This window comes from Paralichthys olivaceus, chromosome 4, assembly GCF_024713975.1.
Source record: "Paralichthys olivaceus isolate ysfri-2021 chromosome 4, ASM2471397v2, whole genome shotgun sequence".
NCBI classification, from domain to species: Eukaryota; Metazoa; Chordata; class Actinopteri; order Pleuronectiformes; family Paralichthyidae; genus Paralichthys; species Paralichthys olivaceus.
Genome location: NC_091096.1, coordinates 27768415 through 27840503, shown reverse-complemented (window position 1 = coordinate 27840503; position 72089 = coordinate 27768415). Strand labels below are relative to the sequence as shown.

The 72089-nt window shown below is 43.8% G+C and overlaps 2 protein-coding genes, 1 long non-coding RNA gene and 1 pseudogene across 4 annotated transcripts; 1 reads left to right on the top strand and 3 right to left on the bottom strand.

Moving 5' to 3' along the window:
• The first annotated feature begins 17023 nt into the window (after positions 1–17023).
• Positions 17024–22364, top strand: LOC138407363 (zinc finger and SCAN domain-containing protein 32-like). Its single transcript, XM_069522862.1, has 2 exons — positions 17024–18869; positions 22212–22364. The coding sequence occupies exons 1-2, from the start codon at positions 17862–17864 to the stop codon at positions 22212–22214; spliced, it is 1011 nt and encodes a 336-aa protein (XP_069378963.1). The 5' UTR covers positions 17024–17861; the 3' UTR covers positions 22215–22364.
• Positions 22365–30136: 7772 nt separating this feature from the next.
• On the bottom strand, positions 30137–32880 carry LOC138407413 (uncharacterized; annotated as a pseudogene).
• A 9352-nt stretch (positions 32881–42232) lies between these two features.
• LOC138407412 (golgin subfamily A member 6-like protein 25) lies at positions 42233–44120 on the bottom strand. Its single transcript, XM_069523084.1, has 2 exons — positions 43953–44120; positions 42233–43867 (listed from the first exon to the last, which is right to left on the bottom strand). Exon 2 carries the CDS (start codon positions 43364–43366, stop codon positions 42419–42421), a length of 948 nt encoding a protein of 315 aa, XP_069379185.1. The 5' UTR covers positions 43367–43867; positions 43953–44120; the 3' UTR covers positions 42233–42418.
• Positions 44121–51840: 7720 nt separating this feature from the next.
• Positions 51841–52719, bottom strand: LOC138407480 (uncharacterized). Of its 2 annotated transcripts, XR_011240895.1 has the most exons (4): positions 52503–52719; positions 52183–52263; positions 51992–52078; positions 51841–51883 (listed from the first exon to the last, which is right to left on the bottom strand). It is a non-coding gene; the product is annotated as an uncharacterized lncRNA (long non-coding RNA). The 2 variants fall into 2 exon arrangements; XR_011240894.1 differs by lacking the exon at positions 52503–52719 and having other exon boundaries at positions 52183–52492.
• Between the last annotated feature and the right edge of the window lie 19370 nt (positions 52720–72089).

Below are 72089 nucleotides of genomic sequence, written 5' to 3'. Positions count from 1 at the left end.
CAGGGGGACACCTCTCATCAGTGAGTGTCCGACCCCTGTGATGCTGGAAAGAGAACATTTCTTGGTAGAAAGTAGTTCCACTGAAAAGTGTGTCAATTATTTGGTCAACGGGACAGTGTGACTTTAAAAGAAATTATTAATTTGTTTAATTTATTGTGAACAACAGGTTCCTCGAGTTTTATTGTAAACATCATTTCCAACACAAGATCATAGCTAAGATACGTGATGTTATTGAAAAGTTGAATGAACTGTTGTATGTTGTGTCCTGCAGATGTTTTCTTCTGCCTCAGTCTCATCCTGATGGTGGCCAGTCTGTTGGAGACGGTGCACATCACTAACATCCAGTTCAGGGCCAGTCAGTACAGTGCCGTGCCTCACTGGCTCAGCGTCCTCGTCCTACAGTATCTCGCTGTTCTTGTGTTCATCCCTCCAATGAAGAGGAGCAACACAGTCACAGTCTTCTTCAACCCAGCTACTAGAGGTATATTGATATTATCTATACAATTTATATATCTATATCTATATATTATTTATATAAATTATGCTGAACAAGTCATGAAAACTTTAATCAGACAGTTGGAAGAAGTGGTTCTGACCAAGCAACATTCAGTGGAAGTAGAGCAAAACTGTTGTCCTCTTTCAGATGATATTTCTTCTATTCGTCTTTTACAAAGTACCCTGAGCAAATAGATAACAATGTATGAGATGGAGAACATCTTTTCCTCCTCTACAATCCCTCTTTTCTAGATCCTCTGCTGAAAACATCGACCAGTCTTAAACTATGTTTCGCTGGTTGAACTGGTGGTGACAGAAGGTGTTTCACCAGATGAAGATAACTGGAAAGATCCATTTATTACCTCTGTTTGTTTACTGGTTTATTTGTTTGCCAGATTACTAAAAAAATAAATTAACCTTTTTCTACCAAACTTGATGAATGGAAGGGGAGGAACCCATTTAATGTGGATGCAGGTGTGGATTCAGTTTTTTTTTTTTTTTTCACTTTCACAGGAAATTCTCAACATTTTATGTAAAAAAATATGTTCCTCTCCATCGGGGAATCAACCCCGGTCTCCCACGCAGCAGCCATGGATTGTTTAGCTAAACGGCCCTAAACACATTCCCATTCATTGTCTATGGTAGTGCTAAACTACTATAGACGTAATGCCCCTCCCGGCCACTGAAAATGTTGGCGCTGTTTCAGCTTCATCTCTGGTTCTCAGGAGTCATGCTATGCAGGGTCGAGGTGAAGTCTGAACAAATGAGTCTTGAGTCTTTTGCGGTAGATGGAATGCGATTCCGCTGTCCTGACATTGGTCGGGAGTTTGTTCCTTCAGTGATGTGCTAAAACAGAAAAGAGTCGCAACTTCGCTGAGCGGGCTTTGTTTGCTCTCAGTGATGGGGGTACCAGTCGGCCAGCTGATGTAGATGAGCAAAGTGCTCTCGCTGGGGCATGTGGTCTGACTAGTGTTTGGAGGTAGACAGGTGCAGTTCCATTGACGGCCTTGAAGGCCAGCACCATCATCTTGAATCGGATGCTGGCCCCAACAGGAAGCCAGTGGAGGTCACGGAGGAGGGGGGTCACATGGGACAATTTGGGAAGATTGTAAACGAGGCGCGCTGCAGCGTTCTGGATACGCTGCAATGGTTTAGCTGCAGAGGCTGGGAGTCCAGCCAAGAGGGAGTTGCAGTAGTCCAGGCGGGAGATGACCAGCGCTTGGACCAGGAGTTGCGTTGCGTCTTTTGTGAAGAAAGACCGGATCCTGCGGATATTGTAGAGGGCAGACCTGCAGGATCGGGCCACAGCAGTGATGTTGGGGGGTGCATGACAGTCCATCGTCTAGGATTACGCCCAGGTTCCTTGCCGTCGACGAAGATGGTACCGTGACATCCTCGACAGTGACTTACAGGTCCATATGAGGGCAGTATTTCCCCGCGATGAAGAGCAGTTCAGTTTTCTAAGGTTGAGTTTGAGGTGATGCGTAGCTGTCCAAGCGGAGATGTCTGCCAGACATTCGGAGATGCACATCTCAACGTGGGTCCTGGAGGAGGATGTCAGAAGAGAGAGGAACAGTTGGGTGCCGTCAGTATAACAGTGGTAAGAGAATCCGTGCGATGTGATTGCAGAGCCTAGTGATCTAGTGTATAGTGACACAGAGTGACCAGTCCTGAAGCCTGACTGATTAGGGTAAAGGAGGTCATTTTCTGAAAGATAGGAGGACAGTTGGTCTTAGACTGCATGTTCCAGTGTTATAGAGAGGAATGAAAGAAGAGATACAGGTCTGTAGTTTCAGATTTCAGCTGAGTCTAGGGTGGGTTTCTTTAGGAGTGGCTTTACCATGGCTGTCTTGAAAGGAGCTGGAATAATGCCTGAAGTGAAGGAGGAGTTGATCGGAGTGGTGAGGAATGGCAGGATGTCATGAGAGATGTCTTGGAGAAGGGAGGTGGGAATCGGGTCAAGGGAACAGGTGGTGGCACGGTTAGACGTCACTAGCGTGAGAACATCTTCAGAGGAGAGAGGGCTGAAGCAGGTAAGGCCATCAGAGGTGAGGTTTGGGGGAGGTGCTTTCTGGATGGGCATAGGAGTAAATGAGGAGCTGATGTCTTTTACTTTCTTGGTAAAGTAAGTTGGAAAGTCATCAGCAGTGAGGGAGGAAGGAGGGGGAGGAGTAGGATGGGTGAGGAGAGAAGAGAATAAGGAGAATAGTTTCCTGGGGTTGGAGGCAGAGGAGTTGATCTTTGACAGGTACAAGGCAGATTTAGCTGCTGATACTGTTGAGGTGAAGTCAGAGAGGATGTGGTGCTAATGGGCAAGGTCATCAGGATGATGTGATTTTCTCCATTTTCTCTCTGCTCCTCGTATCACGGATCTATTGGTTCGCAGTGATTCAGACAGCCAGGGAAGGGTGGGGGGGGGGTGATCGTGCTGGTAGATAGGTGAGAGGATATAGAGCATCTAAAGAGGACAAGAGGGAGGATAGCAGAGTGGAGGAGGCTTCCTCAGTAGACATTAGTGAAAATTGGTCTGTAGATGGTAGTGAGGAAAGAACAGTAGAGGAGAGAGCAGAGGGAGAGAAGGATTTCAGATTGCAGCGGGTGATGACCGTGTGAGGCCTGGGGGCGAGGGAGGTGGTGAATTTTAAAGGGAGAGAAAAAGTGACAGCGTGGTGGTCAGACACAGTGAGTGGGGTAATAGAGGGTGCCGAGGTACTACAGGATCTTGTGAAGACAAGATCGAGTTGGTTCCCAGCCCGGTGGGTCGGTGGAGAGGGGTAGAGGGTGAGGTCAAATGTGGAGAAGAATGTTGAGTTTGAAAGGAAGTGTGACAGAGACAGCCTGGAATTCAAAAGCAGATCTGGGAACTTGGTCCAGGGGAAGGACCTGGTAGGACCACATGGGGGAGAGGAGGAGACCAGTTCCTCCTTCTTGACCTGTTTGTCTCGGGGAGTGTGAAAAGGAGTAGGCAGATGAGAGGGCAGCTGGAGTGGCAGTGTTTTCTGGAGTGATCCAGGTCTCGGTAAGGGCCAGGAAGTGAAGAGTCTGCAGGGAAGCATAGTAACATAATTGACAGATATGTATGTCACGTTGTCTTAGGGAAAGTCTTTGCATTTTATATAGAATAACATCGATATCTGTGCTTTTCTGTTCCTACTGCATATACAGTATAAAGTAGCGTGAGCTGAACTTAGCAACACCGCGAAAAAACTTTACTGTAAGGTTATAAAGTTAATGTTATTTCCGTGGGACATGAATTCAATTCAATTCAATTCAATTCAATTTTATTTATATAGCGCCAATTCATAATTTACATTATCTCAAGGCACTTTACATTTAAAGGTCAAGGCCTTAAAACAATATTAACGTAGAGAAACCCAACAGTTCCCACAATGAGCAAGCACAGGCGACTGTGGAGAGGAAAAACTCCCTCATTAACAGGGAGAAACCTCTGGCAGAACCAGGCTCAATGTGGACGGTCATCTGCCTCGACCGGTTGGGGTGAGGAAAGAAAAGGAAGGGGGAGGAAAGGAGAGATGGGTGGAAAGCGGGGGAGAGAAGAGAGAGATGAGGTGGAGAGAGAGAGACCGGGAACAATTGGGCACCATCAGTATCAGGGCTGACTATAACAATAACAATGTAGTGATCTACAACAGGATTATATATATATTAATGAATTACTGAGTTATTGTAATTAATGATAACAATGGTGATGGTAGTCGTTTTTGTCCTGCAGCCAGAGTTATCTGAAACGAGAGAGAGAGAAGAGCCAGAGGGACTATGGGAGGACAAAGGGTAGGAAGTGGGGGGTCATAAAAAAAACAAAAAAACAAACAAAACAGAGGGGGGCTTAAAAACCAGATACGGGGTGAGGTCAGAGAGGGCACTTTGTTGCAGGAGAACTCAGTATGTAAAACATCCAAAGAATTTTTTTATACAACAGGTCTGTATGTATGGCTCCTCTCTACAGACAGAGGCCCAAATATGTCAAATGAAGCAGAAAAATTAAAAAATAAATGGGTAAAACAGCCAATGAGAGACGGGGGGCGTGTGAATTCAGTTTGTATGATTCCTTTAAATCGAGTGCGCGTCCGAGAACGACTCAAAGACCATCTTGGTGAAAAACCAGAAACTCAACATGTCGGTGCAAAGATCTGAACCCGGCGTGACCAGCCACGAAGATTCTGACTCGAGCTGCGAAGACGTGCAGAATGTGCAGCAGGAGAGACCCGTCACCTCTCTGATATGTGAGACGCCCGTGACCATCTTTCAAGAATCAAGAACCATCTCAGACGCTCCAAAGAGGAGCGTCGTCTATCTGTGCCGGATGCAAACACCCCCGGTCGAGGTGTTCCAGTTCTGGAATCAAATCTTTACCTTTAGCGATCATGATTAGTAGTTATTATGTTCTCTGCAAAATAAAAAATTAATCCACACAACATTTCAACAAATAAAAGAAAGAACCAGAGCAGGGAGAGCCAAACCTGAGGAACAATCCTACGTTATGCACTACACACTACTTTGTCTGCTGCAGGGTTTGATCCATGGTTACAGTTGAGGGGTTTCCTGTCACTGGGGTTAAGAAGGTGAGATCTGCTGCTAGAAAAGCGGGAGTTAAGGTTATCTGAAACAGAGAGTCTGAAATGACAATTTAAGTTCAAAGGGTTTTAACCCTCTCCTTTTTGTTTTATGATCCAATGTTGTCTGCCTGGTTTTGGGGTATAAAGCAGGCTTCTAGTGCAGGGTGAATTAGACACCAGAGTCAGTGAAAGCAGGACGTTGACAAGATGAATCATGGTATGGGAAAACTTTAACTTCTTCTTTAACATATTTTCTCTGGATAAGAAAAATAGAGGCAAACTATAGTGTTGATTTTATTTTTAGAAAATAGCATTTCATCAGAGGTTCAACCTCCTTCCGTACCTTCTGCTCAACGAGTCGTATTTCCTGGTAAGTGATTTAACATCTCTTTGGTGACTTTATGCATCAATTGTCTTTTTTTTTTCTGTATGTCACATTTGAATTAGGTAATATACCTAGTAATATACCTTGTTGCTGAGTCAGGGACACAGATTTTAGAAACTTGCTAGTAACGTTAACATGTCCCTTGCATTTTAATGCATGTTTTTTTTCCTGTATGATAAGACATCTTCGGTTTTTTTTGCTTTTTGAGGTGCTGTATCTAGTTCTGTTCCTACATTGAAAAGCTTTCTCTTTTCTTGAAGTGACTTCTGACGAGTTTGAAGACATCCATCTCACGCAATCAGATCATGGTGGGTCTATTCTCTACTCTTTTTATTTTTTCTTTGACTTCCAGTAAACTGAGGAACTTTAACTTGTATTTTTTATTTATTAATTTCCAAACTATATATATATAGATTTTTTAGAAGGGGCTAACCGTCTAGAAGGGGTTAGAAATCTGCCTGTATCCAGCCTGCTGTTAATCGACAGCGCAGGAGCCACTCCAGACAGTCAGATCACACCGAGCACTACCCCTGCAAAAAGTCGTCCTCGGACTAACCGTTTGCGGTTAGGACGTCGCCATCAGGAAATCTACACAGAAGCCCCCATCCTAGGACATTTGAGAGAACTGCTCAGAGAATCTGGCGACGGTATAAGTCAAGAACCGGGTAAGTCGATTATGTACTATTTAAGGGTAAGGGGTGATGACTGGTGGGAAATAACAAAGCATAATCATATCTATATATTTAATTATTTATTTATTTATTTTATTTTCTATACAGAACCTTCTGTCTCTTCTCTCGAGAGGTCTGTGACAGAGTCACCTAGAGCGAAAAAACCCTGTGTCTGTCAACAAGGTAGGCCATGTTTGCTCATGATAAAGTGATCTTTTCTAAATATTGAAGGCCAAGGTCTTTTGAATTAAAACATCCTCTTCTTTTGTTACAGCTGTGGAGCAAAGGAGTTGTGGGGTACAAACCACAGAACCAGAGCCAGAAGCACAGCCAGAACCAGAGCCAGAAGCACAGCCAGAACCACATCCAGAAGCACAGTCGGAAGCACAGCCGGAAGCACAATTGGAAGCACAGTTGGAAGCACAACCAGAGCGGGAACAATCAGAGGGCAGAGACGCATTGAGGGAAGGAGACGATTCTTGCCCGGATCCTGAAAGATTGGAAAGGTTGGAGCTGCTGCAACAAGTGTTGAATACTGTTTTGGCTTTGTGTAAAAAGTTTTAAAAGCGCGGTGTGACATTTTGAAACATGGATGAGGGAAACTTTTTACAGTCTTTTGGTCTGTCTGATTTAGAGTTGGCTGTAGAACAATTGATTCAAATTTCCCCTGCTCCTCGGGTAGATGTAGCCGATGCTAATGCAGTGGAGAACTATTTTCAGCCTTTAGAAGACGCTCTGCTACGTTTTGACCAAATCACCTCCGAGCCGCAGGCTATTTCTAATACTGAAAATTATTTTCAACCTTTAGAATTGGCTCTCTACAACCAGATCCCCTCCTCTTCCCTCCCCTCCCACTCCTTCCCCTCCAACTCCTCCTCCCTCCCCTCCACCTCCTCCTCCCTCCCCTCCCACTCCTCTTCCCTCCCCTCCCACTCCTCCTCCTCCTCCAACTCACAGTCAAATCAAACTCCAAATTTTGAGGTAGTGGGTAGAAATATCCAGCAGGGTGGAGGGCTCGTGAGAGGTCAAGCGGATCCGGCCGTCCAGCCGTCCACCTCCTCCACTGCCACCTCTTCCGCGTCCACCTCCTCCTCCTCCAACTCACAGTCAAATCATTCTCCAAATTTAGAGGTAGTGGGTAGAGATGTCCAGCAGGTCGGAGGTCATGTGAGAGGTCAAATGGATGGAGAGGTCAAATGAATGGCCGAGCCGTCCACCTCCTCCGCCTCCACCTCATCCAACGTGGCGACCGTTTCCCGCGAGCGGTTCAACAACCTGGAGCTGAGACGAGTGTTCACTGTTCCCCCTCCCAGAAACATTCCGAATCTTGCTCAATTTTACGATGATGTGATGTTGATCCTGAGAGATATGGCTGATACCGTCAGAGCACAGGTCAGACGTCATGATGTGATTCAGCTAGAGTTGATTGGTGAGAATGTTCAGAATCACGTGGTTGTGGCTGTTGAGGATGAAAGTGGTGATGCTATCCTGCCTGCTTTTGAGGGTTTATTAGAACAGTTAGTACAATCTAACGCTGATATTGCTTCAGATGCTAGATTGGAATTAGTGGTTCAGGTGGTGCATGATCCTAGAGGGGGTGTTAAACGCAAGCTGGTAAAAACTTTAGACTGCGAAATATTGCGTATTAATAAACGTCATCTATACATTATAGATAATCTCAATAATCAGTTGTGCTTTGCCATCAACCTGGCTCATGTGATCAATCCTCTACTCTCAGATCACCAGGCCTTAGAACGAGGGAGGGAGCTGCAGAGACTTGCCGGTCTGAGCAATCAGACCCCTGTCGGCTTTAGTGACGTGCGCAAATTTGAAGCCATTCTGAACCGTAAAATTGTTATTTTTTACAGAACCCCAGACCTACAACCACTCTCTCAATTTGAAACCGCCTTTGCTGATAGATCCCATCCGCTGTTTCTCTTTTTATTCCAGAACCATTATTATGGTATAAAAAACCTCAAAGCTTTTCTGGGGGTTAACTATGTCGGCAATTACTGTTACAAAAGCTATCTGCAACCCTACGCACACCAGTGCAAAGGTCACTGCTCTGTCTGTAACAACCCCGAATGTACTAAGCAGCCACTCCAACCTGTCACATGCACCGACTGTAACAGGACGTGCCGTACGACTTTGTGTCTTGACCGGCACAAAGCGTCTAGAGACAGAGCTTCGGGTGAGACAAGCAGCAGTATTTGCGATACCATTAAAAAATGTCAGACCTGCAATTAAAATTACTACACACCTCAAAGTAAAATGAGCCAAGCTCACAAATGCATTCGGCCTAAATGTCACATCTGCGGAGAGAAACTAGTCTCAGGCACTCATGATCATTGCTGCTTCATGCAGCCTCTACCTCCGACTACGGATCATGCAGAGAAATTGATTTTTTACGATTTTGAAACGTTTGTGGTTCAGCAAAATGTGCACAAACCTTTCCTTGTCTGTACCAAAACGATAAGTGGCGTACGCTGGTCGTCTTACGGATTAGACTGTGTCAGGGACTTTCTCCTGCAATTCAGGAGGTCCATGTACCAGAACACTGTATTTGTGGCCCACAATGCTAAAGGTTTTGACAGCTATTTAATTCTAAACACCATGATAGAGATGGGATTGCGCCCTTCTCTCATCATGCAGGGCAGTAAAATTCTCTGCTTTCAGGACCCTGATTTCAATTTAAAATTCATCGACTCTTTGTCGTTCCTCACCATGCGTCTCAGCGCCATGCCCAAGGCGTTAGGTTTTTCTGATCAGACCAAGGGTCATTTCCCTCACGGTTTCAGTTCAGAAAAGAACTTGCACTATGTGGGGGCCTACCCTAAGCCGCAGGATTACTGTGTGGAACGCATGACTCCTCCTCAGCAGGAAGAGTTTTACGATTGGTACAGAGAGGCGAGTCAGGGTACGTTTCACTTTGAGAAAGAAGCTCTGAGGTACTGTAAAAATGACGTAGATATTCTTGCTAAGGGTTGTATCATGTTCAGAAAACAGTTCCTCGATGACACAGCCGTCGATCCTTTCAGCAGCATCACCATCGCATCAGCCTGATGAAGGTATTTCTTACCAACTTCCTCCCTCCTAAAACTCTGGCTATTCCTTCGCCAGATAATTACAAACAACAGACCAAAAGCTTGTTTCAACCCCCGCGACACCTGCCCTCTGAGGCGCGTCCCCTTTGAGGAGTTGTTCGCTGAGAGTGAGGAGAAAATGCGGGCCTTAAAATCTGATCATGGCCTCCAGATGGTTGTCCTGTGGGAACACGAATGGGCGGCTATGAAAAGTACGCACGCAGGCATTAAAGCCTTTCTCCAGACCTTCCTCCCACCCAAACCTCTCTGCCCCCATGACGCTCTTTTTGGAGGTAGAACGAGCGCTGTGAGGCTGAGGTACACGGCAGGGCCTCACGAAACTGTGCATTATGTAGACGTCACTTCTCTCTACCCCTATGTGAACTGCAGCTATGCTTACCCTCTAGGTCACCCTACCATCATCCACCAAGACTTTGAACCCCCTCAAAACTACTTTGGGTTCATCAAAGCCACCATCCACCCCCCTAGAGGACTCTTGTTTCCAGTGCTACCATACAAAACATCACACGGTAAATTGGTGTTCACCCTCTGCCGTACCTGCGCTGAAGTTAACCATCAGACAGGTCCTTGTAGACACGATGAGCAGGCTAGAGCGTTGACGGGTGTGTGGGTTAGTGTTGAAGTCAACAAGGCTCTAGAGTTAGGGTATCGAGTGGGTAAGATGATTGAAGTATGGCACTTTGACCAGCGTAGCGATTCCATTTTTATCGGCTACATGCACACCTTCTTAAAAGGTAAGCAGGAGGCCTCAGGCTACCCACCCGAGGCCTCTGATCAGGAGAGCAGAGAAAAGTACATCAGAGAGTACAAGCTGCATCAGGGTGTACAGCTAGACGCAGCCAAGATTGAGGTGAACCCCGCCAAGAGACAGGTGTCCAAATTGTGTCTCAACAGCTTCTGGAGAAAGTTTGCGCAGAGAAGCAATCTGACTCAGACCACCCTGGTCAGCGAACCTGAAGATTTTCTCCGCTTCATCTTTTCCGGTCAGTACAAAGTTAAATATTTCAGTTTTCTGAACGACAAAACCGCTATGATTCAGTGGAATTACCACGAGCGGTGTGTCATGCCTCCGGGTAGAGCCAACAATGTCTTTATCGCTGCATTCACCACCGCTTATGCCCGTCTCAAACTTTACAGCTACCTGGAGCAGGTGCAGGGGAATGTCCTCTACATGGATACTGATAGTCTTATCTATGTAGTAAAAGAAGGGGATTCCCCTCTGAAATTTGGTAACTATCTGGGTGATTTGACTGATGAGTTGGACGGGGACATCATTCAGGAGTTTGCAGCCGCTGGTCCCAAAAGTTACGCGTACCATACTAGGGAAAAGAAAAAGGTGGTATTGCGTGTTAAAGGTATCACCCAGACCAGAGAGTACTGTGAGCATGTCAACTTTGACAGCGTCAGGTAGTTGGTGGAGGGCTACCTTGGGGGGTCTCGAGAGGGCGTGATTGAGACCCCCCAGCATAACATCAGACGTGATAAGAAGGGCTTTCTCTTGAAAAACTCCACATTTCAAAAAAAGTTTAGAGTGGTGTACGACAAGAGAAGGCTCTTTAGCGACGGTACAACTCTGCCATTTGGGTATTAGTGCAGAATAGGAGGAGGAGAAAAAAAAAACAAAAAAAGAACAAACAGACCATCAGACAGATCAAAAAATAAATAAATAATAAAATAAATAAAAATGTCACACCCTGCTCACATGGAGGAAGTTCATTTTGATCCGCGATTTGCCGCACCCTTTTCATGTATGATTGTAGGACCCAGTGGGTGTGGTAAAACTTATTTTGTAAAAAGTGTAATTGAGAAATGTGAACATGTGATGAATGTTGTGCCTGAAAATATTGTCTGGATATATACTTCTTTTCAACCCATGTATGCTGAACTGCAAAATGTGAATTAAAAAATTAAGTTTGTGGAAGGACTGCCCGATTCTTTTGATGACACAGAGCTGTTTCCTCCTGATCAGAACCATTTGATCATTTTGGACGATGTTATTTTTCAAGCCTCCGATCACCCTGATGTGGTCAAAATCTTTACTCAGTATAGACATCATAGAAATATGAGTGTGTTTATGTTGACACAAAATGTATTTCACAGGGGTAAACACAGCCGTACCATGAGTTTGAACAGTAATTATCTGGTGTTGTTTAAAAACCCTCGGGATAAATTACAGATGAATATATTGGCGCATCAAATCTTCCCATCACAAAAAGCTTTCTTTTTAGAGAGTTTTGAAGATGCCACCAAAGACCCCCGTGGATCGATCTCACGCCATCCTGCCCAGAACCGTACAGGTTGAGGACGGGAATACTACCTCCACAGTGGCCGGTCGTATATGTCCCCAAAACCAAGTAAGTCGTCATCAACACCAGCATGTCGGCGCGTATAAGAAGAAATGCACCCTTAATTAAGGCTCTGTACCATGCCACGCCTTGTAAAGGTAAAGACATTCTGGCACACTCTTCCCCCGACTTTCTCCAAGCTCTGAGTGAGATTGCATTGAATCTTTTAAAAGGGAACATTCCTCTGTCTTCTCCTCAATTCAAAAAACTGAAAAGACGACGAAAAATTATCAAACGACTGTCTGATAAAAAGACTAGCCTCAACCATAAACGTCGAACCTTGATGAAACAGTCGGGAGGATTTATTTTACCTCTGCTTTCAGCTGTGGTGCCCATCCTGGGAAATTTAATAGGAGGACTGGTGAGTAGAAAGTGAAGACATGTCTCTGAAAACGTCACAAAAAATGTTTCTGGTCACACCCCACCAGTTAAACCGGCTGACTCAACCAGAATCCTCCATCAGACAAACGGCTGAAGATGATTTAGACGCTAAAATGAAAGCGATATTAAATGAGCAGGGGCTGAGTTCATATGAAAAAATACGACACACTGCTGCAGAAATATCTCACCCTGATGAAACAAGGTCAAAAAGAGGAGCGACTCCGAGTGACTTTAACTCTGCAACGCGACGCGAGAGACGATCCAACGGACCAAGCCCCACCACCGCATGGCGACCATCTCCCTGACACGGAGCGTGCCGATCCGGATGACACACTGAGTGACCCGCTGAATGAGGTGGTAAAAAGCCTTCCCCCTCGCGACCGCAAGAACGCCGAGTACATCATAAAAAAATTATCCAAGAGCAACGCGGGGTGGAATTCAAAAGGTGAATCCTGCTTGTCTCAAACTCTCAGGGTTTACTGGAAAACACACCACACCAGACTGCATCTTTATTTCTTCTTTTTTTTTCTTTTTATTGAAATGATTGTCTTAAGATACAAAACTGGAGTAAGATACATCAAAAGTTAAGGTATATCAATGATACATAAATGATAAGGAAAACAAGGACATGACTAGTCTTTGATCATCTTTAAAGTCTGAACTAATACACAGTGATCAAGGTTTGTCTGAAGGATGTTGTGTAATCTCATCAATTCAGTAGGGATATTCACCGAGGTGTTATTCTGTAAATGAAATATCAACACATCCATAAACAAGGTGTACAAAGTAAACAAATGATAGGGTGATATCACAAGAGTCCTTCCTCCATTCTTGCATACTTTTTTCAAAGCTCTCTGACAAATCAGAGGCACTCGTATGACGTACTGTGACTTTCCAAGCTGCATGTCCAGCATGAAAACAGACTCTGTCCATAATGTTGCTGAGTCGACTGATTTCTGTCACTGTGGTGACAGCGTCTCTCTCTGATGAAACTCTGTTGCAAAGATCCTGTACCAAAATCTCTATCAGATGGGTGATGATCATCCGGTCCTCTACATAGCTTACAATTTTTCTCCAATAATTGCCCATTTTAAAAGAGACTGAAACAGTTGGAAAAAAACTTATTCTCCTCTCCAGGAGGCTGTCACCAATCTCAGCTCTTGTAATTTCACAATGTCCTCACCAATGAGGTCATCATACATGCTGTTGATGGGCTCCTGGATGTTATTTGTGAATTTTAACTCCTGTAGTAAAGTCTGCGCCACGGTTTTGACTCTGCCATCATCCTCTCGGATCCTGCGTGCAGTCAGGAGATGCTGGATGGCTGCAATGAAGTGAGGGGTGAGAAGCATCTTCATCAAATCCTGAAAGTGGGTCTGGTAGTAGCCATCTTCCACATCTTCCACACAGGGATGTTGTCTCTGGCTGGGGTGGTTGATCTGACAGCCGTTGCACTGCAAGCGTCGAAAGTTGCGAAGGGTGATGTTGAGTAGGTGGATGACGGCTGATTTTACACCGGTAAAGAAAGCCGCTGACACCATACCATCGATCTCATCAGCCAGGTGTTTGGGGTTTGCGGGTGAAGAGGGTGGTGCCAAGAGCTGTGGCGAGGAGGAGCGTTGAGACTCCCCATCTGCATCGTACGCTTCGTCCGTGTCTGAGTAGATCAGGGTTGGAGAGGCCGCAGGTTCAGTCTCATCCGGGGAGGGGGAAGGGGGAGGCAGAGTGAAGGAGGCCGGAGGAGAAACTTCACACCAGGGTGAAGCCTCGGGGTCCGTTAGCAGGCTTGGGGAGAGGGAGAATGAGTCCTCCGCCTCCTGAGGCAGGGGGACCCGCGTGGTGATGAGCCATCTCTGGCTGTAGCGTCGGTTAAATTGATCCATGTCTTCAGTCGGTTTAAACCAGTCGGTGGGTTGTGATGGTACGTCCGTGGTGGTGTCTCCTTTTAAGCGTTGCACAGATGAGGGATGTGGTTTCAGAAGACCAGAGTTTTCGTCACCGCCAGAACGTCCTCCCATACCCGGCTTCTGGTAAACAGGGATGTAATTTTTTCTTCAATTTCCTCCATTTTCCCGCTCCACGCAGCTATTGGCAGGTTTTACAGTGTCTGGAACACACCGCACTCTGAATTAAAACTCTCCAGGATAAAGTATTCCGCAGGTTCTCTCTCTCTGAAGGTCCGGAGAGTGGCACGCAAAAACCAACGACCGGAGGGACAGGTTCTAGATTGCCAGACCGCTTGAAAGTGGTTTCGACCTCCATTCTGGGCTGTTTGGCGGCTACAGGAACTTCTTGATCCGTGGAAGACTCTGTCAGGGTGATTATAGTGTTGCGATTCGGTATCACCAGTCTCAGCACTCCCCAGTCGTTGGAATTCAGCATCCCCACAGCACTCAGAGGCGGCTGTGATTCATCCTTATCCCTCTGATACAACCACAGCTCACCCGTCTCGTACTTGAACACATAGCCCCAGCAGCCTTGCGCGCCGTACGGCTCCAGAGACCATTCCTCACGCAGAGAATTGCCCGGGGGTGATTGCATCCGGCACAGATAGACGACGCTCCTCTTTGGAGCGTTTGAGATGGTTCTTGATTCTTGAAAAATGGTCACGGGCGTCTCACATATCAGAGAGGTGACGGGTCTCTTCTGCTGCACATTCTGCACGTCTTCGCGGCTCGAGTCAGAATCTTCGTGGCTGGTCATGCCGGGTTCAGATCTTTGCACCGACATGTTGAGTTTCTGGTTTTTCACCAAGATGGTCTTTGAGGCTGTTTTACCCATTTATTTTTTTATTTTTCTGCATCATTTGACGTATTTGGGCCTCTGTCTGTAGAGAGGAGCCATACATACAGACCTGTTGTATAAAAAAATATTCTTTGGATGTTTTACATACTGAGTTCTCCTGCAACAAAGTGCCCTCCCCTCTCTGACCTCACCCCGTATCTGGTTTTTAAGCCCCCCTCTGTTTTTTTTATTTTATTTTATTTTTTATGACCCCCCACTTCCTACCCTAGCCCCCACTCCCCCCCCCCGGGTAAAAGTTCAAAGTCGTAAAACTGTCAAATTGACGAGAAGTGTTAAGTATATCTCTCTTATTGATATAAAAAATATATCGATATATTTTTAAATGCGATATGGAATTAGACCATATCAATATAGTTCAAATTTGCGCTGTGATCCTTGCTCCAGGCAAGCTTATCACCCGGAGCTCTCTGCACTGCTCCCCCGCCCCCCCGCCCCTCCTGTTTCATGCACAGAGAGGGGAGGGGCCGGAACAGACACCCCGGCACTCTTAAAAAAACATGGAGGAAGCAACAACGTCTGCGGAGCGTGCGAAGGAGGACTTGGTTTGTAAAAGAAAATGCAGCGGCTCAGTAATATGGAGATGGCTCGGATTCAAGGTATCAGATGAGCAACAAAATCACATCATATGTAGGGAGTGCCATAAACAAGTTATAGCCAGGGGTGGAAGCACTACAAATCTTTTTCACCACCTAAAACAGTGGCACAAACTGCAGTACGAAGAGTGTGTGAAACTGCGCGCTGCAGAAGCCCCAGCCGCGAGCCATCCACAACCCGAAAAAGCTCCAGCCCCGAAACAAAGCTCAGTGCAAGCTTCATTTTCCCGCACTGTGCCTTATGAAAAGAAAAGTGACAAGTGGTGTACTATAACTAAAGCGGTGTCCTATTACATTGCTAAAGATATGGTCCCTATTGCAACTGTGGAACAAGTCAGATTTAAAAAGCTACTGAAAACTATGGACCCGAGATATGAGCTTCCCAGTCGCAACTACTTTGCACGAGAAGCACTGCCACAAATGTACAATGAAGTCAGACAGAGCCTTGCTGACCGGCTCGCTAACGTGACCCATTTTGCGTTGACCAGCGATATGTGGTCGAGCAGGACGTGTGAGCCGTACATGAGCGTGACAGTTCACTTCATTCAAGACTGGGAGATAAAAACAGTGTGTCTCCAGACAAGTTATTTCCCCCAGGATCACACTGGTGAGCATATAGCTGAGGCCCTACAGGACGCAATTGCAAGCTGGAAACTCCAAGAAAAGCATCTGGTTGCTATAACAAACGACAATGGGAGCAACATCGTCAAAGCGGTTGAGCTGAACAAGTGGCTGAGGATGCAGTGCTTCGGTCACAGATTACACCTGGCTATTGGTGAGTGCAGTGTTCTAAGGAGTATTCAGATTTTTTACTTTAAACAAAAACATATTAAAATGTTAGTTTTTCCTTATTTTCCTGTGTGTGTCTGTCTGCAACTTTCACACGTAGGCCTAAACAGTGTGGAGTTTTTAGTGGAGTAGAAATATGAAGTAGCATTAAAAAATAGCATACATTCTAAGAACAACAACAAGAACGAAACATGAGTAAATGTACATATAGTAAAGTCATTTATAAATTCTACAAAAATAATAATAATACATAAAAATCTCTTACAGGATTACAATTCAGAAAATAAATGAAAATAATATTTGTTATTTATGTTTAGGACTGGTGTTGATTAAAAAAATAAACTATGAAACGAGAAAATAATATTAATGTAGAATAAATCTAAAGCTTGATTTTGGAAAGTACTTGGCTGTATGAGTGTGTTAAAGTGAAACCAGAGTTGAATTTCTCACATAAACCCATTTAATTAATAGTTTTTTATGATTATGACAGGACATGGCATGAATGACACGCGCGTCACTCGGGCCATTTCTCTGTGCAAGAGAGTTGTAAGCTGTTTTTCATACAGCTGGAAGAAAAGGAGACATCTTGCTGAAGTCCAGATTCAGCTGGGTCTGCCAAGTCACAAACTCATAACCGAGTCTGCCACACGCTGGGGATCGAGGCAGCAGATGATAGAGAGAGTCCTGGAGCAGGAAGGAGCACTAGCCAAAGTCCTGTCTAGTGACATAAAGACCAGACACCTTGTCCCTACCTGGCAGGACTTAGAGGTCCTAGAAGCAGTCCAAAAGGTCCTGAAACCTCTCCAGGACTTTAATTCAATTCAATTTTATTTATATAGCGCCAATTCATAATTTACATTATCTCAAGGCACTTTACATTTAAAGGTCAAGACCTTGAAACAATATTAACATAGAGAAACCCAACAGTTCCCACAATGAGCAAGCACAGGCGACTGTGGAGAGGAAAAACTCCCTCATTAACAGGGAGAAACCTCTGGCAGAACCAGGCTCAATGTGGGCGGTCATCTGCCTCGACCGGTTGGGTTGAGGAAAGAAAAGTAAGGGGGGAGGAAAGGAGAGATGGGTGGAAAGCGGGGGAGAGAAGAGAGAGATGAGGTGGAGAGAGAGAGACCGGTAACAATTTGGCACCATCAAAATCAAGGCTAACCATAACAATAACAATGTATAGATCTACAACATGACTAGATATATTAATAAATTGCTGAGTTCTTGTAATAAATGAAGACAATGGTGATGGTGGTCGTTGTGGTCCTGTAGTCCCGGTGCCGGAGTTATCTGAAACGAGATAGAGAGAAGAGCCAGAGGGACTATGGGAGGACTGTGGCGGTGGGGTATGGTTAGGGCGCCAACTGCTGGACAACAGGGAGGAGTGGCTCAGCTGGTGATCCGACAGCTGGGCAGAATCAGGTAATCAGGGCAATCAATAAAAGCATGCTTGTAACCTGGTTCTGTCTCTTGTAGTAGGCTGGCATCCCGAGACCTCGAGAGCGGCGGACGTGTGCGTGCGTGAGCGGGATTGAAGACCCACCCAGACAAAGTGAAAGAGCGAGAGACAAACATACGTATGTGTGTGGGTTGCCAAGGAAGGCAACCGTAATAAAAGACTTTACGCCAGCCATTCTCTCCTCCCGTCATTCCCCGGAGTGGGCCGAGTATTCCCACAAGTGGCGCCTGAACAGGGACATAGAGAGGAGAATGGAGGGACAGAGCGGCTGGGAACAGGCAATACAGTGCCTGTTGGCGATGCAGCAGCAGCAGACCCAGGCACTCACAAACATCGCGGCAGAACAGCGGGAGGACCGGGCTCTCCTGCGGGAGTGGATCCAGCGTCCGGCCACCCCGCCGCCCGAGCCGGGGACTAGCTCCCGGCGGCCGCCGGCGGTGTCCCTCCAGAGGATGACACCGGAGGACGACACAGAGGCGTATTTGGACCTCTTTGAGGGCACGGCGGAGGCCTGCGGGTGGCCGGAGGAGGAGAGGGCGGTTCGTTTGCTGCCGCTGCTCACCGGTGCGGCGCAGCTGGCCGCCCACAGTCTGCCGGCTTCCTCTCGGCAGGACTACCAGCGGCTGAGGAAGGCAATCCTGGACCGGCTGGGTTGCACACCGGAGGGACACCGACGCCGGTTCAGGGACCTCACCTTCGGGGAAGCCGGCCGCCCCTTCGCCTACGCGCAGCAGCTCCTCGATGCGGCGGGGAGATGGCTCCAGCCAGGGCACAACTCGGCGGAGGACGTCGTGGGGCAGGTGGCGCTGGAGCAATTCATCGCCGGCTTGCCCACCTCCACGGCCAACTGGGTCCAGTGCCACCGCCCCGCTGACATGCAACAGGCCATCATCCTGGCAGAGGACCACCTCTCCCTTCCCCGGAGGAGTCAGAAAGAGGAAGCCCGGCAGCAGGGCGTCCCGGCGGGGCGTCCCATACCGGCCCCAAGGAAACGAGTTCCCCCACCCCTACCCGGCGGGACGGCTCCGCCCGCGGGACCGGGGAATGCGAGAGCAGAGGCTGCTCCTCGGGGCCCAGCCTACGCGCCGGGTCGACCGGCACCATGGGGGGCTCCTCAAACGCCAGGGCAGGAGTGCTGGCGGTACGGCCAGTCGGGCCACTTCAGGCGGGAGTGCCCGCTGATGGAGGTGGGGCAGCTGGTCAGGGTGGCCGGGCCGCCAGCCTCTTCCCACGGCCCGGGAGAGACGTACCATATACCGGTATGTATACAGGGGGGTACACACCAAGCTCTGCTGGACACGGGCTGTAATCAGACGATGATCCACCAGCGCTTGGTTCGAACGGGGGCATTGATGGAGGCATCGTGGGTGAAGGTGAGGTGTGTGCATGGGGATATTCACGAATACCCAGTGGTGACTCTGCTAATTTCATATAAGGGAAAAAAACATAGAGTCGAGGCAGGGGTTAGTCCCCGTCTCACGCACCCCCTGATTTTGGGCACAGATTGGCCGGGGTTCCGGGGACAGGCGAGAGCGGCGGTGGGGGTGCGTTCACGTGCGGTAGGGAAATGTGAGTTGTGTGCGGTGCTCACCGGGGAAACAGAGCCCGAGTCTGTCGGGGGGGCAGCGGGAGTAGCGGAGCCTCGCCGGGAGGCTCCTCTAATCCCACCGGTGAGCCCCATGGACGATTTTCCACTCGAACAGTCTCGGGACGAGACCCTCCGCCACGCTTTCGATCGGGTGGTGAGTATTGACGGCTCCGCTGTTTCTCCGAACGCAGCACACACTCACCCACACTTTTCGGTCATTAGGGACAGGTTGTATCGTGTGAGCCGTGACACACAGACAGGAGAAGAGATCACCCAGTTGTTGGTGCCGAAAAGCCGTCGGGAAATGGTTTTCCAGGCGGCTCACTATAACCCCATGTCCGGGCACCTAGGGTATGAGAAGTCACTGAACCGGATAATGGCCCGCTTTTATTGGCCGGGCATTCGCGCGGACGTGAGTCGGTGGTGCGCGTCTTGTCGCGAATGTCAGCTGGTTAACCCGCCGGCCACACCAAAAGCGCCGTTGCGCCCTCTTCCATTGATTGAGGTACCTTTCGAGAGAATTGGCATGGACCTCATCGGGCCATTAGACCGGAGCGCACGGGGACATCGCTTTGTGTTGGTTCTAGTGGATTACGCAATGCGATATCCCGAGGCAGTGCCGCTGCGGACCATCTCCGCGAAGAGCGTGGCGCAGGCACTGTTTCATGTCATCTCCCGTGTCGGGATTCCGAAAGAAATCCTGACGGATCAGGGCACCTCCTTTATGTCATGTACACTACGCGAGCTGTATGAATTGCTGGGCGTCCATTCAATCCGGACTAGTGTTTACCACCCACAGACCGACGGGCTGGTGGAGTGGTTTAACAAGACACTAAAGAACATGATTCGTAAGTTCGTGCACGAGGATAGCCGTAATTGGGATAAATGGTTAGACCCTCTGTTATTTGCAGTGCGGGAGGTTCCCCAGTCCTCCACAGGATTTTCCCCATTTGAACTGTTGTTTGGCCGGAAACCTCGGGGCGTCTTGGACCTGGTAAAAGAAGACTGGGAGACGGGTCTGAGCGCTTCTAAAAACGAGATTCAGTACGTGCTGGACCTGCGAGCAAAACTCCATTCACTTGGGGTATTATCACGGGAGAATTTGCTCCAGGCCCAGCAACGTCAGCAGCGCCTGTATAACAGAGGGACGAAACTAAGAACATTTGATCCGGGAGATAAAGTCCTTGTATTGCTCCCCTCCTCTAGCTCCAAATTACTCGCCAAGTGGCAAGGGCCCTTTGTGGTCACACGACGAGTGGGGGAGGTAGACTATGAGGTAGCGCGGTCTGACAGGGGTGGGGCAACACAGATCTACCACCTCAACCTCCTTAAAAAGTGGAGAGAGGTGGCCTCTGTTTCTCTGGCGACCACGGTGATCGAGAGAGATGAGTTGGGACCGGAGGTATCAAAACCGGATTATTCTGCCCCGGTCTGTTACGACGACCATCTCTCGCCAAGCCAGAGAGCAGAGGTTGCGAGGGTGCAGCGGCGGTTTGCCGATGTGTTCTCCCCCTTGCCCGGACGCACTACGCTCATACACCACCACATAGAGACCCCCCCGGGCGTGACGGTGCGTTCACGGCCCTATCGTTTGCCGGAGCACAAGCGGAAAATTGTGCAGACGGAGCTTCAGGCCATGCTGGAGATGGGGGTAATAGAAGAATCCCACAGTGACTGGTGTTGCCCCGTGGTGCTTGCGCGCAAGACCGATGGGTCAATACGGTTCTGTGTGGATTATCGTAGGGTGTCCAAATTTGATGCCTATCCAATGCCCCGGGTCGACAAACTCCTGGACCGGCTAGGCACGGCTCGCTTTTTCACGACACTGGATTTGACCAAGGGCTACTGGCAGATCCCCTTGTCTCCAGAGTCCAGGGAAAAAATGGCCTTCTCCACTCCGTACGGTTTGTACCAGTTTGTCACACTTCCGTTCGGGTTGTTCGGGGCCCCAGCAACATTTCAACGCCTCATGGACCGGGTTCTGCGGCCGCACTTCGCATATGCTGCGGCCTACTTAGATGATGTGATCATTTATAGTGAGACGTGGGAGCAGCATGTGTGGCAGGTGGGGGCGGTGCTCGAGTCCCTGAGGCGGGCGGGGCTCACGGCCAAACCAAAGAAGTGTGCGGTGGGACGGAGGGAGGTACGGTATCTGGGGTACCACTTGGGGGGCGGACAGGTGCGGCCGCAGGTAGAGAAGACCGCAGCGGTTGCGGCCTGCCCGGCACCCAAGACGAAAAAAGAGGTCAGGAGGTTTTTGGGTCTGGCCGGTTACTACAGGCGCTTTATTCCAGCCTTTTCGGAGCTGACCAGCCCCCTGACCGACCTGACCCGAAAGGGTGCCTCAGATCCGGTCCAGTGGATGGAGCAGTGTCAGCTGGCGTTTGAGAGGGTTAAGCTAGCCCTCTGTGGTAAGCCACTGCTGTATACTCCTAACTTTTCTCTCCCTTTTGTCCTGCAGACGGACGCCTCGAACAGTGGGCTGGGGGCTGTTTTGTCCCAGGAGGTGGAGGGGACCGACCGCCCCGTACTGTATATAAGCAGGAAGCTGGTCCAGCGGGAGAAAAATTACAGTACGGTGGAAAAGGAGTGCCTCGCCATTCGGTGGGCGGTCGGGGCCCTCCGCTATTACCTCCTGGGGCGCCCTTTCACCCTCTGGTCGGACCATGCCCCGCTCCAGTGGCTCCACCGCATGAAGGATGCCAACGCGCGGATCACTCGCTGGTATCTGGCTTTGCAGCCATTCAACTTCAAGGTGATCCACAGGCCGGGTACCCGGATGGTCGTGGCCGACTTCCTCTCCCGCTCAGCGGAGGGGGGGGGTGGGTTTGCGGCCGGCGGGATCCCGGCCTGAGTCGGGCGGTGGGGGTATGTGGCGGTGGGGTATGGTTAGGGCGCCAACTGCTGGACAACAGGGAGGAGTGGCTCAGCTGGTGATCCGACAGCTGGGCAGAATCAGGTAATCAGGGCAATCAATAAAAGCATGCTTGTAACCTGGTTCTGTCTCTTGTAGTAGGCTGGCGTCCCGAGACCTCGAGAGCGGCGGACGTGTGCGTGCGTGAGCGGGATTGAAGACCCACCCAGACAAAGTGAAAGAGCGAGAGACAAACATACGTATGTGTGTGGGTTGCCAAGGAAGGCAACCGTAATAAAAGACTTTACGCCAGCCATTCTCTCCTCCCGTCATTCCCCGGAGTGGGCCGAGTATTCCCACAAGGACAAAGTGACACTTTGACATGATGACATGTTAAAACTAATAAATAAATAAATAAATAAATAAATAAAGAGGTGTGGGGGGGCAGAGAGACAGAGGGAAGTGAAGAAGTGCTCAGTGCATGATGGGAGTTTCCCCAGCAGTCTAAACCTATAGCAGCACAACCAAGGGATGGTTCAGGACTCACCTGATCCAGCCCTAACTATAGATAGATAGATAGAGTACTTTATTCATCCCCGGAGGGAAATTAAGGCTTTGTCAAAGAGGAAGGTTTTTAGTTTTACTTTAAATGCTGAGACAGTGTCTGCCTCCCGAACCCAGAGTGGGAGCTGGTTCCACAGGAGAGGAGCCTCATAGCTAAATGTTCTACCTCCTGCTCTACTCTTACAGACTCTTGGAACCACTAGAGAGCCTGTGTTTTGGGAACGAAGTGATCTACTTGGATAATAAGGTGTTATCAGCTCTTTGATATATGAGGGGGCGTGATTGTTGAGGGCTTTAAAAGTGAGGAGCAGAATCTTGAATTCTATTCTAAATTTTACCGGGAGCCAATGTAAGGAAGCTAAGACAGGAGTGATATGATCTCTCCTTCTAGTTCCTGTCAGCACTCGTGCTGCAGCATTTTGGACCAACTGGAGACTTTTAACAGTCTTCATGGAGCATCCTGCTAATAGAGAGTTGCAGTAATCTAATCTAGAGGTTACAAACGCTTGGACTAGTTTTTCAGCATCCTGCTTAGACAGGATGTTTCTAATTTTGGTAATATTGCGCAGATGGAAGAAAGCCGTCCTAGACACTAGTTTAATATGGGGGTCAAATGACATGTCTTGGTTGAACAACACTCCAAGGTTCCTCACAGTGGAGCTGGAAGCCAGACTGACACCATCCAAAGTGACTATCTGGTCAGACAGTGTTTCTTTGAGATGTTTAGGGCCGATTACAACAACCTCAGTTTTGTCTGAGTTTAAAAGTAGAACATTTTGGGTCATCCAGGCCTTGATATCTTTAAGACATTCCTGAAGTTGAACTAGGCGATTAGATTCATCATGCTTCATGGAAATATACAATTGGGTGTCGTCTGCATAGCAGTGGAATTGTATGTGGTGCTGTCTGATAATGTTGCCTAAGGGGAGCATATATAGGGTGAAGAGTATTGGTCCAAGGACAGAACCTTGTGGAACTCCATGATTAACTTGCATGTGCATGGAGGAGTCATTGTTAACATACAAATTGGAATCTATCTGATAAATATGATTTAAACCAGTGCAGTGCTGTTCCTTTAATTCCTATATGTTGTTCTAATCTCTGTAGCAGAATCTTATGATCTATTGTGTCGAAGGCTGCACTAAGGTCCAACAAGACGAGGACAGAGACAAGTCCATCATCTGATGCCATAAGAAGGTCATTGGTGACTTTCAATAGTGTTGTTTCTGTGCTGTGATAGGTTCTAAATCCTGACTGAAATTTTTCCAATAAACCGTTACTATCTAAGTAACCACACAGCTGGTTAGCAACGGCTTTTTCTAGGATTTTGGAAATGAAGGGCAGGTTGGATATGGGTCTATAGTTAGCTAAAACCTCTAGATCAAGCGTAGGCTTTTTAAGCAGAGGTTTAATAACGGCTACCTTAAAAGCCTGTGGTACGTAGCCGGTTAGCAAAGACATATTAATCTGATATAAAATGGAACGGTCAATTAGGGGGAGGACTTCTTTAAAAAGTCTAGTTGGAACAGAGCCCAGCTGACAAGTAGTTGGTTTAAATGATGAAACTAACGAGGTCAGTTCAGGAAGATCAATAGAGTAAAATTTGTTTAGACATAAATCTGGTGCTATGGTTTCAGGACCAGACAATGTATCAGTGTTATTCACTGGGAGGAGGTGGTGGATTTGATCCCTGATGGTTGTAATTTTATTAGTGAGGAAGCTCATGAAGTCATTGCTTCTCAGATCTAGAGGAATAGATGGGTCAGTAGAGGTGTGACTTTCTGTCAGCCTGGCTACAGTGCTGAAGAGGAACCTGGGGTTGTTCCTATTTTCTTCTATTAATAATGAATAATAAGAGGTTCGGGCATTTCTAAGTGCTTTTTTGTAATTTATAAGGCTATTCTTCCAGGCTAGGTGGAAGTCTTGGCGATTGGTGGAACACCACTTCCTTTCTAGCTTCCGCGATGTCTGTTTTAGAACGTGCGTTTGGGAATTATACCATGGAGCTAATCTCCTCTGACTTACTTTCTTCTTTTTTAATGGGGCAACAGCTTCAAGTGCTGTTTTTAGTGAGGCTGCAATACTATTTACAAAGTTATCAACTAGTGTGGGAGGTTTTGATAATCTTCTTGTATTGTACTGACACATGGCTGAGAGGGAAGGGAAGAGGGGAGCAGTTCTTTAAATTTGTGAACAGTTTTGTCGGATAGACATTGACTATAGTAGAATTTCCGTCCAGAATTGACGTAATTAACAATTCTGAATTCAAATGTAAGTAAAAAATGGTCAGACAGAAGAGGGTTCTGTTGGAATAGTTATATTTTCTATGTCAATGCCATATGTCAGGACAAGATCAAGAGTGTGATTCAGGCAGTGGATCGGTTGATTCAAATGTTGAGTGAAACCAATCGAGTCTATTATTGATTTAAATGCTGAACTAAGGCTGTCATTGGCAACATCTACATGAATATTGAAATCACCTGCTATAATGATCTGATCTGTTTTAAGAACTGTTTTAAGATAACTGCATTTATCACTTCAGAAATCTTTTGTGATTTACCTCTAAAGCTCTGATTAAATTATTATTATTATTGGGATCAGATGTTTTTTCCCTTCCCATAACCCCTTTTGGTCCAAAGTTCCAAAACTTTCAATACCAATTGTTTTTGTTCTCCTTTGCCTAATAGAACATGGAGATCAGAATTTGATACCTTTCCAGTGAATCAATCTAAGCTACTGAGACAACACAGTGATTGAACACACAAGAAAGTGTTACTTACAGAGGTGAGGGAAGACTTCCATTGATATGCATATATCAAATCCTCTAGTTACATCTACGCCTTGTGATGTTAAAATTAGCATATTACTCAATGAACACATCAAATCTCTACCAATAAAATCTATCAGCCAGCGTGGTGACAACAAAAATGTATGTTTAAAATTTCCTTAACCTCATTTTAACAAAACAATGGTACAGTGTATCTCTCTATCACTGTCGTACCTGTTGCTTCAATTGTTTTAAAACATCTCTAACATTCATTTTTGGAGTTATATTAAACTCTTCACATTAAATGACTGATTCTGTTTCACCTGAATCTACCAAAAATGTGATGTCTTTACCGTTTACTGTGATCGTGTGTTTTTGCATATATGCATCAGTTCTAACAGTAATTCATATGGTGTGCGTGTTACAGTGCTCTTACGAATTTGGTGAGTAGGTTGAAACTTTCTCTCTGTCTCCGCGTCTGCACCAGATGAATCCTTCACTGTCCCCAGCTCCACCGCTACTCAATCGCACTGTGTATTGGTTCTCAGGACAATCCCTGATCTATGTCCAATTTTGCCACATTTGAAACAAGCGTCAGTTCTTCCACGTCCCCTTCCTCTCCGTCCATGACCTTTCTTGTGCCCGCAGACTTGGTTTTGATACTGCCAGCTGTCCTTTTTCTTTTTCTTGCTGTTCAAGAGTTTTTCTGCATGATCAGCATGACCCCATGCTGGATTCACCATTCACCGCTCCTGTGCAGAGACGGATCTTGCCACTTTCGAATACTGAATACCATCTCAGTCATCAGCAGTCTCTGCTGTTCAGTGCTGGTTCCAGTTGCACTGCATACCGCTCCCCCACTTAACACTTGTGGGAGAGATGAAATGGTAGGTTCTTTCATATTGGTGAATGTCCATGGTCTGGAGATCAGCTGAGTGTTTCCATCTCCTGCAGCCACCTCCACCATCGGTGCTTGCAGGGTTGCATTCAAATCATAAATTGCCTCCTTCCCGGTTCGCCGTGGAGTATGTGAGTGGTGCATGATGGAGGCCTATCCAACTCCTCTGCTGAAACAAGGTCGAGGTCTGGATGGAGGTTAGGGACAGCTGGAGCTGCCGCCTGCGCCCTCTGCACCGGTAGCAGCTGAGTGTCCTGCTGGTCATCACACTGCACCGCTGCTGGCTGTAGTTGTCCTCTCGGTGGAGCTGAGTCCAGATCAGGGTCTAGTCGGACACACTGAGACTTGGAGATTAGTTCAATCCCTACCTTCTGTAAACTGTCCCTGATATTCACTTCAGTTAACCAAAATTCACACGCTCCAGTACAAATATCCCTACATTTCTTTTTTCCTTCTAATTTGTCCTCACTAATTCGTTCCTCTCTAACTCTTTCCTCTCTAACTCTACGCTTACCATCACTTATTAACATATACTGAACATTAAGAAAAGAAAGTTGAAGTGCATTAGCATTATCCTTATCTTTCTTTCCTTTACCAATGTTTAAAACCATTTCTCTAATAGGTTGTCTCAGCAGTTTTAACATAACTCTTATTTATCAATTTAAACTCCCCATTTGTTCAAAAAAATACATAATTTGGAGGACCAAAGTTATGCTGATATGGGAAAAGACATTTAGAAATTCCCTAATTTATTTTAATCCGTTCTTTTCAATTTACTTTTGATAAAAATTTCTTGTTAGGATTTTAATTTTAGGATTTAAGTCTTTCTTAATAACCTCAACCTCAAGCCAATTATACCCCTAATATACTTAAGTTTACTTAAATGTACTTACCTTTACTTACCTTTGGGGGTTGAGAACTTCTCTCTCTCTTCTTAAAGCAGATTCATCGCAGTGTCGAGATGATCCTGGCTCAGGTCTCAGTCCTTCAGTCCCAGTCACATCTCCAGTGCAAAACTCTATTTACTATATTATATCATAGTTTGTTAAATCATGAACTTGACGTCAGAACCCAATATAACAAGTGTATTAAAATCAACAAACACTCCGTATATTCCTATTATTATATCTTGTATATATCAATACTCCTTAACTCTGTGACCTCCTCTCAGATCACCAACCTGCTTATTCTAATACCATACTCATTAGTTCCCAATTAACTATGTGACCTTCTCTAAGATCACCAACAGGCTTATTCTATATTAACTCTGTGGTCTCCAAGACCACCCGTGATCTCCAAGATCACCCGAAGCTTCCTTGATTCTACATCGGTTCCAAACCTTGCCATGCAGACACGTCTGTCAATCACCCTGTGAGAGAACCGTTTCCCTTCTGAATTTGTCTTCCCAGAAAGACAGTGTCTTTGTGCTAATTGGTCCGCTGGATCACAGCAGTGAGAGCACTCTTTGGTTCTCAGGCATCAGGCCCTCACGTCTCTACCTTCTTTTGTCAGGGAGGTTGAGGTCAGAGTCCCAGACTCCCTGCTCAGTTTTACCTTTCAGCCCTGAGATCCAGAGTGTCCTCTCACACGAGTGATCCTGCCGACAACACCAAAATTGTGGTGGCAATTTCTGTGAAACAAGCACAAAGTCAAACACTTCTTTCTGAAAGTTTAATTCAGCATCTGCAGATGGACTCATCAGTACACATCACCTGAATGACATGCACAAATGAGCAAAGAACATAGGAGAATCAGTGTTCCTATAACTCGCAGCCCCCTCCCACTAAGCATGCAAAGGTATTTATTACCCTCCTGTAGTTTCTCTCAGTGGAGGAGATATCCTGTCCATTTGTTTACATGTTCTGTGGATGACCCCCCTGTGAAACCCCAGGTGTGAGATCCCAATCAGAGATACCAAGAGATACCATAAAGTTGTGGTTTCTCGAGGCCATAAAACTCGTCTCTTAAGCCACCATCATAAACCTTAAGGTAACCCTTTTAGATTAACAATTTGGTCAACTCTTTGGTCAGTCATTCACATACATACATCATGCAATTAAACATACACAAATGTAAACATTTCAATTACAGGAGCAATGTAAGCCATGCTTCAGCATAAGGTCATATATCATCTGGGGCTCAGTGATCATGTTGGTGGCAGACCCAAGTGGCAACACTACCAGGCTGTGGGGTTCCTGTCAGGGTGACATGAAACGAACAAACGATTTGTGGAAAAGGAGTATATAAACTTTTTTTTTTTGAGAAAAAAAAAGTTTAAGAGAGGATGTGCTCAGTACTTACATGTCTGCAGGATAGCTTAAACATCATCCTATGGTCTGCAATGGTCAGCTCTTTTCTTAGGGTCCGACTGCACGCTTTCACCAATGCTACTGTCTTCATGACATTTTCGTAGAAGCTAACTCCTGGCTGAATCTCAGTGTATGTGACACTATATTGGTTGACAATTTCAGTCAATGGTTGTTTATCTGTCAACAATAACTCAAAAGCTCCAGAGCCCAATAGATTAAACGTCGGGTCTGCCCATAGCTTCTTCATTGTAGAGAACAGTTTGGCTATATAGCTCCAAACACCAGTGCTGGATAGGTGAGCGCAAATAACTCTCAAATGCTGGGTCTCATTTTCTGTACAGTTCCACCTGCTCATGTACCACCAAGAGCTGATGTGGGTTAATTGATGTGAGGCTGTGGCACACGGCACCATCGGACAACCACTGTCATGTACTCCATCATTTTAAAGCTTGTCGAGCAGACAGAGATCTGTTTGTGAGGAGAAACCAAGCACAGAATGATCTCTCCTGCTTTTATGCACTGATGAGGACCTTAAAATGTCCGTACAGATCTGAATCATCCCACTTCATAAATTTATCCAAACACCCCTTGTTTGCCTCACCAAGGTTTCTCATTTTTTTAAACGAAAGGTGGTTGGATAAATTACAAAATATCTGGTTGGATATACAACATGTGATTGGATAAATGAGAAACCTGGTCGGAGCAACAATGTCCGGTTGGATAAACGAGAGGTGGTCAGATAAATTACAAAATATCTGGTTGGATATACAACATGTGATTGGATAAATGAGAAACCTGACCAGAGCAACGACGTCCGGTCGAATAAACGAGAGGTGGTCGGATAAATGAAAAAACATCTGGTTGGATATTGTGGTGGCAATTTCTGTGTCTCTTAAGCCACCATCATAAACCTTAAGGTTACCCTTTTTAGATTAACAATTTGCTCAACCATTGTCCGCTCATGCAATTAAATGTAATTTCCATTACAGGTTAAAACAAATAGGAGAATGTAACAAACTTCAGGAGCTTGAAGTACCATTGTAATCTTTTTATTTTTTTTATTTTAATGTTTCCTGTCATTTTATTAGGGACGGACGAACCTGAGGGACACAGCTGTGCTGACCGTGTTCTGTCTCTTATGGCAAAAACGAAAAAACTTTTTATCTAAAGTTTATCAAATCAGAAAGTAAAAGATGAACATTGTTGTGATAACAGTGTTCATTTTACCAACCATAATGGACATAGAAATTGACTCAATATTATTAACATGTTGACCAGCCTGAAGCTGCCGATCTCCACCTTGTTGCTGCTGCCACAGTGGATTCAGAAGACATCAGGTGTTGCAGTGCTTCATGTAATGAAATGAAAAAAGTCACGTTAAAGGATATTTTATGCTGAAATCATTGTCATATCTGTAGATATTAAGGAACAGAGGAGAAACACGATTATTTACAGATACTGTACAATACAATAGCCTACAATAATTTTTACACATGTAATATCAGCTGTGTTAAGCAGCCAAGACTGATACTTATATACTCAGCAAAAAAAGAAACGTCCTCTGACTTTCAACTGTTTTTACTTTCAGTAAACTTAATGTGTGTAAATATTTGTATGAACACTAAAAGAGTCAACACCTTAAGACATAAACTAAAAATGTTTCACAGACATGTGACTAACAGAAATAGAATAATGTGTCCCTGAATGAAGGGAGGCTCAAAATCAAAAGTACCAGTCAGTATCTGGTGTGGCCACTAGGGATGCACCGATCCACATTTTTTCACTTCCGATCCGATCCCGATACCTGAATTTGGATATCTGCCGATACCGATACTATTCCGATTCCAGAGCTCTGTTTGCTTTAATATTATTATTATTATTATCATTATTGTTGATTCTATATGAGGCTATAATAAACCCCTCTCTACAGGCAAGTATATGTACGTATGCATGTATGTCCCAAAAGGCAACTTGAGGTAAGTATGAGGTCAGAAAACAGGAAAAATTCCATCCTGAAAACAAATATGCAACTGTTAGGGTTTCAAATTGTCAGTATTTATTATATTCTAAGACAGGGTTTAACTACTAGTGCAATATACACCAAAATGTACATTAAAAACAACAAATAATAACTGTCATCTACTATGCAGCAACACAACGAAAAGTGCAAAAAGTGTAAACATTCAAATGTCAAATATCTGTAGTAAAGCTCAGGGCTTGAACTCCTTTTAACTTCTCAGCTAACTTGGTTGACACTCGGTTGTATAATTCAGGTAGCGCAGTTTCTGATAAATATCTCCTGGACAGTAAATTATACCTTGGTTGCAAGTGTTCAATCAGGCTGCGAAACCCCTCGTTTTCCACCACCGATAACGGTTGGTGGAAAGCTAGAGCAGCCGGCAGGAATCACTTGTGGAGTAATTTCAGCAGACAACGTTAAAGCACGGACATAATTCACGGATCGGAAATTTCCGCAGCTTGGATGGGAAATTTCCGATCTGTGAATTACGTTGGTATCGGAACCCGATACCGATACTGGATCGGATCGGCCCCATCCCTAGTGGTCACCAGCTGCTTGAAGTACTGCAGTGCATCTCCTCCTCATGGACTGGACCAGATTTGTCAGTTCTTGCTGTGAGATGTTACCCCACTCTTCCACCAAGGCACTTGCAAGTTCCTGGACATTTCTGGGGGGAATGGCCCTAGCCCTCACCCTGCGATCCAACAGGTCCCAGATGTGCTCAATGGGATTGAGATCCGGGCTCTTCGCTGGCCATGGCAGAACACTGAAATTGCTGTCATGCAGAAACTCACGCACAGAACGAGCAGTATGGTTGGTGGCATTGTCCTGCTGGAGGATCATGTCCGGATAAGCATGCATAAAGGGTACCACATGAGGGAGGAGGATGCCTTCCCTGTACTGTAAGGCATTGAGATTGCCTGCAATGACAACAAGCTCAGTCCGATGGTGATGTGATATACCGCCCCAGACCATGACGGACCCCCCACCTCCAAATCGATCCTGCTCCAGGGTACAGGCCTCGGTGTAACGCTCATTCCTTCGACGATAAACAAGAATCCGTCATCAAACCTTGCTCATCAGTGAAGAGCACTTTTTGCCACTCCTGTCTGGTCCAGCGAAGGTGGGTTTGTGCCCATAACGGCGGCGTTGTTGCTGGTGATGCCTGGTAAGGAATGCCTTACAACAGGCCTACAAGCCCTCAGTCCAGCCTCTCTCAGCCTATTGCGAACAGTCTGAGCACTGATGGAGGGATTGTGTGTTCCTGGTGTGACTCGGGCAGTTGTTATCGCCATCCTGTACCTATCACGCAGGTGTGATATTCGGATGTACCGATCCTGTGCAGGTGTTGTTACACGTGGTCTTCCATTGCGAGGATGATCAACTGTCCTTCCTGTCTCCCTGTAGCGCTGTCTTAGGCGTCTCACAGTGCGGACATGGCAATTTATTGCCCTGGCCACATCAGCAGTCCTCATGCCTCCCTGCAGAATGCCTAATGCACGTTCACGCAGATGAGCAGGGACCCTGGGCATCTTTCTCTGGGTGTTTTTCACAGTCGGTAGACAAGTCTCTTTAGTGTCCTGCGTTTTTAGAACTGTGACCTTAAATGCCTACTCTATGTAAGCTGTTAAGGTCTTAACGACCATTCCACAGGTGCATGTTAATTAATTGATTATGGTTAATTGAACATGCATGGAAAGCATTGTTTGAACCCTTTACAATGAAGATCTGTAAAGTTATTTGGGTTTTTACAACATTATTGTTGAAATACACTGTTCTGAAAAAGGGACGATTTCTTTTTTTGCTGAGTTTAGTTTATTCTGTGTTCAGCAGGTGGAAGCACAGCAGATTTCAGCCAAACTGATGTATTAAAAACCACATCTGTAATATTCAAGGTGATAATCTCTCACAGTGCTGTTGATAACAGTCCACATCAAGTCTGTCAAATTCTCTCAGTGTGAAAACAGATACATATATAATAAATATGGTGTGTGGAGATTATAATCACATCTAAACTGTTATATAATTACACATCTGCACTGGGTCTAATTCACTGTGAATTCCATAACAGGCTAAAAAAAGAGGTTGTGAACATTTGTGAAACATAGTTACTATCACATGCAACTTAAACATGCAGCTTATTAGTATTAACTTATTAAAATTACAATCAAATGACAAAACACAACCCTTTACTAAAAGTAGTTGCTTCAAACTGTTCATTATATGTGTTAAATAAAAGGTAAATTACCACAATAACATTAAAAACCACTTGAGGCATGTAAGTATATGTGGTATGATTATGATAATAAATAAATCAATAGGTTCGGTTCGTTGTTACGACCGCGAGCATCACGGAGCAACAACACCGCAGCGATAGCTGGTTAGCAGTAGCGGGTAGCATTTAGCCTAGCTCCTTAGGTGAAACGCCTACTACAAGCCTCATTTTCACTCTTCAGAAACCAACGGGTGACGTCACGGACACTACGTCCATCTTTATATACAGTCTATGCTCCACACACAGAGTGCAGCAAGTGAGCGTCGTGCGGAGCAATGCGAGGAAAAAAGATGATTGCAAAGCCTAATGCCACAGTCCGGTGTGGGAATATTTCGGCTTCAAACCGAATGAGCAAGGTGAGCCCATCAACACGGACGAGCCAGTTCAAAAGTGGTAGCAACAAAAAAAGGCAACACAACAAAGTTGCATGCCCACCTAAAGCACAACCACCCGACCCAGTGTTCCCAGCTGGGGGAAAAAAAGTGCACCTCGAGATGCAGAGCCTTCGTCCCGACAGTCAACACTCACTGAGGCGTTTGGATGACAAAGTAAATATAAATGGAGCAAAAATGGTGTGCGCTCACAGAAAGTGTAGTTCGCTGCATCGCAAAAGAAATGCTGCCCTTTAGTACAGTTGAAAAGCCAGCATTGAGAGAGATGCTGCAAACGTTTGACAGACAGAACGAATTTATTGAAGTGCAATTTTGTGGGTTAGGGTTAGGCCTAATAGAGAATAACAATTTTACTCAATTACTGTTGCAACATGCTATCACAATGTTCAGTAATAAAATAAGCAACACTCAAAATATCAGATTATGTTATTGAAATAATCTTCCTCACTCCAAATCAACAGTATCAAAATATCCTGTGCTCTTTACATCGTAATTAGCACATAAAACAATATCAATCATCTAGAAAGAAAAACATGTAATGTGCACAGCTAATAAAATATGGCTGGATGAGCTTAGAATGCACAAATAAGGTGCTAAACACACACATAATACAGCTCTATGTGCAACAAAGGAGCAAACAAATGTCTCACAATGCACCTTTAAAATGTCGGATCAGGGCTTCAGCATTAATGTGTGGTGTGTCGTAGTGTGTCTCTCTCGCGCCAATCAGCACCGGAGCTAGTGCTCCAATGTTAGCTCCTATGCTAACGGTTTAACTCGTTGCATTAGCTATTAGCCTTTAGCACATCAAGACGGCCGCTCACCGATGCGTTTCTCTTCCCGAGAGGTTCCTCCGACGGTGCTCACACAGGTCCTGGTCGTCCCGGGAGATTTCTTCGGCAGCTTTTCCGAGTCTGATCCACTTTTCTTGTTTTATCTTCCTATGGTGAGTGTCTGTTTAATGCGCCTTGCTCTCTCTCTTCCCGGCAACTTCAGAGGAAGTGAACCTGCTCCGATCAGCTCAATGGGCGGGGCTTCTTTTCTGATGGGTGACAGACCGTCTCCAACCCGTCTCCTTCAAACTAAAACTCTCTATAAATTATTTTATTATGGTTCTATCTCTCCTTTTAGATAAACATCTGTTTTTTATTATTAACCAAAACGTAGTATTTAATGAATTGATTTATCCACCATGAATTTCACTTTTCTTCATTCAATCAACAAATTTATTGTTTTTAATACAGATTTTTAACCTGGGTTACACAAGAATCTAATACTTTTATTTAGAAGCTGTTTTGTTGTGATATTTTTTCACTGTGATTTTGAGCTAAATGGAGATATGGACACTTCCTATGCTTCTATATACTATATATATATATATATATATATATATATATATACATCCACTGTCATCATTACACCTGATTTCTTTGGAACTATGTTCTTTCAGATACAAATAAAAAAATCTATTCTATAGTTATCTTACAGGATCACATAACTGCCTCGTCCATAAGCAACTCATATACTTTACTGGGCCATTATAATAAGTCTCTATACTCAGTCAGGTTCACTACTCTGAGTAATCATGAATTACGACCTCCTCCATTAATAAGTATCTTTCTTGATACAGGTATTGATAAAGTTCCTCTGAATCGCTCTCTAACCTATAGTTAGTACCTTACCTGTGTCTGGTTGTGAGGCCCTGCCTGGCTGAACTGGGGGCCTGACTGCAGGACCAGCTCCGTCTCCCATCTAGCCCTAATGTAATCAGTTGAAGCACTCGTACAGTCTCTGAGGTTTTGATATAATACAGATACCACCTTGATTTTTGACCCATTATATACTCGCATTAGTACATCTATCACTCCGTTTAATATTTTTGCGCTCCCTATTTCCCTTATAATATAATCCCTTAGCTGTAGTTATCTAAAAAAAATCCTAATTTTTTAATCCATACATTTCTCTAAGGTCCTGAAAAGACATTATGTTTCCATTCTTTAGTATTGTACACATGGCAGTGATTCCCTTCCTCTCCCAGTTCCTGTATGTCAGGTCACTCAAGTTTGGCTTGAATCTTTCATCATATGCAATCCAGCTCAACAATCTCACTTTCTTTTCCAATCTATGCCTTTTATTGAAATCAGCCCAAATAGTCAGTGTGTGGGAGGTTATTGGATCTATTGAACCTTTTAGTAGTTTTTATCAATGTAATGTTGCCCAAAAGGGATTGCACTGGTTTGTTAGCCAGCCTCATCTCAATCTCTTTCCATTTGGAGTTATAATGCTTGTCACACCACTTGACCAAGTTGTGCTGCCTCATAATAATCCTTTAAATTTGGGAGTGCCATACCCCCCCGATTCTTAGCCAGTTGTAGCGTGCTATATTTTATTCTTGGTTTTTTACCACTCCAAATGAACCTCGATATCATTTTGTCCCAGGTTTTAAATCTTTCTAACTGTATCTTGACAGTAAGGGATTGGAAGAAATACAATAGCATCAGGAAAATGTTCATTTTAATAATGTCAATCTTTGAACTGAACTCCAGTGATATGGTCGACCATTTCTCAATATCCTCTTAATTTGTATATGAATCTGATCACAATGAAAACATGGCTGGAATTATCTTCTGAAGATGGCTTATCTGTTTTGTTAGGGTTACCCCAAGATATTTTATGCTTTCTGAGTTCCATTTCCATTTATAAGCATTTGTAATTTCTTGGGAAGGGGTATAATTAAAAGCCAGAATCTGTGTTTTATTCACATTTGTTTTATATAATGAGTGGTCTCCGTATATACTTATATACTTAAATGTGTTAGGCTTGTATCAGGTCTTTCTAAATATATTATTACATCGTCTGCAAACAGACTTATTACATGTTTTGGTTTTTTAATATGTATTCCCTTTATTTCCTCACACTGTCTTATAGCCTGCGCCAGAGGTTCAATGTATAAGTCAAAGAGGAGAGGGGACAGGCAACATCCTTGGCGTGTTCCCCTCTGTAGCTTTATGCTTTTTGTTAGACTACCATAAATTTTTATTCTAGCTATAGCATTCTGGTATATTGTATTGATGTATTTAATGGCTTCTTTGTTAAATCCAAAACGTTCTAATGTTAAATATACAAATATCCAATTTATGCCATCGAAAGCCTTTTCGCCATCAAGACTCAGCAATATAGCCTTAGTTTCCTTCATTTGTATCGAGTTTACTATTTGCAGGGTCCTTCTTATGTTATCTAATGTTTGTCGTCCTGTAGTAAATCCAGTTTGGTCCTCGTCAATTAATTCTGTCATGAAATTCTGATATCTCCTTGCTATAATGGATGTGTATATCTTGTAATCTACATTGAGCATAGAAATGGGTCTGTAATTGTTACAATATTCTGCGTCTTTACCCTCCTTGGGGATTACAGATATGATTGCTTCATTACATGAGGGTGGCAATCTACCTTCCTTAAGGGAAGTGGCGGTTTTACATTGAGTTACTCCCCGGGCGAGGGGTGTTATATAAAGTAGAGTAATGTGTATAGTCTTTTTCCTTCGGATGCAGTTCACGCCATACATCAACCAGTCCATGTTCCTTCAACGACATGTTTACAAATTTAGATATATGTGTCTTATTTCTTTTTATACTTGTTGTGTCTACCCTATGATCCATTATCATATTAAAATCACCAGCACATATCACTATACCTTCAGATTCTAAGGCCATGACTGGGAATAATGATTTAAAGAATTGTTTAGTACTCTCTGGAGGGGCATATACATTAATTAACGTAACCATCTCTTCCTGTAGTTGCCCCTTCACTATAATATATCGTCCTTCTGTATCCTTGATTTCTTTTAGACATTCAAATTTAGTTGAGTTTTGTATAAGTATTGCCACACCTCTTTTGTTGCTTTGTTTACAAGTACTGTAATAGGTGTTTCTAAAAACCAAATTTCTTCAGCTTTTCATGCTCTTCCTGGGAAAGGTGTGTTTCCTGCATGAAGATAACTTGAGCCTTAAGTTTTCTCATTTTCAAAATTATCTTAGTCCTTTTAATTGGATTATTTAACCCATGAACATTTAACGACACTAACGATATGCTGTTCATTTACAGCTTTGGAAAATGGCATTATACTCCATGATATATATATATATATATATATTATATACCATGAGAACAAACAATAGCCCAAAGAACATTGAGCAACTCAGCAATAATAATAAAAATTTAACTAAGAATACAACAGTAGGCACTTGCCCCCCACGTTTCCCCCGTGGGTTGAGGGGAAATTCAGATGAAATATGGGGGCCCCTCCTTAGTGAGGTCCATTCTTGTTATCCAGATTCTCTTGAGCATCTGTCTCATTAATTCAATTCAATTCAATTTTATTTATATAGCGCCAATTCATAATTTACATTATCTCAAGGCACTTTACATTTAAAGGTCAAGACCTTAAAACAATATTAATGTAGAGAAACCCAACAGTTCCCACAATGAGCAAGCACAGGCGACTGTGGAGAGGCAAAACTCCCTCATTAACAGGGAGAAACCTCTGGCAGAACCAGGCTCAATGTGGGCGGTCATCTGCCTCGACCGGTTGGGGTGAGGAAAGAAAAGTAAGGGGGGAGGAAAGGAGAGATGGGTGGAAAGCGGGGTAGAGAAGAGAGAGATGAGGTGGAGAGAGAGAGACCGGGAACAATTGGGCACCATCAGTATCAGGGCTGACTATAACAATAACAATGTAGTGATCTACAACAGGATTAGATATATTAATGAATTACTGAGTTATTGTAATTAATGATAACAATGGTGATGGTAGTCGTTGTTATCCTGCAGTCCCGGTGCCAGAGTTATCTGAAACGAGAGAGAGAGAAGAGCCAGAGGGACTATGGGAGGACAAAGTGACACTTTGACATGATGACATGTTGAAATAAATAAATAAACAGGTGTGGGGGGGCAGAGAGACAGAGAGACAGAGGGAAGTGATGAAGTGCTCAGTGCATAATGGGAGTTCCCCCAGCAGTCTAAACCTATAGCAGCACAACTAAGGGATGGTTCAGGACTCACCTGATCCAGCCCTCACTATAGGCTTTGTCAAAGAGGAAGGTTTTTAGTTTTACTTTAAATGCTGGGACAGTGTCTGCCTGTGGAGCTGGTTCCATAGGAGAGGAGCCTGATAGCTAAATGTTCTACCTCCTGCTCTACTCTTACAGACTCTTGGAACCACTAGAGAGCCTGTGTTTTGGGAACGAAGTGATCATTATAGCTCACACATACAGCGTCCGATCAGTCTTAACAGTGAAGACTGAAGACCTATATACAATCTCTTAGACTATTTGTCTTTAGTGTCTAACGTGTTATCTTTCACTTACTTATTCATTTAGATGCACTTACATACTTGATTTGTCCATTCCTCGGTATTTCTGTAGTTTATGTTTTGCTCGTGTTGCGGTGTCCTTTTTGTTTCCTACCTGTTGCCATGGCCATGGGCCGGTGTCCCAGTGTATCCTCATTCTGGCCATGGGTGTCTGGAAACGGATTCCTCTCTCTTTTAAAACTTTTTTAATTCCCGCGTACTCCTTTCTTTTCTGAATTATTTCCGTGGCATAGTTACATTATTGGAAATAGTATTAGTTAGGTGATAAGTTGCAACATCATGTCCCAATTGGAGATTAGCCGTGCTGCACTGCTGCTGTGCCTGTGGAACAAAGAAGAAATGAACAATTAAGCCACAGTATCACTAATTCCAGCTCTGTCCAACAATCCATATATAATAGCTCCAAAGACTCCTGGAAGAGACATTGTCCTACCCTGAAGAGCAGTCATCCACAGGAGGCAAACACAAAAGGTGGCCACCTCACAGCCCCAGTGGTGTGACTACTCTTGGAGATTCTCCCATCACAGTGTCTTCTCCATGCAGTCTCTCTGAATCTTCATTTGACGTGGCTGGCTGGAGGGGTGCGTGGACCAGTTCACATGTTTACATTTACATTTACATTTAGTCATTTAGCAGACGCTTTTGTCCAAAGCGACGTACAAGGGAGAGAACAATCAAGCTAAGAGCATTAAAAAAACCTGGTGTAACAATAAATACTGCTTATAAAACGACATAGAAAGAATAAAAAAGAAGTGCGGGCCTGTTACTGCTTAAGTGCAGGTTAAGCCAAGGTGCCAGTTAGGAAGGGAGGTGCTCTTTGAAGAGTTGGGTCTTCAAGCGCTTCTTAAAGGCTTTGTGAGAACAAAGCCTTTGCAGGGACTGGAGAATATGCTCTGCCTTTTGGGTGAGGATAAATCCATATTTAGGCGAAAAAAATGGATGCGACTAAAGAGGAGATGGAGAGCCCGTCATCAGCAGCGATCACTTAAATAACGTTGACTGTTGTGCTCTGCTCCACGTGGAGTCAAAATAATGTTATTATTAATGACTTTGCCTCACACAGAGCACCAAAAATGTTGTGATTATGTACTTTCCCTTGCGTGGGGTACGATTATGTACTTTCCTTCATGCGGGGCACCATTAAATGGTGTGCTTTTGGGCATTCAATAAATGTGGCTATCAGAGAAATATTAAATATTAATATTAAAAATATTAATATTAAACTGATAAAGGATAAATCGGGGCACCACCCTTCAAAGGAAGGGAAGAGATAGCCAATTTAAGGAATAAGTCTTACTGACTACAAATTTGGAACTCTGATTAATAATTAAATAAATAACTTTAACCAAAATTACCACATCAATAGCTAGCAAAGTTGAAGGATATGGAGTTCTTGACAGTGTAGAGGTTGGCAAAATTCACACTTATGCAACATTAATGAAGATGGAGTTGTGAGACCATGTGGCTGAGATCACATGTATGTGTTGAGTTTGTGGAAATGAGTGTGTGAGGTGTTGGTGCCATGTTAAAGAAAGTAGTTAGATGCATGCAAAGAAACTGATCAGTATAACAGAACTAACATTAACTTTCAAATAACATATTACCAAATATCACAACAACACAATTCAAACTTATAAACATCACATGAAATAGAAATAGGACTAAACAGTCCTTTGCTTAGCCTAGCGTAATAATAGAGCCCAGTTGTGTTACCCGTCCATGAAAAAGAGGGAAAGGTCCTTTTTGGATGTGCTGTTTGAAGTCGAGTGAAGTGGTCTTGTTGGTTTGTGGCTCCTGTTGTGCATCTGCTGGTCAGACCTTGTGTCGTGGCCAATTGTGCTGAAGTTCTTAGGCAGGCTCTCACGTCGCTGCCTTTGGAAGGTTTTAGCAGTCTGCTCCAGGCAGGCCTGCTGGAAGTTGAGGAGCTTGTGTAGGGAGGAAGTCTCCCTGGCTGGGAGAGCAGGGCCAGAACCTACTCCACCAGGAGCGGTCAGCAGGGGAAGAGGCAGAACAGAGAAGAGAGCTAGGAAACTCGGCTTATATTGGCCTTGTGACCTCATGGGTCATGGGGCACACAGTGACCAATAGTGGTTGAGAGTTGTCTTCTGGAGCAGTTTTACCACCTATATGTGAAGATGAAGAACCCTGGGAGACTGAGTTCTGGAAGCTCTCCTTTGTCTCCAGAGCAAAGGAGACATGCGGTCAGGCTTTTGACTACACATGTAGGCCCAACTATGGTTCACAGATACCAGGTCCCAACATGACATTATGGCATTATTGAATGAAAATGTATTTAACCTATTTAATCTCGATGTGCTTCTTCAAGTTGGAAGGGGAGTTTTTGAATGCCAATATTTCAGTCACTCTCTGTAGGCATAACAGGCACTTAATCCGGCAGGAAGAATCTTTCACTCCAACGTATGAAAATATTTCTTGAAAATACGGCCGGTGTAACGTTATCTTCATCACCACCACGGAGTTCACCAAGTTCGCCACTTTAGTCGAGATGCTCGTCATCTGCTACCGGAGCATTAACGTTAGCAGCAGAGCCGGCAGCAAGTGCTTCCATGATGGCATCAATAATGTGACATGCCCGTGTAGTAAAATTTCTGTTCATCACACTGTGTGACATATGAATGTCACTATGTACCTTTAATCTGCACTGCAAACTGAGGAGTGATTATAACATAAATTGCTAATGATTACAATAAGTTTAAGACAGATATTACGAATCATCAAACGAATCAAACAATATACTCTATATTAAAGGCAGTCTGACAAGAATGAAATATAATGGTGTTAAATCAGAGACAAATATCTTTTAAAAAATAGTAAATGGTTTGGACAGATATAATGGTGTCAAGAGTAAGAAAAACTGTGTAAAAGAAAAAGAGACTCATCATGGTACGGTAGGGGCTCTCCAGAGGGAAAGTCCCAGCTCCAAGGCCAAAGCAACCCAGGTGTTTGGAGGCTTTCCAGGGGTAAATTCAAGTCCAACGTACGCAAGTAACCCCGGTGCTTGGAGACTTTCCAGGGGGAAGGTCGTAACAGGTGTGGCCCTTAAGGATAGATAAAGCGGAGCAACACCACTGTTAGTCAGAGTTCTTCTGGTGCAGCTCCGGCTCGCTACTGAATGCTCTCAGGTTTTGTTGTCGACAATAAAACTCAGCTGCTTTTAAGTTGACTTCTACTGCTTTTTTATTTGACTGAATTTTTGGACTTTTGGACCACGAGTGGAACTTAGTTTTTCACCACAACACCCAGACAAGCGGGACTTCTTCTTCTTCGTGCTTGGCGGTTGACATGACAACGAATGTGTTGTGTAGTGTATATGAAAAAAGAAGCTAACATGCAAGCTAATTCAGAGGAACAAACTTTACTCTTTCTTATTCAGGTACCAGTCACAGTCACTCTCTTCTTCATGGGGTACATCGAGTGACACTGCCACCCACTGGCATAATATATATTGCAGGCACACGTATATACCACAAAAAGTTTACGGCATTACGTCACCAACTCAAATTTCTTCTGATTTTAATTTGTAGTAATGAGTAACGAAGATGGTTAGGAGAAATGTATTGGAGTAAAAGTACACATTTTACTTAGGAAATATAGTGGAGTAAAAGTGAAAGTTGTCAGGAATAAAAATAACAAAGTAAAGGACAGATATGTGAAATTTCTACTTCAGTAGAAATGTAAAGAAGTATTTGTACTTCGTTACATTACAACACTGGGTAAGGTCAGCTCAGGTGCTGTTGGATGGGCGCTGCTGACTACTTCCAACACTGTGGTTTTCTCAACCCCAGAGCGTGGCGGATTCTCTTCCAGAGTGAAGTCTTCTTTGGTTTCTCAGGGAGAACACTGGAGAGAGACTTCTCCTCAGTGACATCATCCTTACTCTCTCCATTGAGCTCCCGACTGGAAACATCAGCTTCATGACAGTGGCAGACCACATTGTAAGAAGCTTTGAGCTTCATCAGCTCTTCTTGGAGAACCTTCTTCTCCTGGAGCTCAGTGTTGAACTTCTCCTGGTTGGTAGTCTGATTTTGACAGACCTCATGATAAGAATCTCTGAGCTTCATCAGCTCTTCTTGGAGAACGTTCTTTTCCTGCTTCTCCTCCTGGAGCTCAGTGTCGAACTTCTCCTGGTTGGTAGTCTGATTCAGACAGACCTCATGATAAGAAGCTCTGAGCTTCATCAGCTCTTCTTGAAGAGCATTATTCTCATCCTGAAGCAGATTGCTGGTTTGTGTCTCCTTGTCCATGGAATCAATCTTTTGGCTGTGAGCTTGCCTTTCTTCCATCTCTGTCACCACAAGCTCAAGCCTGCTCAAATCCCTTTTCAAAAGGGCCACCTTCTCCTTCAGAGCCACATTGTCCTCTTCCAGAGCCTTCACCTTGTTGCTTTGTACAGCCAGTTTGCCATTGTGGGCTTTAGAGTGAGCTGTCATTTTCTCCTTCTCCCTCATCAGAATCTCATCGTTCTGTTTGAGCTTCTCTTCCAGAGCCTTCACCTTGTTGCTCTGTAGAGCCAGTTCAGCCAGTTTGCCAGTGTAGGCTTTAGAGTGAGCTGTCATTTTCTCCTTCTCCCTCATCAGAAGCTCATCGTTCTGTTTGAGCTTCTCTTCCAGAGCCTTCACCTTGTTGCTCTGTACAGCCAGTTCAGCCAGTTTGCCATTGTGGGCTTTAGAGTGAGCTGTCATTTTCTCCTTCTCTCTCATCAGAAGCTCACTGTTCTGTTTGAGCTTCTCTTCCAGAGCCTTCACGTTGTTGCTCCGCTAGTTCAGCCAGGACACCAATGTGGGTGTGGAGGTGAAGGGGCGGAGAGAGCACCTTCACCTGCACCACAGAGGATCAGTCACAGGTGAGAGCTGTTAGCTGATTGATCCTCAGACTTGAAAAGGCAGCAGCAGAGCTGCCTCGAGGACACACACTGGGGAAGAGAGACTTGGTGAAGCCAAAGGTCCAGCAGATAGTGCTGGACCCATTAAGTTCCATGTTTTGTATGTTCTGTTGGCTGCAATAAAAAGATGTTGCTGAGCAAGCAATGGGTGGACTGGTTTGTCTCTGGCTGTCGTGGTGGGAACCCCGTGGCATGGCCTACTGCCACAGTGGGCTTTAGAGCGAGCTGTCATTTTCTCCTGCTCCCTTATCAGAAGCTCATCATTCAGTTTGAGCTTCTCTTTCAGAGCCTTAATCTCAGACTGCATTGTTCCACATGTCTGAAAAATAGAAACATGGAATTCATTATTAAAAGTCCACTCAACACAACCTGAACATACATTTCTAAAAAAAAAAAATTCTTACCAGGATGTCCATTTTGGTAAAGGGGGATTTGTAGTTATGAGAGCAGTGTCTTCTTGATGAATTTTTACTGAACAAATCAGCGGTTGTCTCCGTAGGCAGGATTGTTGTCTTCACTAATGAGGACTGTGGTCTTCTCAGTTGACGGTCTGTTATATTCACAAGCTAATAACTTGAAGCAAGGGAACTTGTTATTTATGTTTGGTAGTTCAGAGGACCAAAGAAATATCCTTTAATGTCTAGAGTTTTTGGTTCTTTGATTGGATTTGATAAGGATTTGCAGGCCAGAAATCCCTTTTGATGGTTGCCCCCACATCAATCATCAAAGAAGATTTTTAAGAAGCAACCGTTTCCATGGCAATTTTTATAACTGCACAACATGGCGGCCCCTGGGGGTTTATCAGGTTGACTTCTATATGATGCACATCACTGCGGAGCATACAAAAATCCTGAGCTAGGCGGCTACTATACACATATATATATAGCTGATAGCTACAGTGATCCCCGTCTGAGACTGAGGTTAGTCTCTTGACCAAATGAAGAAAATCAATCAAGGATTTCAGATCCATTAGATAATGTGTGATATGCTTGAGGGAATAAATGAAATATGCTATGAAGTGTTAAATTAAGCAATAATTTTGTTAATAAGCATCAACAAAATATAAGTCTGTGTCAGTAAGTACATAGTGTGAAATCTTAACAGCACAAGCATTATAAAATAAATGTAGTAGGATGAAAATAAAATAATGAAAATGGAAAACACTGTAGAGCAGCTGTAGTCAACTACTTTACCATCACCGGGAAGTGGGTACATTTTTGCAAACTAATTGTTGCATTGTGTGTCACTGAGAGCATGGGGAATTGTGCATTTCTGCAGCATGTTTGGATTCGTGTTTGTAAAAAATGTGTGTGTGTGTGTGTGTGCGTCAGGAAAGTGTGGACCTTGATGCTGGCTGGTTTCTAAAACTGATGCGAAATAATTGAGAGGATGTATATTTACATGTTGATCTATGTGATTTTAGTGTGTGAGAGCTATTGATGCACAACACAGGCACTGACATTCTGTGATTAAGCATTGTATTGTTGTGTGTTGTTCATGTGTTCAATGTGATTTGACACTGCAAATAAAGGTTTCATATTTTAATTTCATTCATAGATTCATGGCTATTGAGCAGTGCTTTGTGAGTGTTGGTCGGATACTGTCAGTGGCATAAGATATTAATGAAAATGCATATTATTAATATTTGTATGTGTGTATATTAAATCAATACAATTGTCAATGCTTCTGCAGATGTGTTTGACTGTTTCCATTTAATTTAATTTACTATGTTCCACTTAATAATGGGCTAAAAGGATTGGTTTATGTAATATTTATATCTTTGTTATGCACATTAGTCAACCAATCATTACTGATTTGATGATATAGAGCTCAATCTGAATGCAGACAATTATTTCTTCAATGCAAAATATATTTTAAAAATCTTGCCTCCATTTGTTTACATATGATAATGAACAAAAATAATAACCAACAGATTTGACACATCTCACACAATTCATTGACCCTCAGCATCCAGCCCTTCATCAGCCATGAGTGTGGCACATTATGTCATTCTTTGTCGTATATGGTCATCAATAATTTAATAATAATTGATCTCAGGCTCCCTCTCCAGAATCGAACCCTGAATCCCCGTTACCTGTGGTCATTGTAGGCACAAAAAGTACCATTGAAAGTTGATAGGGCAGACATTCGAATGAGACGTCGCCACCACGAGGGCCAGCGATCAGTTCGAGGTCATCTAGTGTCACCAAAGCAGCCGGGGCACCACGGGTCTGATAAATGCACACGTCCCCGAAGGTCAGCACCCGTTGGGGAAGCGGAGAGCGGGCGAGGAGTAGAGTTCGGTTAAGGGGGGTGGAATTTTGCGGAAGTTATTTTGCAAAAGGGGTAAGAACTCGTACATCGCCTGGTACACCGGCGCTGACAGGTAGAAAAATTTCGCTTAATTTTGCCTTTGTACACCAAATTAAAGATTAGACTCTCCTCTTCCCAACAAATATCAGCTTTCCACCCTAGCACAAACTGGCTGCTAGTAATCAGACATTTAGTGTGGTCCATTTCAGGCAGCTTTCGGAGCTGGGTCAGAAGTCAAACTTCTTTCACTTACAATGTTTGAACACTGCTGTTAATGTGTTTAAACATGTTCATAAAAAAGGACTTTTTGGCAAGTAATTACATATCGTCACAACCTCACTCAGTCTGGGAATCATCATCACTAGTGGTGCACTTCTCAGCTTGAGTAAATTATCTGTTAATGTCAGGCAGGGCTCTCAATACAGCAAAACAATTCTTTACTAACTACTTTTAATTCTTACATGTAATAGGTTAAGTTATTTCTGTGTTTCCCTCTTCCTTGTTTGGGGAGAATTTCGTTATATGCTGCAAGACTCAGCTCAAGTTATTCAACTATGAATCCTGCCTTTGATATATGAAGGTACAAACGGTATAGCTGTTAAAGTACGCAACACATACGAGTACAGAAGTTTGAAAATGCAAAATTTTTGTGCTTAAAGTCGAATTTGAAAGACTAAGTGACAACCTGTAACAGTGGCGGCGTCCACCCGCTCCCCGGTGGCACACCTGAGATTCCTCCCAGTTTCCACATGTGATGCATAACCAAAAATTGAATGAATTGAATGAATATGGCACATTGTGACATGGCCTAATGCTGCTCTCTTGCACGCTGAGACATTGGTGATTGCAATTGACCATGCACGTGCCAGTTGGAATGGCAGTAAGCCAGTTTTCAGACTATATTGTTGAGGGAAGGCTTCTAAGTCAGGCAAATTTATATTGCCAAATTACAATTTGTAATAATGTGTTATCTTTGCTTTTGTAATGCAGCAAAAGTGGATGGGTCACTTGGAAGGCTCGTAAATGACAACCATATGAATCCCAATGCCAAGATGAAGTACTTGACAGTGATAGGGAAGCCCCATCTGTGTTTGTTTGCAAAACGTGACATAAGTCCAGGAGAGGAGATCACCTATAATTATGGTGAATCAGACTAGCCGTGGAAATGCAAGGTGGTCAAAATGATTGTTTGTATAACTGATAGTTCTCATAAAGGACATGCTCTTACCATACAAAAATTCACATACATAAACATATAGTCCATCTTGCTTTGTCGTTAACATAATTTATACTGTATTAAATACAGTAATTCAAATTCATTCAGATATAGTGAAATACATCTACACTGCCACATGCAAACATGAAAGATATTGACTATATTAGAACATTTATTTTTACTTGATTTCATCAGTCTGATATCTGTCATTAATAACTCCAGACAACTAAAGAAACATCTATGGAGGGGCAACAGGATGAGGTATCATCCATATCGGAGCCCTCTACAGGTACTCAAAAGGCATCAACAAGTCGGCGGCAAAAAAACGGCATCTACGACTGCATCAACTGGTCTTGTCAAAAGCTTTAATCAGTTAAGTTAGATTTTCATGCATTATAAACAGGTGAGGGAGGGGGGCCAGTCGCGTATAGCCATAGAGGACTGACAGCCAATCAGATTGCAGCATGCTGTGTCCCGTCTCTCCGGTGCTGCCGAATGGCTGCAGAAGCCTTGTAACATAGGGGAGTGGGTTTGATTCCCACTAGAAGCAAATATAGTTTATGTTTTCTTGATTTTATCAAATGTTTTGAACTTTATACAATTAAAATGGTATTTAATTCTATTTCATCTGTTTGTTGGGCTCATTTCCATTCTATGGTACACTTGTTTAATTCATTAAATAGTTAATACAGTTCTGAAGCAAGGCTAACATGCTCACAAAAATAATAACACAAATAAAACACAAACTAAATATATATAAATGGCAGCGTAATGTTAAACATAACAGTTATCAATTGCTCAGTTTGGAATGAAATTGAAATAAAACACAAAGACAAATGTGTTCTGGCTTTTATAGTTTTTATTCTTTATACAGAATTGACAATTAAAATAAACATAAACATAAACAACTGTCATTGTCATTTTTTTTGCACCATCCATCTATTTCGTTCAGCCTCAAACCATTGGGAAGCTTGGAACTCGCTCCAGGTCATCTCCTTGACCATGCCCTGCGCCTTGAAGAAAGAGAAAACTCTGGAGGGGCAGTAGATATATTTCCCTTGTACTCCAGGGAAGCAGGTGTGGACATGAGGGCTGTTAGGGCCCTGCTTTAGAGGCTGGTGACAAAACCTGCATAGGCGACCGGATGGCAGAGGCTCTGTGGCGCTTCTTTTTTCTCTGACCCTTTTGCACTCTGCAGCCCTCTTCTTGGCAGCATCAAGTTCTCGCTGGAAATATGGAGAAGCAGCAAAGTCTTGGAATGACATTCTGGGTTCTTTGAGCCCTTCGTCAGCATACATCTTGAAGACTCTTGTGGGGCAGTAAAAATAATTAGCAGATGGAGATTGATAATAAAAATGAACAGAAGAGCCATCGCCAAGGAAGCGGGACTTTGGCTGGCCACAGGCTAAGCAGTTCCTGGTCAATTTCCTCTGAGTCTGCGGCTGCTGCTGTTGTTGTTGTTGTTGCTGCTGCTGCTGTAGAACCACTGCCACAATCCTTGCCACTGCAGCCCTGGTAAGTGTGTCATCCTGAGTGAGACCAACGGGGGGAGGGCTGATAGGGGCAGGGGGTAAAATTGCGACGGGCACACTGACTGTCTGGCTGCCTGTAGTCAAACTGTGCCACAGCTTCCTTGTTTCTGATGCCCTCTCTGAGCTGGTGTTGAGACAGGAGCTGGTGTTTTTTAATTTGGCAACATGTTTCACATATCTTGATATATGTTGCCACGTGGTGGGATGAAGGAGGCTGTTGGGGTCCCTGCACGCCCTCTGCACCATGGCACTATAGTCCACATCCACTCGCCTCAGAATGTCTTTAGCTCCATGGTGCTTTATCAGTAGTTCATCAATGGTGGTCCTCATGGGTTCTGTCCACCGACTATGGTCAAGAACCTGGATGAGGCCACCTGTTTTAACAGGTCCAGTGCGTTTGGCCCTTGGAGAGGAGGATACGGGTAAAGGCGTAACCCCTGGCAGGTCTGTAAAAATAAAGAATACGTTGAAAGTGTTGCTCTTTTGCTACATTTCAGGTGAATCATATTGTGAAAAACAGTAATTGAATAAAATTGTTATGCAACCGCATCATTAAATGAAATCTGTGAAATAAAGTGGGATATGAGGCATCGCAGATGAGTAATTTGAATTACCTGTATCCATCGAAGATTGACTTTTTGCTTTAACACCCGTCTGTTCCCTGGTCTGGACACCTGCTTCCGTGCACCGCTGTGAGGACAGCATTGGCACTGCTCCAATCGGGGGGTCGTGAGCACTGCCACTGAGTTCCTGAAATACATACAGTATTTAGCATAATGGTTTATGAGTCAGTGAGTCAGTCAGTGAGTCAGTTCATGATTCAGTGTTAGTGACCAATCTGGATTACCTGAGGGTCTGTGCCAATCTCAGCAGAAGGACTGTGGTCCATCTCAAGCTGGATGGATGGCTGTATCTCCATGGCAACAGGAATTGAGCTGATGTGATGCTCTTTGTCCATGTCCCAGTCCAAGGCAACAGGGCGGCAGCCAGGCTCCACATACTCCAGTCCAAACCTCTCCCACACTACTCCTTGAGAGGAGTAGTGTGGGATATTTTGCCCTTCCTGTGACACTCACAGAGGCTAAGTTCAGCTGTGCAATGATCAGTGGGTCGAACGCAGCTGGAAGTTGTACACCCGGCTGTTTTAGGTCCACAAGCCTCTGGAAGTTCCAGCGCACCACCCCGGTCATGGCCTGAGCCTGGAAAAGTTCATTTGAAACCCGAGTTCCCGTGACCCACCGGGCTTGGTGTGCGTGGAAGCCCTCCTGCTGAGAAGTGCCTCTCACAGGGATCCAAACAGGTACGGCAGCTTTTTTGCTTTTGTTATAGTTGAGCTGCAAGCTTCCACCGTACCTGTAGAGGATTCCATCCTCCACCTCAGGGTCGCTCAGACAGCCTCTCAATATGTGGACACACTGAATCGTCCATGCCTTTTACATGGAGGGCTTAAAGAGAAGCACATCGTTGACATCTTTCATTGAGTAGAAATGATGCAGAACATCTTCTACTCTCCGCAGCAGTTCTCTCAGCTGTGGCACCTTCGTCCTGCAGTGCTCTCTCACATGCTGCTTGGTGGGATTAGCAGGAGAGATATGCCTCCTTCAACTTTTCCATGTCCCTCTGATCCACAACAAAGAATGCAGCTGAGAGAAACTGGCAGAAGGAACTGTACAAAGGATGATGCTCTGACACGCACTCCCTGGAAAAACGGTGCATGCAGTGAAACACGTCTAACTTGATTGTTATGTCTTTGTTAAACTTGTGTCTTGATGCACAGCTGTTTGCCAGGTTCCCAGATGTTGCCTCTGCCTCTATTGCTGCCGTGGTCCTCCAGCTGTCCCATAGGAGGTGTTCATGGAGACGCGGGTCCAGGATCTTGAATGGTGCACAGCAGTCCCTGACACATTAAAAATAAATGTTATACAACTTAAAAGAATGACTGTGAATGTTTTTCTTGCAGAAAAAAATGTGTCAGTGAAACACTTAAACCTGAATTTGAAATTTGAGCAAATTTGAAAATTGTATCATCCTAACACCGAAATATACTTTAAAAATAGAAATGTAATATTTTGCTGACAATCTGAACCGCTCCTGTTTATCTGTCCACCCACTGGTAGTTTGCCTTCTCCACTCCTGCTGCAGTGTAGCGTCGATCCAGACCCTCGTACAATGGATTCAGGGACCGGTCACACTCAGACTGCAGCATTACCCAGCTCAGGATCATCCAGTTCTCATTCATGATGGAATAGGAGGACATGGTGCCTGATGACAACACCACCTTCCTTGCCACCTTGCGGGTGTGATCTGCCCTTAAAGCCCATCCAAAAGTCCCTTGCAGCAGAAGGGTGAGAAGGTGTCCCTGTCTCCTATACTCCTGAACCAGGCAGTCGACCAGATAGTGTGAGGAAATTGACACACCACACCAGCCATCGCCATCCGCATAATCTCCAAACTGAGCAGGAGTGTCCACCTGTCTAAGAAGCCCAGTGATGGTTTTCTGACCATAGACCCCTGCCTCACCATCCCTAATGTTCTTTACACTCGAGAGGTAGGCCAAATGAGCTCTTTCATATTTAAGGTGAAGCACCTCTGTCAGCTGCTTGCTCATATCGTCCGCTGATCTGCCACTGCGTCTGAGCTCATCCATGACAGATTTACAGATGGCTTTTTTAAATGTCAGGAATGCTGGCACAATGCCGCTGATGCACTGTGGTAACATCTCCAGCCATTGGGGCTTATCCGCGTGCCAGTACTTCTTACAAACCTTACAAGTGAGTCGTGAAGCTAAAATGTAGTACTGGCCAGTGATACGTACTATGACCCCTGGCCTTCCAGTGCCACTAGAAGCTACCAGTGGTTTAGTACAACCATGAAGGCAAGGCAATTTGTAGTTGTTCCTCACCCTGTCCATGATTGCATGCTCTGGCTTCCAAATGAAAAATGGATGAAGATGGAAGTAATGTGGTGAGGGCAGTTCAGAGATGGTGTCTATGAGCTCAGGCTGAGAGCAAATTTTAAATGTAATGCAAATAATGTGACAACAAAATCCTACCTTCATCAAGGACGGTGTCCCCTTGTGCCTCCACAGGATCCACATTCTGCGATGAAGCATCTAGGACAAGGAATACAAAAAAATGAACACATAAAAAAAATGAACACACGATTGAGCTCTTCTCTTTCATAATATTAATTGAATATTTACCTTCCGAAAGAGATGGATCCGCTTTATTCGCGAGCTCTACAGATGATCCCTGCGGCACAAGCTGTCCATGTGCTTTGAAATCAAAAGATAATTCAATTTAACAGTTACCCGATGTCATTATTAGATAACATTACAGGACACTATTAATACTAGGTCTGACAATGTTAATTTGTTTCTTACTTTGGCTCTGCACATTAGGTGTTTGTTCTATTCCAAGTTGAGCAGCAATAGCAAGGAGCTGAGGAGGGACTGGCAAGGTGGTTTTGGCTGTGGCGATGGAATCAAATGAAGAAAAATAAATAAATAAAACAATCTCACAATTTGTACACATTCAGGGTACTTTTAAGTAAGAGGTAAATAAATACCATCACCTTTTTCTGAAGCAATCCGAGTGGGTTCAACCGTCTCGCCACATCTGGACACAGTGGCAGTTGTTGCCATAGCTCTTGGTGCTGTAAAGAAACCTTTGCGTCATTTTTCTGACACCGTAAATCTGTCTTTACATGCACGGCGGGAGCGGCATTACAACATTGAGCTACAATACAATATAATAGAAAACAAACCATCTGTTTATCAAAGATGTTGCATGCCAAGCTATATCTAAGATTGAATATCAAATCTACTGTTTCATACATGCCAAATGCTTGAATAACAGTCAAAAAAAAGCATGCAGAAATCAAAAAACACTTACCACCGTTGCTGACACATGTGTTCCTTAAATTCATGGGAGAACACAGGCATCAGAACAGGCCGGAACATGGCCAGAACAACGAACAAGATAAAAAGGCACACATCAGAACAGGCCAGAACATGGCCGAAACATCACACGCGTTGACCAATGGGATATTCATGGATGGTCAAGTCTGCGGACAACACAGCACTCTTATTCCACTCAGGGGGAGAAAAACCTGTTGGGACTTTGGGTAGTACTGCTGAAGGCCCTGAAAGCACAAAGGATGTGAGACTGTTATCATCAATAAATAAACTTTTGATGGAAGTCATTTTAAATGTCAAACTGTTTAATACACTCGATCCACCTACTTGGTTCAATGTTATATTGAGATGGCGATAGATGTAGCATTTCTTTCTCCAGCTCAACGTCCTCTTCCATCACTAGGAGATTGAACGGTCACATTAATCAATTGTTAGGTACATTTAATGCAGACATAAAAACTATATTTCTATTTCTAGTGTGCATATTCACCAAGTGTGGTAGATGCCAGCGAGGTGGAGGCTAATGTTGTGGGGACTTCTGCAGGGGGTGGACAGGTCTCAGCCCTTTGTTGGCTCAGAAGTTGTACATTTTACTGTTCTTGACGCACTTTACACCCAGGATAAATGCAGCATAGCCGTCAGCTCTTGTTCCAAGATCTTCCTCCAAGTGTCTTTGGCCCTGGCTCCAAAGCCCACGATGTTGTCCCCCTCAGATGCCACTGGTGAGGAAGGCTTCCTGGAGGACAGGTACGCCCGCAGGTCCATGATGTCCTGGAAGCTACTTGTATAGTCCAGAAATGACAGGAGGCTCTCCTTGGCATGTCCCTGGGGCTTGAAGGTCCCCTCTCTCTCCTCCTCCTCTTCAACCTTTTTCACGAGGAAGATGGTGTAGCCGACGTCTGGTGACTCTGAGGGGCAGACTTGTCCTGAAGGGAGGGATTGTTTTTGATCCTCATGGCCTCATCACTGGGATCCTGTCGCAGATCTCCAGATGGACCCTTCCTGAAGGATACTGTCTGTTGTCCAGGGAAGATATTCAATGTCTTCTTCATTATCACCTGTCCAAAGTACAATACAGATTTTAGAGTAATATTTACAAATATATATTAGGAATAATTACACAATTTGCACATCCACACAGTGTTGTGAATATTTTGTCCTAATATCTTAATGAGAGAGTAAAAAAAGAACCACAGACCGTATCTTGATTTCTTTGCGCAAGGAAGGAAAACAATTAACAGATAGAGAAAGTATAAGACTCAATGTTGCCCTGACTAAACAAAGTGAGTGACTGAGGTTTTATACATTAAGGATGGGAGGGGTGAGGAAAGGGGATGACTTTGGACACATGACAAGTGAAGGGACAGACATATGACACTTAAAACAGTTTTCCTAAACAATAGATCAAAGTGTGCTTTATTATGCAGAAGATGAAGCCCTCTCTCTGTATTCCCGAAGTTATCTGTATATGAGGTATTGCCTCTCTCCACAGACAGAGGCCCAAATAGGTCAAATGATGCAGAAAAATAAAAAAATAAATTGGCAAAACAGCCAATGAGAGAAAGGGGGCGTGTGAAATCACTTTGTACGATTCCTTTAAAACAAGTGCGCATCTGAGAATGACAGAAACGTATGTGTTCAAGTACGAGATGGATGAGCTGTGGTTGTATCAGAGGAATGATGATGAAACACACTGGCCTCTGAGTGCTGTAGGGATGCTGAGTTCCAACGACTAGGCAGTGCTGAGACTGGTGATACCGAATCACGACACTTTATTCAGCCTGACAGAGTCTCCCCTGGATCAAGAAGTCCCTGTAGCCACCAAACAGCCCAGATTGGAGGTCGAGACCACTTTCAAAGTGGTCTGGCTATCTAGAACCTGTCCCTCCAGTCGCTGGTTCTTTACGCGCCACTCTCTGGACATTCAGAGAGAGAGAACCTATGGATTACTTTATCCTGGAGAGTTTTAATTCAGAGTGCGGTGTGTTCCAGACACTGTTAGACCTGCCGGTAGCTGCATGGAAAGAGAAAATGGAGGAAATTGGAGAAGATGGGGAGTCTCAGCGCTCCTCCTCGCCTAACATCTTGGCACCACCATCTTCACCGGCTCCTTCTCCCGCAGACCCCAAAAACATGGCTGACAAGATCGATGGCATGGTGTCGTCGGCTTTCTTCACCGGTGTAAAATCAGCCGTCATCCACCTGCTCCACATCACCCTTCGCAACTCTCGACGCATGCAGTGCAACACCCATGTGTGGAAGATGTGGAAGATGGCTCCTACCAGACCTACTTTCACGGCTAATGAAGATGCTTCTCACCCCTCACTTCATTCCTTCCATCCAGTGTCTCCTGACTGCACGCAGGATCCGAGAGGATGACGGCAGAGTCAAAACTGTGGCGCAGACTTTACTACAGGAGTTAAAAGTTCAAATTTGCAAGTAACATCCAGGATCCCATCACAAGCATGCACGATGAGCTAATTGGCGAGGACGTAGTCAAATTACAAGTACTGAGAATGGTGACAGCGACCTGGAGAGGCGAATACGTTTTTTCCAGCTGTGTCCGTCTTTGTTTTTAAATGGGAAATTATTGGAGAAAAATTGTAACCTATGTAGAGGACCGGATGATCATCACCCATCTGATAGAGATCCGGAGTTTCAACAGAAAGAGACGCTGTCACAACAGTGACAGAAATCAGTCGACTAAGCAACATTATGGACAGAGTCCGTTCTCACGCTGGACATGCAGCTTGGAAGTCATGGTACAGCGTACGAGTGCATCTGATTTGTCAGAGAGCTTTGAAAAAATTATTCAAGAATGGATGAAGGACTCTTTTGTGATATCACCCTATCATTTGTTTACTTTGTACATCTTGTTTGTGGATGTACTGATATTTCATTTGCAGAATAACACGTCTGTGAATATCCTGGGTGAATTGATGAGATTACACAACATTCTTCAAACAAGCCTAGATCACAGTGTATTAGTTCAGGCTTTAAAGATGATTAAAGACTAGTCATCTCCTTGTTTCCTTATCATTTATGTATCTTAACTTTTGATGTATCTTACTCCAGTTTTGTATCTTAAGACAATCAAATCAATAAAAAAGAAAAAAAAGAAATAAAGAAGCAGTCCAGTGTGGTGTGTCTTCCAGTAAACCCTGAGAGTTTGTTGCAAGCAGGATGGCGGTGAGACGGGTCATGAAAAGAGTGTATTACAACCCAGCCCATCCAGCTAGTTTTGGAGAAGTAGATGAAATGGGATCCAAGAGACATGGATTTTCTGAAATGGGAGATAAAATCAGTGTGAAAAATATTAAAGATTTTTTATAAGAGCAGGATACCTACACTCTGCATAAACCAGCCAGAATACATTTTCGGAAAACAGAGTTTTTGTCCCTAGGCCTTTAAACCAATTTCAAGCCGATCTTCGTGACATGCAAGCCCTGGTGGAACATAACGAGGGGTTTAAATATTTATTGACGGTCATAGATGTATTTTCAAAAAAAGCATACGTACGTGTTTTGAAGAGAACAACCACTAAGGAGGTGGTGGAGGCCTTTGTATCGATCTTCCAAGACAGTCAGATCCCGGAAAAGCTACAAACGGATGCCGGTAAAGAGTTTTTCAACAAGAGTGTTGACGCTTTGATGAAGAAACATGGCATCGTACATTTTGCCACAGCCAGCATTCTGAAGGCATCTGTTATTGAAAGGTTTAACCTTACATTAAAAACTAAAATGTGGAGATATTTTACAGCTAACAACACAAGGCAAAACCTTGACGTTTTACAGGATTTGGTGAAAAGCTACAATCACAGCTTTCATAAAAGCATAAAAATGACGCCTATGCAGGTGACCTCCAAGAACGCCTCTCAAGTGTTTCAAAAACTGTACGGTACGTTTCCTGCCCGACACCGAGATGCGGTGCAGATGAAATTTAAAAAGGGTGATCTTGTCAGATTATCCAAGGTCAGAGGGGTGTTTGATAAAAAATATGAACAGAGTTTTACAGATTAAGTGTTTAAGGTGGAGGCCTGCATTCCTCGTACTCCCCCTGTGTAAAAACTCCAAGATTATGACAGAGAGCCTATCAAGGGCTCCTTTTATGAGGCCAAGTTGCAAAAAGTCAACATGGCAAAAGACAGGGTGTATCACGTAGAGGAAATGTTGAAACAGCGTACCGTCAAGGGTAGAAAACAGGTTTTTGTACGCCGGAAAAACTGGCCTGAGAAATTCAATAGCTGGGTCAAGGCATCTGAAATAATCAATGTATAAGAATTACTGTGCGCTTGCCGAGAGCATCATTCCATCATGTAGGGGTCAAAGGGTGTTGGGTTTTACTTGACCCTACCCTCCAACGCCAGCCGCCATGTTTTCAAAGATAAAACGAGTTCCAGTTACCGTGTAGATTTAGCGCAGCATATCGATTTAGAAGGACAGTGGGAGGTTGCCTTGACAGAGATTTCATACCCCTACAGTTGGTATACCATACATGAGAATGACGCCTATTTTTACTGGAGGGAATTTCCCAAACATCCGGCAACAGAGTGTGAGATACATCGTCAAATGTTTACAGAGGGATATTACAGCGACATAAAAGAGTTCAGGTTAATGATGCATAGTCATTTTAGAAGAATTAATTCTGATATTTATCTAGTGTATAGCAACATTCAGAAAAGATCTGATTTTCAGGCTGGAGGTCAGACGCACGTACTCTATAAGGGACTCACCACTTACATGATGGGTCTAAAGTCGGGAGAATGGTTCAAGTTTGATCAAAAGCTGGCTCACTACCCCACTGATATAAAGGCTGGGTTTTATCTTTGTACTGTTATAGCGACGTAGTACATCCACAGCTGGTCGGTGACGCTTATGCACCGCTCTTGAGAGCGATCAGTGTTAAGGGAACGTTCGGCGAAGTCAGTACCCAGCATTTCAACCCGGCTTATTATTTACTGGTAGCCAAGCAACATATTGAAAACATTAAAATTGAAATAAAATCGGATCAAAACAAACTGATAGATTTTACCTACGGTAAGTCTATTGTGACGCTTCACTTTAGACCAAAGTCTGAAAACCGGCATATATATATATTATAATATATATAATATATATAAGCTGTCTGATATAGGACATCATTCAGTATCATCTGACCCTGTGACGCTGACTCACCACTGACGGGCGTGGCGGACATCAGATACGAAGAATCATAGATAGGAATCAAGATATGTGACGCATCGGCCTAAGAAACTAGGAAAAAACTAAAAAATGACTCGAGTAGACTTGAGGGAGGATCCTCACCGATTTGTACATTATTATGAGATGGGAGGAAATTTACCTGGATTTTATGGAGCTCCCGTCATGTACGGTTGTGGTTTAGGCTCTATATCTTCAAAATTGTTTCATTTTGTATCCCCCCTGGTGAAGAAAGGTTTTGCGATAGCTAAACCTCATCTCAAATAAGCTGCTAGCAGCATTGCTTCGGACGTGTTCAGCCGTACGATGGGAAAATTGTCAACGGCACTCAGAAACAAGAGTGATCGGGGGGAATTATGGTCCTGGCACAGACAGAGGCGACGACCTCCTTGTGACTGTAGCTCAACCACCTCTAAAAAAACGCTCTGTGAGTAAAAGAGGAAATCATTCGCAAGAAGCAGGCAGGCAAAGAGGAAGTCTCCCCAGAGCTCTGACATATTTTAATTCTGTTTGAACATTCAAACTCTTTAAAATCATGGCTCTGTTACATCAGAAATCCGCAGAATGTACCCTCGCTGCGCTGGATTTATTTACAGCGCCTATGACGCAGCTTTCCATCGAAGATAAAATCTACACCGAAATTTCCCCTGTATCGGCTATCACAGACGTCGGTCCGTTCGAATTTTTATCCCCAGAGACTGTGAAAAGTATCTGGATCTGAACGACATCTTGCTGCATGTCCGTGTGAAAATCACCAACGCGGACAGTACAGTTTGTCCAACGATGCAGCGGTGGATCTCATCAATTACCCTCTGAATACAATTTTCGATCAATGCAATATTATTTTGGGGGATAGATTGATCTCACAATCACACGCCCCTACCATGTCTTGGTACCATGAGATACCTACCATGAGATACGCTCGCCAGTCAGTTCTCCGCCAGTCTTTTTTACAAAGATACCCCTGAGGCTATGAATTCTATAGTGAATGTCAACAGTCCTAATAGAGGGTTAAACACAAGAGTGTTTCGAAAATACTCGGGGGCCTCTTTGTTTGTCAAAAAAGCGTCTGTCCCCAGTCGTGCGATTGGGTCATGCAGCAGCCTTAATGAAGGGGAATGCACTCTACCCCATCTCACACGTCAACGTGAAGACATACTCTATCCCAGAAAACTCTAGGATATGCAGCCAAGAGAATCTCTTTCCAGGGGCTATGCCGAAATACAGTATATAGTTTTGGGTATGGTGCACCATGAAGCTTTCACCGGGAGAAGAGACCTGTCACCCTTCAATTTTCAACACTGCATTTATTATCTCAGCCATAGGGCCTGCGGATTATCCTTTGAACAAGTTCTGTTTCTGTATGACGACGATGTGCTAAAAAATGATCAGACTGTATCACACTTTGTGGAGAAATATCGAAGGTGTATCAGAAATCGAAGCTCCAGATGTTTTAACCACGGAAGTTGTTCTTTACAAATGTTTAATCAATGTTACAGACTGTGAATTATCTTAAATAATTATGAGACATCATGTATCTCGTGAAAATAACTCTCTGTAGACTGAATGTGATCAATAAAGCCTTTAATGAGAAAAAAGGCGAGGTGACGATATTGTTTGCGAGCTCGAGGGTTATTCACAGAGGATAAGGGGATGTTGAGCTCCATCAGTGTATTTAAGAAACTCATCCGGCCTCTAGGTGGTGAGGTTTGGGATTTTTTATAAGGGAGGGAGAGGTTTTTAAACAAATCAATCATATGTGACCCTTTCATAGTTTGTCCTTGACAGATAAATTCACCTTTTGAATTCCACGCCACGTTGCTCTTGGATATTTTTTTCATGATGTACTCTGCATTCTTGCAATTGCGTGGGGGAAGGCTTTTTACTACCTCACTCAGTGTGTCAGGAAGATGGTCGCTATGCTGCGGTTGGGCTTGGTCCGCCGGCTCGTCTCTTTGGTCGTGTTGCAGAGTTAAAGTCACTCAGCGCCTCCTTTTGACCTTGTTTCATCAGGATGAGATATTTCTGCAGCAGTGAGCAGTGTGACCGGAAACATTTTGTGCGACGTTTTCAGAGACATGTCTTTTTCTTCACTGTCTATTCATAAGTCCTCCTATTAAATTTCCGAGGATGAGCACCACAGCTGAAAGCAAAGGTAAAATAAATCCTTCCCACTGTTTCATCAAGGTTCGACGTTTATGGTTGAGGCTAGTCTTTTTATCAGACAGTACTTTAATAATTTTTCGTCATCTTTTCAGTTTTTTGAATTGAGGAGAAGACAGAGGAATGTTCCCTTTTAAAAGATTCAGTGCAACCTCACTCAGAGCTTGGAGGAAGTCTGGGGAAGAGTGAGCAAGAATGTGTACATTTACAAGGCATGGCATGGTACAGAGCCTTAATTAAGGCTGCATTTCTTCTTATACGCACCGACATGCTGGTGTTGATGATGATGTTGATGACGACTTACTTGGTTCTGGGGACATATATGACCGGCCACTGTGGAGGAAGTATTCCCGTCCTCAGCCTGTACGGTTCTGGGCAGGACGGCGTGAGATTGATGATTAAATACCTGCGGGGTTCTTTGGTTGCATCTTCAAAACTCTCTAAAAAGAAAGCTTTTTGTTATGGGAAGATTTGATGCGCCAATATATTCATCTGTAATTTATCCTGAGGGTTTTTAAACAACACCAGATAATTTCTGTTCAAACTCATGGTAGGCTGTGTTTACCCCTGTGAAATACATTTTGCGTCAACATAAACACTCATATTTCTATGATGTCTATACTGAGTAAACATTTGGACTACTTCAGGGTGGTCGGAGGCTTGAAAAATAACATCGTACAAAATGATCAAATGGTTCTGATCAGGAGGAAACAGCTCTGTGTCATCAAAAGAATCTGGCAGTCCTTCAACAAACTTAATCTTTTTATTCACATTCTCCAGTTCAGCATACATGGGTTGAAAAGAAGTATAAATACATACAATATTTTTCAGGTACAACATTCAACACATGTTCACAATTCTCAATGACACCTTTTACAAAATAAGTTTTCCCACACCCACTGGGTCCCACAATCATACATGAAAATGGTGCTGCAAATCTGGGATTAAAATGAACTTCCTCCATGTGAGCAAGGTGTGACATTTTGTTCTTTTTGATCTGTCTGATTGTTGGTTTTTCTCCTCCTCCTATTTTACACTAATATCCAAAAGGCAGAGTTGTACCGTCGCTAAAGAGCCTTCGCTTGTCATACACCACTCTAAACTTTTTCCGGAGTTTTTCAAGACAAAGCCCTTCTTATTACGTCTGATGTTATACTGAGGGGTCTCAATCATGCCCTCTCGAGACCACTCGATGTAACCCTCCACCAACTCCCTGACGCTGTCAAAGTTGACACGCTTACAGCATTCTCTGGTCTGGGTGATACCTTTAACATGCAATACCACCTTTTTCTTGTCTCTAGTTTGGTATGCGTAACTTTTGGGACCAGCGGCTGCAGATAGTTACCCAATTTCAGAGGGGTTTCCCCTTCTTTTACATAGATAAGACTATCAGTATCCATGTAGAGGACATTTCCCTGCACCTGTTCCAGGTAACTATACAGTTTGAGACGGGCATAAGTGATGGTGAATGCAGCAATGAAGACATTATTGGCTCTACCTCACACCGCTCGTGGTAATTCCACTGAATCATCGCGGTTTTGTCGTTCAGAAAACTGAAATATTTCACTCTGTACTGACCTGAAAAGATGAAGCGGAGAAAAATCTTCAGGATCGCTGACCAGGGTGGTCTGAGTCAGATTGCTTCTCTGCACAAACTTTCCCCAGAAGCTGTTGAGACACAATTTGGACACCTGTCTCTTTGCGGGGTTCACCTCAATCTTGTCAGCGTCTAGCTGTACACCCTGATGCAGCTTGTAGTCCCTAATGTACTTTTCTCTGCTCTCCTGATCAACGGCCTCGGATGGGTAGCCTGAGACCTCCTGCTTACCTTTTCTTTTAGGAAGGTGTGCATGTAGCCGAAAAAATGGAATCGCTACGCCGGTCAAAGTGCCATACTTCAATAATCTTCCCCACCCGATACCCTACCTCAACAGCCTTGTTGACTTCAACGCTAACCCACACTCCCGTCAACGCTCTAGCCTGCTCGTCGTGTCTACACGGACCCGTCTGATGGTTCATTTCAGCGCAGGTATGGCAGAGGGTGAACACCAATTTACCATGAGATGATTTGTAGTAACACAGGAAACAAGAGTCCTCTAGGAGGGTGGATGGTGGTTTTAATGAACCCAAAGTAGTTTTGAGGGGCATCAAAGTCTTTGTAGATGGTGGTAGGGTGACCTTGAGGGTAGGCATAGCTGCAGTTCACATACAGGTACAGAGAAGTGACGTCTACATAGTGCACAGTCTCGTTAGGCCCTGCCCTGTACCTCAGCCTCACAGCGCTCATTCTACCTCGAAAAAGAGCGTCACGAGGGCACAGAGGTTTGGGTGGGAGGAAGGTCTCGAGAAAGGCTTTAACACCTGCGTGCGTATAGCCGTCCATTTGTGTTCCCACAGGACAACCGTCTGGATGCCGCGAACAGATTTTAAGGCCCGCATTTTCTCCTCACTCCCCGCGAACAACTTCTCAAAGGGGATGCACCTCAGAGGGCAGGTGTCGCGGGGATTGAAACAAGAGGGACAACCGTGGTAAAAGCAACCCAGAAACTCCCAAGTATAAGCAACACCATCTATTTCTGCATAGCTGTAAACAAAGTAAGGCCCTACCTGCTTCTCACCGCTGTTTAACGCATGCTGGATAAAAATATTATTGCTGCGCGCTACCCACTCCAACCACTGGATGGAGGCGTGGGAGTGGCTTTTGGTCTGTTGTTTGTAGTTATCTGCCGAAGGTATAGCTAGAGTTTTAGGAGGGAGGAAATTGGTTAGAAATACCTTCATGCAGGCTGAAGCGATGGTGATGCAACTGAAAGGATCTACACCTGTGTCATTGAGGAACTGTTTTCTGAACATGATGCAGCCCTTGGCAAGAATGTCAACGTCAATTTTACAGTACCTCAGAGCTTCTTTCTCAAAGATAAACGTACCCTGACTCGCCTCTCTGTACCATTCGTAAAACTCTTCCTGCTGAGGAGGAGTCATGCGTTCCAAGCAGTAATCCTGCGGCTTAGGGTAGGCCCCCCCACATTCTGCAAGTTCTTTTCTGAACTGAAACCGTGAGGGAAATGACCCTTGGTCTAATCAGAAAAACCTAACGCCTTGGGCATGGCGCTGGGACGCATGGTGAGGAACGACAAAGAGTCGATGAACTTTAAATTGAAATCAGGGTCCTGGAAGCAGAGAATTTTACTACCCTGCATGATGAGAGAAGGTCGCAATCCCATCTCTATCATGGTGTTTAGGATCAAGTACCTGTCAAAACCTTTAGCATTATGGGCCACAAACACAGTGATCATGGGCCTCCTGAAATGCAGGAGAAAGTCCCTGACACAGTTTAATCCGTAAAATGACCAGCTTATGCCAGTTATCGTTTTGGTGCAGACAAGAAAAGGTTTGTGCACATCTTGCTGAACAACAAACGTTTCAAAGTCATAAAAAATCTATTTCTCAGTGTGATCCGTAGTCGGAGGCTGCATGAAGCAGCGATGATCATTAGTGCCTGAGACTAATTTCTCTCCGCAGATGTTGCATTTAGGCCGCATGCATTTGTGACCTTGGCCCACTTTACTTTGAGATGTATAGTAATTTTTTTTGCATGTCTGACATTATTTTATGGTCTCACAAATATTGCTGCTTGTCTCACCCGAAGGTCTTACTCTAGACGCTTTGTGCCAGTCAAGACACAGAGCCGTACGGCATGTCCTGTTGCAGTCGGTGCATGTTACAGGTTTGTGTGCCTGCTTAGTACAATCGGGGTAATTACAGACAAAGCAGTGACCTTTGCATTGGTGTGCTTAGGGTTGCAGGTAGCTTTTGTAACAGTAATGACAGACATAATGTGGGATACTCGGCCCACTCCGGGGAAGGACGGGAGGAGAGAATGGCGCACACATATATATATCTAGATAGCTATCTTGTCTGGGTCTTTCAACCCACACACACGTCCACGCGTCTGCCGCTCCTCTGGTCCCAGGACGCCAGCCTACTACAAGAGAGCAGAACCAGGTTACAAGCATGCTTTTATTGATTGCCCTGATCACCTGATTCTGCACAGCTGTCGGATCACCGGCTGAGCCACTCCTCCCTGTTGTCCAGCAGTTGGCGCCCTAACCATACCCCACCGCCACACATAATTAACCCCGAGAAAGGCTTTGAAGTTTTTTATACCATAATAATGGTTCTGGAATAAAAAGAGAAACAGAGGATTGGATCTATCGGCAAAGGCGGTCTCAAATTGAGAGAGTGGTTGCTGGTCTGGGGTTCTGTAAAAAATAACTCTTTTACGGTTCAGAATTGTTTCAAATTTGCGCACGTCACTAAAGCCGACGGGGGTCTGATCGCTCAGACCGGCAAGTCTCTGCAACTCCCTCCCTCGTTCTAAGGCCTGATTATCTGTTAGTAGAGGATCGATCACATGAGCCAGGTTGATGGCAAAGCATAGCTGATCATTTAGATTATCTACAATGTACAGATGCCATCTATTAATACGTAATATTTTGCAATCTAAAGTTTTTTCCAGCTTGCGTTTAACACCGCCTCTAGGATCATGCACAACCTGAACAACTAATTCCAACCTAGCATCTAATGCAATATCAGCGTTAGATTGTACTAACTGCTCTAATAAGCCCTCAAAAGCAGGTAGGATAGCGTCACCACTTTCATCCTCAACAGCCACAGCCACGTGATTCTGAACATTCTCACCAATCAACTCGAGCTGTATCACATCATGACGTCTGACATCATCATAAAATTGAGCAAGATTCGGAATGTTTCTGGGAGGGGACACAGTGAACACTCGTCTCAGCTCCAGATTGTTGAACCGCTCGCCATGTTGGGTGAGGTGGAGGTGGAAGGCTCGGCGGCCGGATCAACTTGACCCCTCACATTCTCTCCACCATGCTGGACATTTCTCGCCATTACCTCTACATTTGGAGCTTGATTTGACTGTGAGCAGGAGGAGGTGGACGGGGAAGAGGTGGAGGCGGAGGAGATGGAAGCGGTGGGGGAGGTGGAGGGGGAGGAGGAGGAGGATAGGGTCTGGTTCACTTGTAGGAGGGCACGTTCTAAAGGTTGAAAATAATTTTTGGTATTAGAAATAGCCTGCGGCTCGGAGGTGATTTGATTAAGACGTAGCAGAGTGTCTTCTAAATGCTGAAGATAGTTCTCACCTACATTAGCATCAGCTACATCTACCAGAGGAGCTGGGGAGATTTGATTCAATTGTTCTACCACCTACTCTAAATCAGACAGACCAAAAGACTCTAAAAAGTTTCCTTCATCCATTTTTTTTTTCAAAACTTGTTGCAGCAGTTCCAACCTTTCCAGTCTCTCAGGATCCAGATGAGATTCGTCTCCTTCCTCAGTCTCTGCCCACGGGTTGTTCCCGCTCCAGCTGTGCTTCTGGCTGTGTTTCTAACTGTTCCCGGTCCGTCTGTACTTTTGGTTGTGCTTCCGGGTTCTGTCTACCTTGATGACAGACGCATAGTTTTTTAGGTCTAAGTGACTCTGTCACAGACCTCCCGAGAGAAGAGACAGAAGGTTCTGTATAGAAAACACACATATATATATCATTGCAAGAAAAAAATCATTACAATTCAAAAATGACCTTCAGCAATATTGTCAGTGTTTCATATCCAGTTTTTTCCCTGATGCAGAGTAAACTCCCTGCTCTTTCATCGCTCTCTCCAAATAAGAAAATTTGAAAATGATATGTTAATAAAAGATGAATAAAATAGTGTTTTGATTAGAAACAAATCTGATGAATGCTCACTCTCATAGGGATTTTATGTCCACTTTCTTTCCTTCATGAATGGCGTAGTTTCTCCGTAGGAGGGCTGCTTGCCTTGCAAAAGCCAAAACAGTGTTTGGTTGAGTATTTTTAAGTCCCTTTTCTCCCTTAGGGAGGCCAAACAACTAAGTCCAGTCCCAATGTGGTTCGTCTACTCCCGTCGGATGGCATTTTTCATTCAGCAGTTTATATATGTATTTTCTAAAAGCTCTGAGCGCGGTACAGTTCAAAAACATATGTTCTAGATTTTACTCTTCTATTCCACATACAGTACATACTCTTGAAAATGTATCTTTGTGTACTTCGTGCAGGACAATGCTCGTGAAAATTATTTTGAAATCTGTGTTAAAAATGACTGGGAGAATGCATTTAAGATCTAAGTTTATCCATATGTTGTGTAGATTTTGTGTGAAAGGTTTTGGACCATGTTTGTTCAGCTGACGGTTTTTGGATAAGTTCAGCTATTAGTATGTTGTATAAAGTTTTGGTTTTGATTTGTTGTATTGGTTTTGATTTACCATCTAGACACAGGAGAAAACTCACGGTATTATCCTGCACTGTGGTTGTTTTTTATTTCTTTGCCCCATGTTTTTTTAATGTAGTTCTCAACTTTTGTCCCCAAATCCTTTATGTATTTTCTCCTATACATCATTTTTTTAGATTTGAATTTTTCTATCACCCTTTCTGTGTCAAACACAACATTTTTGCATACACTCATTACGTTTACGTCCCGCCTCTCTAAGGTGACTACTCAATAGGGGTTTGCTTTTCCATGTAATAAAAGGGCTCGACAGGAAAGGTAATTTCAGCACATGCTCTTTTCCTTTACAGTCAGGTCTGAGGTAGGGCAGAATCTTGTCCCAAGCCTCCAGCACTTCCCTGTAGAAACCTGACAAGCCCGCCTGGACATTTCCCGGAGAGAAAGGAAACAGGTTATACATGCTCTTTTCTCCGTACTCTGCCAGGAGGCCCGTCAGGAAATCTTTCCAGGGCAGTTGCCTTGTTGGGTCTAAATATTTGCCTATTTATTTCACGCTCAATGCATCTCTTTTGGCACTGACGTCAATCAAAGCTTAGCCCCCCTCCCTTTTATAAGCAATTAATGTCTTGCGAGCAATTGAATTTCCCTTTCCCCTCCAAAGAAAAGAGGAGACTGCACTATTTATCTCTTTTAGAGCCCAAGCGGGCAGCTCACAAGACCCCAAGATGTGATTAATTTTGGACAGTATCAAGGGATTTACCACTATTACCTTTCCTTTCAAGTCGAGGCTTCTTGCATACCACAGGTTTAAAATGTTTTTCATTTTTTCTATAACTTCTTTCCAGGTTTTATTATTTGTTTGGTTTTTGTCTTTACCCATATTAATTCCTAGAATCCTTCTGTCTGCCTCCACAATTTTGAAACCCCAGTAATCTTCTGGTATTTTTGATCTTTTGAAAATCATTATTTCTGATTTATTTGTATTTACTTTTGCTCCAGAGGCACACTCCTATTTATTTACTTGCTCCAGCACCTTTTCTACTCATTTTTCTGTTGAGACACAGATGTTTATATCATCTGCGTACTGGATTATTTTTATTTCTCTCCCTAATGGGGTTTTGATTCCTTCAATGTTTTTTCATTATTTGTTAAACATGCAAGTGGTTCGGCTACCAGGCAGTATAAAAGTGCAGACAGTGGGCAGCCTTGCCTTACAGATCTTTTTACATTGAATCTCTCTGTTAGATGCCCATTGTACTTTATTCTGCTTTCTGCAGTTTCATATAAAGTTTTATCCAATTTGTGAAGGTTTTGCCGAAGCCAAAACTTTATAGAATTGGTCTGTTTTTAAATGTAATATGCATGTAAGGTACTCTAATGGCACTAGATCAAACACTACTCCCTGCCTGCCTTGAACAGTTGTTACTCTTTCATTGATCCATTTCAACAAAATATTCTTCCTCGCTGCATAAGTAAGAATACAATACAGCCTCTTATTATGTTTTGATGTTAAACGTTGATTTGGGAGGCCCAGTATAAGAGACACAGGGTCCATCCCCAGTTTTAAACCAAATATCTTCTCCATTTCAGATAATACATTGGACCAATACATTTGCAGTTTCCGACATGACCAAAAACAATGAGTTAGGGTACCAGTTTCTATCTTGCATTTAAGGCACGTGGGTGAGAGAGTAGGATTGAAATAATGTCTGCGGGGGATATGTGCATTCTCGGTATAATTTTTAATTGTATTGCTTGGGCACGATTGCAAACTGAAATTGATTTAGCATGTCTCCAGACATCCTTCCATTCTTCATCATCAATTATAATATTTAGCTCCTTCTCCCATGTGCCTTTAAACTTCTGCAACCTATTCGGGGTCGTGAGATACATTACTTACATTACATACTTTATTAAATTTACGGATACCTCTCTACCTGTTAAAAATAATAATTTCTCAACCAGAGAGCTTTCATGGTTCTCAACTAACGTAGAACTGTGCAAGACTTAGTGCCTTATCTGCAAATACCGAAGGCACGTCTGGGGATAGAATATTTCTCTATCATTTGTTCAAATGTCATAACTACATTACCAGAGAGTAGGTCCTTCAATCTATGAACGCCATTAACTCTCCACTGTTCAAAACCAGTATCAACCATCCCAGGCTGGAAATCGGGATTATTCACAATAGGGGTGAAAACAGATGTGAACTTTGACCTTCCCTCAAGTCGACACACTAATCGCCAGGCCTTAACTGTATTAAGTGTAACCGGATTATTGCAACTCAGTCTGATATTTTTAAATTTCTTAAAAAGCAGTAAGTCCCTTAGTGGATACCTTGAAAGGGAAGCTTCAACACCCAACCAAATAGAGTTTGAGTTGCTTACGACCTAGTCATAAACATACCTCATGTGAGTACATAGCTGATATGTTCTGATATTTGGTAAATCTAGACCCCCTACAGAGCTCGGCAGCCATCTTAAGTTTTGGTCTGCACTTTCTCCATATAAAAGAACTTAGCCAGCCATTCAGGTCTTTTATCACCCTATTTGAAAATATGACCGGAATCATTTGGATTGGATATAACAATCGAGGTAATACATTCATTTTAACCAAGGATATACGTCCTAGCCAGGAGAGAGGCAAAGAGTTCCATCGCTCCAAATCCTGCCTCACCTTCTCGAACAAGGGAACAAAATTGGCTTTATACATTTGTTTAAATTTAGGAGTTATGAATACACCTAAAGATATAAAACCTGCAGGAGACAACTTAAAGGGAAAAGAAGTCAAGGCAGCTGGTATTGAATTGAGGCTCCCAAGTGGCATGGCTTCCGACTTGGTCAAATTAATTTTATATCCAGAAAATTTGCTAAATAGATCAATAATGTTAAGTAGAGCTGGTATTGATGTCTCCGGATGGATATAAATACCAAAACATCATCTGCATACAGACTTATCTTGTGCTCAACTAGCAAACCCTGTATAGCAGGTACCATCCTTATGGCCTCCGCTAACGGTTCAATGGCAATGGCAAATAAGAGGGGTGACAGGGAGCAGCCTTGCCTCGTTCCTCTATACAAAGGAAAACTGTGTGATTTAAGCCCATTAGTCAAAATAGCCGCCTGAGGACTATCATACAGAATTTTGACCCACCTAATGAAATTATGCCCAAGACCAAATTTGTTTAAAGCATAAAATAAATAAGCCCATTCTACTCGGTCAAAGGCTTTCTCAGCATCTAGAGAAAGCACTAGACCATCAATATCTATTTGCTGGAAAGCCTGAATTATATTGAGAAGGCGCCTGACATTGTTACAGTAGTTACGACCTTTCATAAAACCTGTTTGATCTTCTTTTATAATTTTAGGCAGGAGGTCTTCAAGCCGAGTAGCTAGGATTTTTGAAAGTTTCTTCCGTTCCACATTAAGAAGAGCTATCGGTCTATAAGAGGAACAGGACTCCACGCACTTCCCCTTTTTCAGTATGAGAGAAATATTTGCTTCTCTTAGAGTCTGAGGTAATGTATTATGCAAAAAAGAATGATTAAACATGTCAAGTAATGGGTTTACTAATAAATCACCAAATTCTTTATAGAACTCACTACCAAACCCATCAGGTCCAGGGGCTTTTCCGTTTTGTAAGGTTTTTATAGCATTCAATACTTCCTCTCTGGAAATGGGAGCGTTAACATTGGTTTGCTGCTCAGTAGATATAGTAGGCAAGCTAAGCTGGGAAAAGAAATTCTCCATTAAGTCAAGTGCGTCACATGGTTGTTCAGATGCATACAGTCTACAATAAAATTATTTGAAGGTCTCATTTATGAACTTATTATCATATATGCGATTGTTCTGAGCGTCACAAATGGCTGCAATAGATTGTGATTCAGATCTTCTTTTGGTAAGGTATGCTAAATACTTTCCGGGTTTATTCCCATGTTCATAAAATCTTTGTCTAGTAAATTTAAGTTTGGTCTCTTCATCTTGCGTAAGGAGGTTACCTAAAGTTGATCTAACTGCAGATATATCTCGCCACAAAGCCGGAGTTGGAGAGTTAACATAGGTTCTTTCTTTTGTTTTAAGTTCAGTCATTAACAAATTTTGGTCCTCAGTTTTTCCCGCCGTGTGCTGGCTGAAAATGAATTAATAATCCCTCTGGTATATGCCTTGATAGTTTCCCACAGGAGGGCAGGGTTATCTGTTGACTGAGAGTTAATAGACAGAAAGTATCTAAACTCAGTATTGAAATAGGATACGAAGGTATGGTCCTTTAAAATAGTAGTAGTCAGTCTCCAGTATTTTACTCTGTTTCCTATACCCTTAAAAGAGAGAGATCCAGCACTACATTGGCATGATCTGAGATGACATTACTGCCTATTGCACAAGATAAAATTGAGTGTAAGGAGAACCCAGGAAAAAAAAATCGATCCTAGTATGACATTTATGGGGTGCAGAAAAGAAAGTGTACTCTTTACCCAGAGGATGAATTGTCCTCCTCCATACATCAACAAATTCTAAATCTTCACATATAGAATTGAGTGATTTAGCTTGTGAAGAAAGAGGTGAAACTTTGTGTGGGAGTTTGTCAATAAGGGGATTCAGTATACAATTAAAATCTCCACCCACTATGGAAATATCTGACTGAAGCTCCGACAAATCCAGGAATGCTTTAGTTATAAAATCTGATGGGTGAGCAGGGGGGTAATAGATATTCAGTATGGAAATAACTGTACCTTGTAGAACCCCCTTGATTATAACATACCTACCACTTTTGTCTTTAACACATTCTATCAATGAAAAAGGAAGATTCTTTCTCACAAGAATTGCCACCCCTCTACTTCTTGAGGTAAATGAGGAGAAAAATACCTGCTCAACTATACCCTTCCTGCTTTCAGATGTTCTACATCATCCAAATGTGTTTCCTGTAAAAGTGCAATATCAATGTTTTCTTTTTTCAGAGAGGTGAGTATTTTCCTTCTTTTAATTGGACTATGTACCCCTCTTACATTCCATGTACACAAGCGTAGTTTATTACCTGCCATACCATTTAAGTAAACCCTCTATATAGATATATGACTCACTGAAAGCAAAAATCTGAAACCGCTTATTACAGTAAAAACAGTCACTGAGCTGGGAGAAAAACAAATCTGAACAGGAACTATTATACAAAAACAAAAAAAGCCCAAATACAATGGGGCTATCCCTGCTACCTAACCTGAAGGGCCCTTTGAACCTCTTCCCCACCATTCCCTCTGTACAAGCCTCATAATAAAAAAGAAAAAGAAACAGATCTGTCAGTAATAAATGAATGACGCTGCACCCTGTTCTCCCCTGACCTTCACACATAGAATAAACAAAAACTTAAGTTTGCTCACGGTGGCCATAACTTGGTGCATAGACAAAATTGTCTGATATGCATAAACGTAAGATGTTATACGCACATAGTGCAGATGAGGAGCAATCAGAACATACTCACGTAATGTGTATGGATGAAATCAGATAACATGGAGCTATAGGCTAGCTAACAGACATATCACTGGGAAGCAGTGTCCTCACGTCTATGTTCCAGTGAGTTTAGGAGCGCAGCGGCTTCCTTCGGGGTGTCGAATCTCTTCTGCGTCCCGTTTACTGTCACCTTCAGAGTAGCTGGGTAGAGTAACTCGTAGTCCATGTTCATTTTCCTCAGCGCCTTTATGTCATCAAAAGCCTTTCGTCTCCGGACCACCTCAGCTGAATAGTCATTATAGAAGGAGACTCTGGGTCCTGCGGCGGCAGAGTCATCCTGGTTAGACCGGCGGGGTCCAAGCCAACGAGCTGCCTCCATCACGTGCTGTTTATCGGTAAAGTTATGAAACTTCACTATCAGCGGCCTGGGACGTTGACTGGTGCCGGGTTTTGGTGCTAAGGACTGGTGTGCCCGATCAAGCTTCAGCTGTCC

Bases quoted from the DNA above. Each gene is read 5' to 3' on its own strand.
- LOC138407363 (XM_069522862.1), top strand. From the start codon at position 17,862: ATGGAGGGACAGAGCGGCTGGGAACAGGCAATACAGTGCCTGTTGGCG.
- LOC138407412 (XM_069523084.1), bottom strand. From the start codon at position 43,366: ATGAGAGAGAAGGAGAAAATGACAGCTCACTCTAAAGCCCACAATGGC.